General features: G+C 46.3%; 1 protein-coding gene, 1 non-coding gene and 1 pseudogene across 2 annotated transcripts; all 3 read left to right on the top strand.

Annotated features, from left to right (window-relative positions):
• The first annotated feature begins 27,461 nt into the window (after positions 1-27,461).
• Positions 27,462-60,939, top strand: gpr157 (G protein-coupled receptor 157). Its single transcript, XM_070861040.1, has 4 exons — positions 27,462-28,026; positions 33,423-33,636; positions 53,100-53,294; positions 58,409-60,939. The coding sequence occupies exons 1-4, from the start codon at positions 27,650-27,652 to the stop codon at positions 58,616-58,618; spliced, it is 996 nt and encodes a 331-aa protein (XP_070717141.1). The 5' UTR covers positions 27,462-27,649; the 3' UTR covers positions 58,619-60,939.
• LOC139229555 (5S ribosomal RNA) lies at positions 44,032-44,150 on the top strand (annotated as a pseudogene).
• Positions 44,152-44,224, top strand: trnak-uuu (transfer RNA lysine (anticodon UUU)). Its single transcript has one exon. It is a non-coding gene; the product is annotated as a tRNA-Lys (tRNA).
• Positions 60,940-72,089: the final 11,150 nt, after the last annotated feature.

The following is a 72,089-nucleotide window of genomic DNA, read 5'->3' as shown; positions in this document are numbered from 1 at the left end:
ACCGAAGGGAGACATTTCTTTCTGTGATAATGGACTATTCACTGACCCAGGATGGAAAATTATCAAATGATACATCAAAGGGGGGATTGCATCATTGAATGTCACGGGTAGGACCTTTGTATTATAAAAGGAGTGTGTTTAGGGACAAACTTTCGCAACTTGCAATGTAACTTGCAATGTGAGTGACCGCTGGGAGTAGAGTTTGAAGGTAAAGAGAGTTGCTGTTCGAAGTTAAAGGGGACAGTGCAGTGATGTTTGTTATCGTAGTATAATAAACAGTTAAAAGAATACCGAGTTGTGAGCTCTGACCATTTTTATCCCACATGGGTGGATTCTGGAATTAGAGGAAAGAGATAGGCGCGTGTTCACCTTCCTGCATCGCCACTTATCAGCCAAATCCTGAATGTCGACCAGGTCTTGCTGCATGCGGGCACAGACTGCTTCACTTTCTGAGGGGCTGCGAATAGAACTGAACACTGTGCAGTCGTCAGTGAACATCCTCACTTCTATTGTCTTTTCAACCCCAAGGCTGGGTTTCAGTCCAACTCAGACAGCTGGGATGAAAGTCTCCCAGGAGCCGATTTTCAGCAAGGCCCCCACCCCCCAAAGTGCCGCCAATGGCCGCCGAGGTACCGAATGGTACTTTGGGTGGGATATTCAGGAAGAAGATTCCTCGAAGATCGGCGGGCGGCAAATGGACGACGTACGCCGCCAATCTGGGCGACAGCGGGCGGGAGGTCACATTCTCGGCGGCAGAGGCGCTTGTCGCCCAAGTGCCGCCGAGGATGGAGTCGGGCCCACGGAGGGTCGAAGACCTGAAAATAAAAATCACAAATATAAAATACAAAAACTATCGGAAGACCTCCAGGGGACACCGTGCGGGTAAGTGGGTGTTGAAATTTTTTTTTAAATGGTCACTTACCTTTTTTTCAGGCTCGTCAGATTTACCGTCGGGGACAGACCAGCCTCCAGCCAGCGGTCTGCCCCCGTTCTGCTGCTGACTCCCGCCCGCAGGAATCTGGGAGCTCGGCGGGCGGGAGCTCATTTGCGCCACTCGGCCATCCGCTGACATCAGCGGGCGGTTCCCGGTGGCTCTCCCCTCCCTCCCGCTCCTGGCCACCCCGAAAGTGGCACTGGGCGGGTCTGCAGGAGGAATGTCGGCGGGAGTGGGCGGCAGTGGGCTGCTGGAAATCGGCCCCCTAATCTCTGCTGCTTACAAGAGTTCATGTCCATATGAAATGAGTTCGCATTCGCCCTGTGCCTACTGAGCGCAGACCCATTGCAGAAAGTGCCTTTCATTTGCCATTAAATTTGTAATTTCACTCAGAACGATCACAAGGATGGTTCGTTTGAGAAATAAAACAAATTAAAATAGTGCATTAGAGGATGCTCTTCAGAGGCTGGAATGAAAGCATGGTTTTGAGCAGAGTAGGTTAGAGTTCATCCTTGCACTTTCCAGCATTGCCTTCCCTCCCGCAGAGAACAGTAACACGGCAGCAAATGCAGAAGACAGTTCTCAGTGAGAACGTCAGAATGAAAAAAGAGCTTTAGATTTAAAGGACTGATTTCAATATGATTCGCCAGTAAAGTGGTTCCTGTGATATCAGTGGGGCAGGGGTTGGGGAAGGGGAAGTCAGCTGTGGAGGGGTCAAGTAATAATGTTCTTACTTACAGGTCCCTTGTGTCAGACCCAAATGTGGGAGTGGGCAAGATGGAAAGTAAAGATCGACTCCAAATTGTTATTTGTCAAGACAGTCTTCATATTTCAGCAATTAACATGAATTCAAACCAGCTTTTAAAGGGAATAATTCTGCCTAATCGAATTATTACTTTCAAAACCTGGTTTGAATTAATGTAATAGCTGAAATGTGAAGACTGTATTTTGACAAATCATGATTTAGGTTACTTGTTGAAAGTATGACCTTTGTGGATCGGGCTGTATTTCTCATATGTCAGCCGTGGCACTCTCTCTCGCCTCTGAATTAGAAGGTTGTGGGTTCAGGTTCCACTCCAGAGACTTGAGCACAAATATCGAAGCTGATGCTCCAGTGCAGTGCTGAGGGAGCGCTGCACCGTCGAAGGTGCTGTCTTTCGGATGAGACGTTAAACCGAGGCCCTGTCTGCCCTCTCAGATGGATGTAAAAGATCCCATGGCACCATTTTGAAGAAGAGCAGGGGTGTCCTGGGCCAATATTTATCCCTCAAGCAACATAACGAAAACATATTATCCGGTCATTATCACATTGCTGTTTGTGGGAGCTTGCTGTGCGCAAATTGCCTGCCGCGTTTCCCACATTACAACAGTGACTACACTCCAAAAGTACTTCATTGGCTGTAAAGCGCTTTGAGGTCGTGAAAGGCGCTATATAAATGCAAGTCTTTCTTCCATATACCTGTATCAGATCAATACATAACAGTGTGCATTTGCAAACCGTTGTGTAAACAGGTTTGTCCCATGAATGAATGGCTAAAGTATATCTGCAGATGATTTTTACATTTTTAATGAAATGAAGATTTTTTTTAAAGTACTGATACTGCAAACTACTCAAATCACCATGAAGTGTAGTCAGTTTCACTGGATGCTGAAGTTCTCTGAAGTCATTTATTAGCAACAAATGAATCAGTTTGTCAATGCCATGTCCGTGGAATTATGATTTATAACTTTAATAAAACAGTCGCTCAATCAAAGTTCCAATTTATTCCAAACAAGGAAGTGCAGCATTTAAGCCGAAAGCAATCAGTCCTGCTGGAACACTTGCAACTCCCCCTGAGAAGTTTCTCCGTACGTGGGAAGCTGAAGTCAGCTCCATGAATCAGTGATTCCTTGCAGCATCTGACTGTTTCAGAACCGAAACCTTGACAACCTCCAGAGACACGCGTTGAAGTTTCTGCTGTGCGTCTCAGTCCTAACAGACCATCTCAACTTTCAGAAGGGACACCAAACTTTTCCTCGCTCGAGCACCCACTGACTTTCGATAAATCTTTGGAATGATTAATGTTGAAAAGTGGATTTGACAGCAAGTACGGCAACTTCGCATGCTGGTGCTTGGCCTACTAACACGTGATTGTGTCATTTTAAAAGTTTGCCAGAAGATGCTGACTCTTCAATCCACCATTCTAGATGTATGTCTTTCCTTCGACGACTGTCTGCCCCACCTGTGACAGGGGCTGTGGTTCTCGTATTGGACTGTTCAGCCACCTAAGGACTCATGTTTAGAGTGGAAGCAAGTCTTCCTCGATTCCGAGGGACTGCCTATGATGATGCTGATGATATATTGCAAAATATTATCTGTGCTGTACGGTATTTCTCTAATAGCATGGTATCCGTGAGCCTTATCATTGTAAATAAATCTAAGTAGTAGTTCTAGCCTGTATGAAATGGGTCCAACGTTTAGTATTTTCTGCCTTCTGGATTGAGCGGAGACATAGGACTGGAACCTCCACTTTTTTTGCCTGCTTAACGCCCACTTAACGCCCATTTTACCGCTGAAATGACGTATAACGCCCATATATCGCCCAGTTTGGCGCAAAATGGAAACTGACGGGGATTTTTAGGAAACGTATCGCCGAGCGTTACTTTCCCCATGTGCTTAACGCCGGGAAAAAATATTACCGCCCGCTCACTATTTTTGTTGTGAAGAGTATATTTACCGAAACTAGCGGCCATGAGATCGCCCAGCGTCACTTTCACCACCTCGCAGACATATCGCTCGCCCAAAAAAAGCGCCCAGAAATAGTGGAACTAACCGGAACTAATCACAGCGTTATGGTCGCCATGTTCCAGATCACAAGTCGCATCTTTTAAAAGGCTGCTGTGCTTCAACCTCGGCGGAGTTTGGATATACTCTGCAGGTCGTTGGAGTTGATGTGAACATCTCTAAAAACAGCTTGACCATACTGTGACCGATTGGAATTGAATAGGTGTCTTCGTCGGGACATTCCTTGTTTATGACCAATCAGTGGAAAACAGAGAGCTACTGCAATGGGCCCTGTCCTTTCTCACCCTCTCTTGGTGACCAATTACATGCAGCAGACTCGAGATCGACAAAGGAACGCCCCATTGCATTATGTGCCCAATGTAAGACGTGACAGACAGATGAGGAGGAGCAGACGTTACACCCCCCACAAGTATGAGGAGAAGCAGTCTTACCTCAACTTGCCCGACACCACCTGCCTTCAGAGACTGCGCTTCCACAAAGGGGTTATAATTGAGATATGCCAGCCGATAAGGGCAGATCTGCAGCCTGCCAGCACCATCAATACTGCACTGTTTGTCGAGGTCAAAGTCACCGCGGCACTGTCGTTCTATGCCTTGGGTTCTTTTCAGGCCACAGCTGGAGACATTTGCGGACTTTCTCAGCATGCCACACATCACTGCATTAGACAGGTCACTGAAACCCTATAAGCACGCAGGAGGGACTTGATCAGCTTCCCTATGACCAGGGAGGCACAGAGTGAGAGGGCTCTAGGATTCTCCAGAATTGCAAACTTCCCCTAGGTGCAGGGAGCAATAGACTGTACGCACCTTTTCAGGGTGCAGAGGTTTTCACTCCCTGAATGTCCAACTGGTTGTCGACCACCAGCAAATTATACTGGCAGTGAATGCTCAATTTCCGGACAGCATCCATGATGCTCACATCCTGCGTGAGAGCACTGTATCTGACTTGTATAACAATCAGCTACAAGGTCATTGCTGGATCCTTGGTGACAAAGGATATGGCCTCACCACCTGGCTGATGACCCCACTGCGTGACACCCACACCAAAGCCGAGAGGCGATACAATGAGAGCCACAGAGCCACTCGCAATATCGTGGAGAAAACCATTGGAGTGCTGAATCTGCGCTTTAGATGCCTGGACCACTCAGGAGGCAAGCTCCAATACCACCCTGAGCAGGTAGCTCAATTCATGGTGGTGTGCTCCATGCTGCACAACTTGGCGATCAGGAGGGGACAAGAATTACCTGATGAGTCTGATAGTCCACCTCACCAGAGAGAGGAAGAGGAGGACGAGGAGGCGGACGCTGACATCGCCCCAGACAATCAGGCTGACACTGAAGCCATGCTCCCACCCCCCTGTAGACTGCATGAAAGGGCCCATGGTGGCATGATAGCTGCAAGAGCCTTACGTCAGGAGCTCATCAATGATCGCTTTGCCTGAAAGAACGTTAGTGTTATTTACAAGGCTGACACACTGGTGGGCATCACCTTGGTGAGAGTTAAAGTTTAAGTTGATTGAAGTTAAATGTGATTATACCCTTTGATGTTAAGGAATCACCAACGTGTAACGGTGCAGCTATCTGAGCCAATGCTCTACAAGGTTTTGTTAAATAAAAAACATTTAAACCGAACATTAGTCTGAAATCATCAGTATTCCTGTACAAACCAAGCCTTCACCCCCGCCCCCCACTTCTCCTCCCCTCCTGACTCCAAGCCACCTGGCCGAGGAGCTCCTCAGGCGATGCTTCATTGGGGGCGGTGGGGGGGGGGGTGTGGCGGGGGGTGACGGCCTAAATGCTGCTTGGACGGATACAGTAGAAGATGGTCCCGATGTTGCTGCTGACTCTCGTGTGGTTGGCAATGGGGGTGCAGCACCTTGGGGTGCAGTGTTGCGCTCTGGGACCACTGGGAGCCCTCGGCCACCAGTGTTCCTGGTTACCAGCTCCAGGGCCTCCTCCATCCCTTCCATGTTATATCTTATTTGTTTGACAAAAACTCGGTGCCAGCTATGTTCTTGGTGCTTAGTAGGCTTTTTGCTGCTGGTGAATCTCCCTCGTGCCTCCCACAACAGCCAGACAAGCACACACCACACCCACACACGCTTTCAGTGCCTCTGAGCTCCCTCTCTCTCTGTCTCTTCTTCTGCGCATGCCATGATGACCCATGACCTCCTGAATTACGGGAATTGAGCGTTGCCATGCCGTTGCTAAGGATGGCGACACTCTACGGCAGGGAATTTAAAAAATTTAACGCTACCGCCCATTTCATATCGCTCGCGGTAACGCCCATTTTCAAAAATGGAGACTAGGTGCTTTGAGAATGGGCGAGAAGCCGGTGATCTGAAAACCGTTTTTTATCACCCATGCCGGAAATAACGTCCATTTTTGGGCGATAAGCACAAAAGTGGAGGTTCTTCTTCTTGCCTATGGTCGTAGCAAAGCAAATCAAACGTCAGTACCCAAGTTGGATATCTGGGCCAAAGCTTCCGGTGTAACAGCGTGGATATCTTGTAGGCTGCCTGCAAATTCCCTCTGAGGGCAGTGCTCGATGATGTGCTCCAGGGTCTTCTCGGGGGCAATTAGGGATGGGCAATAAATACTGGCCTTGCCGGCGATGTCCTCATCCCATGAATAAAAAAAAACATTGAAAGAGAAACAGAGCATTTTGAATGGCCTGGTTTGGCGCAAATGGGTCACAAAGAGCATTAACACCGACAATGCAGCCATGTTATAAAGGGCCTGCCGCCGGATAGAATCATAGTTTGGAGATTTACAGCACGGAAGGAGGCCATTCGGCACATCGTGTCTGTGCCGGCCAAAAAAGCTATCCAGCCGAATCCCACTTTCCAGCTCTTGGTCCGTAACCCTGTGGGTTACGGCACTTCAAGTGCACATCCAAGTACTTTCTAAATGTGATGAGGGTTTCTGCCTCTACCACCCTTTCAGGCACTGAGTTCCAGACCCCCACCACCCTCTGGATGGAAAAAAGTTTCTCCTGAACTCCCCTCTAAACCTTCCAGCAATTACTTTAAATCTATGCCCCCTCGTTATTGACCCCTCTGCTAAGGGAAATAGGTCCTTCCTATCCACTCTATACAGGCCCCTCATAATTTTACACATCTTAATTAGGTCTCCCCTCAGCCTCCTCTGTTCTAAAGCAAACAAGCCCAGCCTATCCAATCTTTCCTCATAGCTAAAATTCTCCAGTCCAGGCAACATCCTCGTAAATCTCCTCTGTACCCGCTCTAGTGCAATCACATCTTTCCTGTAATGCGGTGACCAGAATTGCACGCAGTACTCCAGCTGTGGCCTAACTAGTGTTTTACAGTTCGAGCATAACCTCCCAGCTCTTATGGCAAAAGCGCTTACCTTTTAATCTGGAAATCATAGCCCTGAGACGTAAGTAGGAATCTGATTGCTATTTTAGGTGGGAGCTCATCAAAGCCTGCACAAAGCAGGATTCGAACAGTTCCATGGGCGATGGGAGACACAAGGGCCCAGCAAAGCTAGGTCCTGAATTCAATTACAGCTCATCTGAGGATTTTTTTCTTATTTCCAATTATAAGAGTTACAGATACAAAGGTATTCGGCAAATACTACACGGCACAATTATTATCTTACAATACACACTTCTAATATGGTAGCTTAAAGTGTCAGCTGTTGATTATTTGGGATTGCAGGAGTGTACCTGCGGAGCCCATAAAAATGATCTGGCCCACTGCCACTCCGGGACCCCCCCACCCTCCACGATCGTGACTCTCCCCACCCCCACCCCCAGCCCCCTCCAACAATGAGTCTTAGCTTCCTGGCAGGAGCTTCATACCGTTTTCGTGTGCTGAATCTGGCAAGCTGTGTTGGGAGGAATGTTTGGCCATCTACATCATCATCATTGGCAGTCCCTCGGAATCGAGGAAGACTTGCTTCCACTCTAAAAATGAGTTCTTAGGTGACTGAACAGTCCAATACGGGAATTGCAGTCTCTGTCACAGGTGGAGCAGACAGTTGTTGAAGGAAAGGGTGGGTGGGACTGGTTTGCCGAATGCTCCTTCCGCTGCCTGCGCTTGTTTCCTGCATGCTCTCAGCGACAAGACTCGAGGTGCTCAGCGCCCTCCCGGATGCTCTTCCTCCACTTAGGGCGGTCTTTGGCCAGGGCCTCCCAGGTGTTAGTGGGGATGTTGCACTTTATCAGGGAGGCTTTGAGGGTGTCCTTGAAACGTTTCCGCTGCCCACCTGGGGCTCATTTGCCGTGTAGGAGTTCCGAGTAGAGCGCTTGCTTTGGGAGTCTTGTATCAGACATGCGGACAATGTTGCCCGCCCAACGGAGCTGGTCGAGTGTGGTCAGTGTTTCAATGCTGTTTGGCGGTCTACAGCTGACCTGGCGAATACCAGAATGGGTTTTGACCAGCCCAGTCCTCCAATCAGCTGCCCAAAAGTCGAAATCCACCCCGCTGTGTTTAAAAAGTGAAAACCAGAAAAGGACATATATATTCTGGATTTTAGAAAAAGGAGCTCACTTTTGATTTTTGTTCTAAAATGGTGCTATGGCCTTCAGATTAATTATGCTGTAAATCAGCAGAATTCTTGGAGTGACATTGAATTTTACAGCACAGAAAAAGGCCATTCTGCAAACTGGGTCTGTGCCAGTGTCAGTGCCTCCTCTTACCATACTTCATCTCACTAAATCAGCATATCCTTCTCTTCCTTATTTCCTCAATAGCATGATACCATATCAGGTATTAGTGACTTTTCATGATAAGCTCCAGAACAAACATACTGATTAAAGGGCTCGATCGGAAACTATTGTCCCAAAAGCAACATTGAAAATTCAGACAGGACAATACTAAACTCATCTGCCCGTGTCCTAACTCGCACCAAGACCCGCTCACCCATCACTCCTGTGCTCGCTGACCTACATTGGCTTCCGGTTAAGCAACGCCTCGATTTCAAAATTCTCATCCTTGTTTTCAAAACCCTCCACGGCCTCGCCCCCTCCCTATCTCTGTAATCTCCTCCAGCCCCACAACTCCCTACGAGATGTCTGCGCTCCTCTAATTCTGCAATCTTGATTATAATCGCTCAACCATTGGTGGCCGTGTGGAACTCCCTGCCTAAACCACTCCGCCTCTCTACCTCTCTTTCCTCCTTCAAGACGCTCCTTAAAACCGACCTCTTTGACCAAGCTTTCAGTCACCTGCCCTAATTTCGACTTATGTGGCTCGGTGTCAAATTCTTTATTTCATAATGTTCCTATGAAGCATCTTGGGACATTTCACTTAATTAAAGGCACTATATAATTACAAATTGCTATTGTTGTAAATTTAGCGAATGGGAACACTTTTCAAACTCACTCTGTACAATTGTAATTTCACTTTGTTATTCTTTTTCTCTTTCCCACGGCAACTGGTAATTATTCCGCCATTCACATCCTATCTAGACTCATCTTTTGTTTCCTCACTTGTGCCATTACCATCTCAATTTGGCCCATTATCCCTTTTGTCTCTCAAATCTCTCCTGCCTTCCACCCTATCACAGACCTTCCCTTTTGTTCTTTCCTCCCTACTTCAGTGCCCCTGCACTTCCTTAAGAACCTGTTGCATTTCGAACTTTCGTCAGTTCTGACGGAGGGTCATCGACCCAAATCGTTATCCCTGTTTCTCGCTCCACAGATGCTGCCTGACCCGCTAAGATTTCCAGCATTTCCTGTTTTTATTTCAGATTCCAGCATCCGCAGTATTTTGCTTTTGTAATTTCTCTCTTCTCCTCTTAGAAATGTCCCCTTTTAAAGGGTTTCCACCAGCCAGAGATAGAGAGAGAGAAGGGGGACATTACAAAACATACTGACCTCCCCGACCCTTTCAGATCCTGCCTCTTCTACCTGTACTACATGGAACCTGTTTTCAGAACCTTTACATAAGAACATAAGAATTAGGAGTAGACCATTCAGCCCCTTGAGCCTGCTCCATGGGACCATGGCTGACCTTCTACCTCAGCTCCACTTTCCTGCACTATCCCCATATTCCTTGATTCCCTTAATATTCAAAAATCTATCGATCTCTCTCTTGAATATACTCAAAGACTGAGCCTCTGCAGCCCTCTGGGTAGAGCATTCCAAATATTCACCACCCTCTGAGTGAAGACTCCTAAATGGCCGACCCCTTATCCTGAGACTGTGACCCCTGGTTCTAGACTCCCCAGCCCGGGGAAACATCCTCCCTGCATCTACCCTGTCAAGCCCCTTAAGAATTTTATATGTTTCAATGAGATCACCTCTCATTCTTCTAAACTCTAGAGAATATGAGCCCAATCTATTCAATCGCTCCTTATACGACAGCTCCTCTACCCAACGTTACAAACCCTGAGGAAATGAAAGATATTTGTATAATTTTAAATATAGAGCAGGCATAGGCTTTTAATGAGCAACGGTAACAAGTTGAAAATGAATACCCCGCTCCAGTCAGTTGCTGAGATTCCAGGATTTTTAAAAAATATAGTGATGTTGAATATTAGCCAGTTTTGCCTGAAAATAATACAATATTGGCCGCATATCCATACAGTCTTCAGTCAATGTTGACTTAACATTATATGCACAAGGGCTGATTCATAGAAAACAATGAGTAATAAGAAGTAAGTTGCATTCGGATGATGTAATGTGAGACATTTCTTTATACATTAATAATGACAAATCATGGGGTTTTATAGATGAAGCCATTTCACGGGCAAAGATTAGCATCGGGTTATTTGAATGACATGTGTGGATTGTATTAGGATTTCATTTGAAATAGCTCTTTAAAACAAATTAACGTAATGACCTTACCATTTCTTCCAATTTGTTTTTGTGTCCTCTATTCTCCCCTTTCTTTTTCTGAAGACACAATAACAACAACAACTTGTATTTATATAGCACCTTTTTCACAGTGAAACATCCCAAGGTGCTTCACAGGAGCACATAAGATAAAACAATTTGACACCGAGCCACATAAGGAGAAATTAGGGCAGGTGACCAAAAGCTCGGTCAAAGAGGTAGGTTTTAAGGAGCGTCTTGAAGGAGGAGAGAGAGGTAGAGAGGCGGAGAGGTTTAGGCAGGGAGTTCCAGAGCTTGGGGCCTTGGCAACAGAAGGCACGGCCACCGATGGTTGAGTGATTATAATCAGGACTGCTCAAGAGGACAGAATTAGAGGAGCGCAGGTCTCTCAGGGGGGTTTAGGGGGCTGGAAGAGATTACAGAGATAGAGAGGGGCGAGGCCATGGAGAGATTCGTAAACAAGGATGAGAATTTTGAAATTGAATCATGACTGGATAGAGGCAGGGGCCGCTCTCCTGGACATTCCCCCATCAATTGAATGGGCAGGCGATCCACTCCAACAGATTCCCACCCAGGCGGTGAAGATGAGAGTTCACCCCAGTAAGTCTCAGCTGTTTAAACATTTGGGCGTCACTGCCACGCTCGGTCCTGTCTTCACCCAAGGTTACCGAGAAGTGGTTCATTTTCCCCCTTTCCCGGAATTAGCTCCCAAGGGGGAGATTGAGCAGCTTGGGCGGTGGTGGGGTGGCGGGGGGGGGAAATGGAAGGGAATCCTGGCCACATTGTCTTGGAACAGTAAAGGGTTGGATCATTGTCCTTTACTGGGCTGTCATTTACTCAGCCCACCTCTTGGGAGTGGCGGGGTAGCATTGTGACCTTGGCCTTTAGAGAGGGGCCCAGATGGCCTGGTGTTTCTCCTGCTCTGTGCAGACGCTACACATCTCCACTTCTAACTGGGATATATCTGACAAGGACTGCCGTTTACCATAAATGGGGATGCACCATTTTACTTTTAGCAGTGAAACTTGCACCATCTTGCAATCTGTGGTGTCTTTCTGCTGTGAGCGCAACCAACAGTCAAGCAATTGGATCTGAAAAGAAAGAAAGACTTGCATTTACATAGCGCCTTTCATAAGAAAATAAGAACATAGGACCAGGAGTCAGCCATTTGGCCCCTCGAGGCTGCTCTGCCATTCAATAAGATCGTGGCTGATCTGATCATGGACTCAGCTCCACTTCCCTGCCCGCTCCCCATAACCCTTCACTCCCTTATCACTCAGAAATCTGTCTATCTCTGCCTTAAATATATTCAAAGAACCAGATTTATAACCCTCTGAGAGAAGAAATTCCTCCTCATCTCAGTTTTAAATGGGCGGCCCCTTATTCTGAGACTATGTCCCCCTAGTTTTAGTTTCCCCTATGAGTGGAAATATCCTCTCTGCATCCACTTTGTCGAGCCCCCTCACTGTCTTATATGTTTCAATAAGATCATCTCTCATTCTTACCGAATGTCACAAAACGCTTTACAGCCAATGAAGTACTTTTGGAGTGCAGTCACTGTTGTAATGTGGGAAACGCGGCAGCCAACTCGCGCACAGCAAGCTCCCACACACAGCAATGTGATAATTACCAGATAATCTGTTTTTGTTTGGTTGATTGAGACATAAATATTGGCCCGGGACACCAGGGATAACTCTCCTGCTCTTCTTCGAAATAGCGCTATGGGACCTTTCATGACCGCCCAAGAGAGCAGACGGGGCCTCGGTTTAACGTCTCATCTGAAAGACGGCACCTCCGACAGGGCGGCACTCCCTCAGCACAGCATTAGCGTGTCAGCCTGGATTTTTGTGCTCAAGTCTCTGGAGTGTGCTGCCCACTGAGCCACGGCCAAAGATCTGCAAAAGTAATCCTGTGAATTTCAAAGACCAAAGAATGTACAATGGAATGAAATTCATATACAGAGTACTCCAGGGACTATTATTTCTTCTGGCCCGAGAAGAAAGCAACAAGCGCTCACTTTCTGCAGACACTGGAGAATAATATTCTAACCTTGAAGTTCATTGACAATGACCCTGAAATTGCGGCCTCTCCGGGTGAGTATGATGTGCACACCGCGCCCGAGGAGGCCCCGCAAGTTCCGGGTTTAGGCGCGAGAAACGCATGCACCTGAACCCGACAGATCACGTGCCTCCCCGGGAGAAGAGTCTTCGCGGGTGGAGATTTGGGCTATTTGCCCAACTCCTGCCCAGCGAATGTCCTTCAAACCTGTACGCCTGGTAAAAGCAAGCGTAAAGCCTGCTTTTACCAGCATATGAGTTATAATAGATAGAAAAAATAAATGTTATTACTTATTTTTATATTAAAAACCCTGTCTATGAAGGTAAGTTTATTTTTAATATGATGAAAACATTTATTTTTAACTCAAAAAAATTAATTTTTCTCCAAAATGTTTAAATTAATGCAATTTCTATTCATTTAAAAAAAGTGAAGTTTATGTTTGTGTTTTATGTGATTTTAGGGTTATTCTCATTGATGGTAATGGGAACTCGGAGCAGAGGAAACGCTTCAAGGACACTCTCAAAGCCTCCTCGAAAAAGTGCAACATCCCCACCGACACCTGGGAGTCCCTGGCCCAAGTGGAGGAGAAGCATTCGGTATGGCGCTGAACACCTCGAGTCTCTTTGCCGGGAGCACACGGAGGCCAGGCGCAAACAGTGGGAGGAGCGCACGACAACCCAGGCACCCCACCCACTCATCCCTCCAACCACCGCCTGCCCCCACCTGTGACAGAGTCTGTAGGTCCCTCATCGGACGAATTTTTAGTGTGGAAGCAAGTCATCCTCGACTCCGAGGGACTGCCTAAGAAGAAGAAGATAAACTGGGCCACCTACTTGTCTCTGCACTCTGTAAACAATATGTTAACGGAGGAATCTTCAGGGTAGCTCTCTGGGCAGGCCTGTAATCCACTACCATCAATCAGAAATTCCAGCAGTTCTACACCACCCTCTACAGGTCACATTCACATTCATTCAACACCAACATTCAAAATGATTTGGGAAATCCCTCCAATAGAGAAAGACTACATTTTTTTTTGCTTAAACAGGGCTCAGAGTAGAAACATCTGTGAATCTATTGGTTCTATTCCAGATAGGCAAGGCCCCAGCCCAAAATGATCATCCCATTCACTTTCATTGACTCAGTTCTTGGAATCGTTCAAGTCATTTAATATAGAGCCTACCCATCACTAATACAGATTATCTGGTCATTACCACATTGCTGTTTGTGGGAGCTTGCTGTGCGCAAACTGGCTGCCGTGCTTTCCCTACATTACACCAGCGACTACATTTCAAAAAGTAGTTCATTGGCTGGAAAGCACTTTGGGACCTCCTGAGGTTGTGTAAGGCGCTATAGAAATGCAAGTCTTTCTTTCTTTGTTTCGTTTGGGATCTTTATTTTGATCATTCATAATGAAGAGGAAGATGCTGGTCATTGAGCCTCCTACGTTGTATCGTGACTCTAAAATACCGGAAACATTCTGCCGCAGACCCAGCTCTTTGCCAGTGCGATCCTAATTCCACTGCTCTGTGTTGTCCCTGTATTTTCACCTACTTCAAATATTGATCAACTTTTCACTTAAAAGTTGGAACTGTTGATGGAAGCGGGAAGGATTTAATAGAGGTGATTAAATACTTCCCATTGCAAAGCATTCGTGCTTCAGTAAATTTTTGCACAAAGAGATGTCGCCTAGTTGCCGTGGGGAGAATTTGGAATTGGTCACTGACCCCCAACTAGCAGCAAGAATAGTCTTTCCTTTTCACCCAATTAAAACCCTTCGCAATTAAAAAAAATCTCTATTCAATCCGCTCTTAGCCTTTCCTTTCCCATCAACTGTCCCATGATCTCAAGTCTCTCCTCACAACTATTATATGGCCCCGATTTTAACTCCAGGGGGATTTCCCCGCTCAGGCCTGAGTTAAAATGACAGTCGGGTCTCAATCAATGTTCCCTTTAAGCGGCGGCACGGCATTCTGGAGGTCCCGCACAGCCGGTTCACCGGCTTTTAAACGGAAAAACCGCACATGCACGGAATTTTGAATGGACCGTGCGGCCTAAAAGAAGATTAGAGGGAACATTGGTGTCGACTGTCCTCATTGCCCGCTCAGCAGACCAGGTTAAAATTGCAGATGTTGCGATCATGGCGGCTTTCAGACAGGTAAGAGCCCAGGGCCATTTTAACTGCCCACCCGCCAGGTTTCTGCTGAGCAAGTCAGGTTAAAATCACTCCCAGTTTCCCATCTGTGGCATCATCCTGCGGGAGGCAGCACTGCTGCCCTCTATGGCTAAAGCCTTGTGCCTTAACAACCCGATCACTAAACTGGTCCACCCTAGACCAAATGCGTTTCCCACCATCATCATCATCATAGGCGGTCCCTCGAAGTGAGGATGACTTGCTTCCATGCTAAAAAGGGATGAGCTCACAGGTGTTTCAATGAAGGACCGATATTCCAGGTCCTGAACGACATCGTGAAGGGTGGAAGATGCCTGTGCGTGGATTGTTTTAACGTGTGGTAGCCATTGCACACCAGCCGCCACACGGGCTTGACAGAGCGAGGTCTTGGTCCAGTGGCAGGGATTATCCAAGTCGACTGGAGACCAGCTCTGCTGCACGGGCCTAGTGCGCACACACATCGCAGTGTGGGCTGGTCCGTGCTGCCCCTGGGCCCCTGGCCTCTTCTGGCCCAGAACTCGCGGCTCTCCTGGGCCCCGGCCACTTCCCTCTACAAACTCTCGCCGCTCCTTTGCCCCTCCTGCTGTGCCGGCCCGCATTGCAATCAGCGACCTGGCTTCGCAGCCGTTGCCCTCCTGCAGCAGCACGCACTGCTCCCTGCAGTGGTATACCGCCGCACGCTGCTCCCGCCAATGGCCCCGGCCTGCTGATGGTCTTGCAGGCCGGGACCGTGCCAATTTCCGGGCCGGGCCACCGCACGCTGCTCCCTTCAGTCCCCATTACAACAGTGACTACACTTCAAATAGTACTTCATTGGCTGTAAAGCGCTTTGAGACATCCGGTGGTCGAGAAAGACGCTATATAAATGCAAGTCTTTCTTTTCTTTCTTTATAGTGGTGGGGAACACTCTCTTAATAATGTTTGGTGTTTGGTGTTACATTGATGTAGCATATTGAGCAGCAACATGTCGACCCACGCAGGGTTAGGAATAAACTTCGCTGCACGGAACAAATACACCAATTTGCTATGCATTCTTGCTCCACCTGACCCATATCATCATCATAGGCAGCCCTTCGAAATCGAGGAAGACTTGCTTCCACTCCAAAAGTGAGTTCTCAGGTGACCTGAACAGTCCAATACGGGAATTACAGTCTCTGTCACAAGTGGGACAGACAGTGGTTGAAGGAAAGGGTGGGTGGGTGGGACTGGTTTGCCACACGCTCCTTCCGCTGCCTGCGCTTGTTTTCTGCATGCTCTCGGCAACAAGACTCGAGGTGCTCAACGCCCTCCCGGATGCTCTTCCTCCACTTAGGGCGATCCTTGGCCAGGGACTCCCAGTGTCGGTGGGGATGTTGCATTTCATGAAGGAGGCTTTGAGGGTGTCCTTGAAACGTTTCCTCTGCCCACCTGGGGCTCGCTTGCTGGGTAGGAGTTCCGAGATTTTGAAACTTACCTGGGCCTCTCCTGGCCAGTCTGCTCCACCCGCCCTGTTGCTGCTGCTGGTCTCCAGACAGCGCGGGGGCGCCACTGGGTGGGCTGTAAAATTAGGTCGCCATGGCAATGACATAATCGGGCTGCAAATTTTCAATATTAATTACGCTCCGCCTGCTTTTAGCGGGAGTCTCGTCTTCGATCTGATTCGCCACTATAAGTATTATGGCAGCTGGGAATGGGGTGGCTTAGAGATGGGATCTCGATTTGGGAGATTTTAACCCCTCACCCGACACTTTGCTTCCCATCGGGGGTGGGGATGGGGTGGGGGGCGATTAAAATCGAGGCCATGGTAGCCAATAGGCTTGTAATTTCCTGCAAATCCTGCCAATCCGCTGGGAGGACAGACGCACCAACGTCAGTGTTCTCGATCAGGCCAACATCCCCAGCATTGAAGCACTGACCACACTCGATCAGCTCCGTTGGGCGGGCCACACTGTCCGCATGCCTGACACAAGATTCCCAAAGCAAGCGCTCTACTCGGAACTCCTACACGGCAAGCGAGCCCCAGGTGGGCAGAGGGCACCCTCAAAGTCTCGTTGATAAAGTGCAACATCCCCACCGACACCTGGGAGTCCCTGGCCAAAGACCGCCCAAAGTGGAGGAAGAGCATCCGGGAGGGCGCTGAGCACCTCGAGTCTCGTCTCCGAGAGAATGCAGAAAACAAGCGCAGGCAGCGGGAGGAGCGTGCGGCAAACCCAGACTCCCCACCCACCCTTTCCTTCAACCGCTGTCTGTCCCACCTGTGACAGAGACTGTTATTCCCATATTGGACTGTTCAGTCACCTGAGAACTCACTTTTAGAGTGGAAGCAAGTCTTCCTCGATTTCGAAGGACTGCCTGTGATGACGATGATGAAACTGCAGTCAGCGGCGAAGCAAAGGCATTCACTACCGAAGTAAACTTCCCAAAAAGTTCTCGCAATCTCTGCAGCGAGAAAGTTTGCCTTTTTCGACGTTCCATTGAGATCGGTGCCATGTCGTGGGAATTCCCCAGCACGAGCTGCTGTGCAGTCAACAAGCTGGCCAAGCAGCCAATCAGAATTCTCACAGGCAGGGAAGCAGGAATTGAGAAGCTGCCTTTTTTTGCTGTATTTTAAAAAGAGAGCAAAACAAAGATTGGGGCTCCACACGGGGAGATGGTAAACCGAAAAACAATTTTGTTTTTAAGTTTCTCAAAAATTGTAATTCTCATTATAATGGAGAAATTTGACACTCCACAAAATTAAAATGAGTTTTTCAGGGCCATTACGTTTGTTTAGCAGTCAATACGTTGTTAAAATCCCAGTTACACCTAATCCAAAAGGGTCTAATATTTCATCATAGGCAATCCCTTGAACAAGGATGACTTGCTTCCACGAGTTCACAGGTATTTCGATGAAGGACCCGATGTTGTAGTCCTGAACTCCAATTGAGGGGGTGGAAGATGCCTGTGCGTGGATTTTTTTAGTGTGTGGTGACCGTTGCACACCAGCCACCACACGGGGCTTGACAGAGCTAGGTCTTGGTCCAGTGGCAAGGGTTAACCAAGACGACTGGAGACCAGCTCTGCTGCACGGACCTAGCGCACACACATCTCGCAGTGTGGGCTGGCCCGTGCTGCCCCTGGGCCCTCGCCTCTTGTGGGCTCCGAACCCTCATCTGTCGCACCTCCGCCACAAACACTTGCTGCTCCTCCGCTCTACCTTCCAACTCCTCTGTACCTGGGCACTGCCGATGTTTCTGCCCACGCTCCAAAACGGCCACCAGGGTTTTGATGACGTCACCCCAGTCGCCCATCTCAAAATCCTTGGAGCAGCTCGCGCTGGAGGTTGAAGTGGTACGCCGCTCTAGCTTTTTTATAACCCGACCTGCGGAGCTGTTCTCTCGCAGGTTGAGGGGGCCACAATGTCAGCTTCTAACATTTAATGGGGTGCTGAACAGTGTTATTACTGGGGAAGAGCTCAAGTTTTTGTCAGTTTCACTGATTTCCCTGATTACAGTGATTGCCAGCTATGGGGGGGCTGGCGAGGGGAAAGGGGTCACCACGCAGCCAGTGTTGGAGCAGTGATTGACTGACCGCAACTTCAGGATTTCCGCGTTAGGATGCGTGTACGCTACTTCCTGAATTTGTGGTCAGTTTCAAAGGAGTAACAGCAACAAGCGCTGTTTGTCCGCCGTTATTACCCACTGCAAATTCCAGGCCAATAAAATTGCAAGGACAGGGCACAAAGCAGAAGAATTACACTGAACGACTCGAGAAATGCGGATTGCAATGAAAGAGAGCTAATTAGAGTCCAAATAATCACCCGGTGGAACAAAGGTCTGATCCATCAGCTGACTCCACTGAAGAAACAACCCGCATTGACGTGGCAACGTTCACCGGCTCAGGACGTCCCAAAGCCCTTTACAGCTGATGAAGTACTTTTGAAGTGTAGTTATTGTTGTTTCGTGGGCAACCTCATTTATAACCTATGGCATCAGCTGTGGCTCAGTTGGTAGTACTCTTGCCTGAGTCAGAAGGTTGTGGATTCAAGTCCCACTCCAGAGACTTGAGCACAAAAATCTAGGCTGACACTCCAATGCAGTGCTGAGGGAGTGCTGCACTGTCGGAGGTGCCGTCTTTCAGATGAGACGTTAAACCGAGGCCCCGTTTGCTCTCTCAATTGGACGTAAAAGACTCCATGGCACTATTTCGCAGAAGAGCAGGGGAGTTATCCCCGGTGTCCTGGGAAAAATATTTATCCCTCAATCAACAAAACAAAAAAGCATATTATCTGGTTAGTATCACATTGCTGTTTGTGGGAGCTTGCTGTGCGCAAAATGGCTGCCATGTTTCCTACATCACAACAGTGACTACACTCCAAAAGATACCTAATTGGCTGTAAAGTGCTTTGGGATGTCCGGTGGTCATGAAAGGCACTATATAAATGCAAGTCTTTCTTTCTTTTAAGCCGCTGTGGACCATCCAGTGGTCGTGAAATGCGCTATATAAATGCAAGTCTTTCTTTCTATCATTATTATATGTTGGATATGTATTACAGTAATGAATTCCTTTAAAGCAGAGCTTTCCAACCACTGCCCGACAACCACTTATAGCCTTGTGACCCTAGTAATCTGGCCCTCAAACCTCAGGCAATGCAGTCCTATTTGCACTTAGATTTCTTATTTGCTCATTTGCCCTGTTTGAACTTTGTAGGCTGAGAGGGCAAAGGACTATATTTGGCACTGTTGTCTCATTGGTACCAATCCTAAATCAGAACACCAAGGTCTGTAATCAGCAATTTAAGATTTATGGATTACACAGTATAAGACATACGACACAGAAACAGGCCATTCGGCCCAACCAGTCCATGCCGGCGTTTATGCTCCACTCGAGCCTCCTCACGTCTTTCCTCATCTAAATCCATCAGTATAACCCTCTATTCCCTTCTCCCTCATATGCTTGTCCAGCCTCCCCTTAAACGCATCACTACTATTCGCCTCAACCACTTCCTGTGGTAGTGAGTTCCACATTCTCATCACTCTCTGGGTAAAGACGTTTCTTCTGAATTCCCTATTTAATTACTTGGTGACTATCTTATATCGATGGCCTCTAGTTATGCTCTTCCCCACAAGTGCAAACACTCTCTCTGTATCCACTCTATCAAAACCTTTCATCATTTTAAAGACCTCTATTAGGTCACCCCTCAGCCTTCCCTTTTCAAGAGAAAAGAGACGCAGCCTGTTCATCCTTTCCTGATATGTATACCCTCGCATTTCTGGTATCATCCTTGTAAATCTTCTCTGCACCCTCTCCAGTGCCTCCATATCCTTTTTATAATATAGCGACCAGAACTGTACGCAGTACTCCAAGTGTGGTCTAAACAAGGTTCGATACAGGTTTAGCATAACTTCACCAATTTTGCAATTCTATCCCTCTAGAAATAAACCCGAGTGCTTGGTTTGCTTTTTTTAATATGGAAATGAATGGGATCATGGATTTAAACTTTATGTGTAGCTCCAATGTGCACAGTGTGGGGCAAAAGAAAACTAAAGAATAGACACCCTTGTTTTAAGGCATGTTAAATATTCATGGTCCACAATTAGTTGCAATTTCAAAAACTCAAAGCATTCTTCTCTGATGCAGTTTTATCATACAGTCCTTCAGTTTATCTGAATTGCAACTTCAGTTAAATAAAATGTTGTTGTTCTTACGTTTGAACAGATAATTTATCAACATCTTTGGCCTTGAAAGAAAGATTTGCATTTATATAGCGCCTTTCATTACCACAGGATGTCTCAAAGCGCTTTACAGCCAATGAAGTACTTTTGAAGCATAGTCACTTTTGTAATGTAGGGGCAAGCCCTCGTGATCTGGAATGAAAAGGAACCAAGCAAAAGCAACCTGGTAGAGCTGAGGAGGGTGTGGAGGTGGAAGATGTGTTTGGGGAGCAGATATCAGAGTCAGGCAGCAGGAGGCAACCTCTGAAAGTGAGGTGCTATCCACAGGGCCAACACTGCTAATAGGGACATGTATGTGAGTAATGTCTCATTGCCTCCCCACCACTTACTTGACGGAGAGCATAGGTTCAGCCACATGTGTAGAGATGTAAGCACATTGCAAAGTATCTCGCAATATTTGGGAATGCCACACACTGACATCCTCTGAGTGATATGATGCCCACACGAGTCATTCTCCTCGCGTCTTCTTCCTTGCCACTTCCGAATGTTGCCATACAGACATCCATAGAGTTAGCTGAAGGCCATTGTGGGGGGAATTATCATTGCAACATCCAATGGCAGTGCCACTGCCCATATGCCACTTACAGAAGATGATCCATTGCAGGACGCTCGCCACTGAGGCTCCCATCCAGAGTTCCTCTTGTATAAGAGGGCCTTTTGTTTATAATGCACAACATTATAAACAAAATCAAATTCAAACAGCACATTCTTCCAGCAGATTTACAATGGAGAATTTGCACTGGCTCCTGGTCTACTGGACCAAGCTCTGGGTGTTCCCCAGTTCCTGCTCTGACAGGGACCGAGCACATCGACCTGATGCATATGAGTATCGTCAGTGACATGCCGGTTAGAATGCTGCACTCTCCCTGGATAGGAACAAATGTAGTTTTAGGGAAGACACAGTGTTACCTTTTTAGAAACCTTTGTACCCTGGATCAGTGTTGTCCAATGGCTTCACCACTACGCACATGTAGTGAATTGGGAATCCAGGTGTGGAAAATTGGGAATCCAGGTGTGGAAAGTTGGAAATTCAAGTGTGGAAAATGGGAAGCCAGATGTGGAAAGTTGGGAATTCAAATGTGAAAAATTGGGAATCCAGGTGTGGAAAGTTGGGAATTCAAATGTGGAAAATTGGGAATCCAGGTGTGGAAAGTATATCCTATAGCATGTAATCCTATGCAATAGGTGGGAACCTCACTTACTACATTCCCAAAAGTGTTTACATTTGCCCTGATAGCTAAATAGTTTGATAGGATGATATAGATAAGGAGCAGCAACACTTTCTTTAACTAACTTTAGCTACTGGCTCTATCCTGTCACTACATAGGGTCTTTGAAAAGCAGCAAAATAGCACAGAACCTTGCTTTAGGCTCTAACAGTCAAACACGTTTATTGAGCAGTATCAGAACAGGCAGATAATGAACAGATATCAGTCTGATAGATATCAGACTCTATCAGGTTTGCAATCCCTAAACAAAATTATATATTTTATAATCTATTTCTGGTGATTCAAAATCGCTTAGACTGCCTATTTCCACCTCCGTAACATCGCCCCTGCATCAGCTCACCTGCTACTGAAACCCTCATCCATGCCTTTGTTACCTCTATCTTGACTACTCCAATGCACTGCTGGCCAGCCTCCCATGTTTTACCCTCCGTAAACTTGAGGTCATCCGAAACTCTGCTGCCCATGTCCTAACTCGCACCAAGTCCCGTTCACCCATCTCCCCTGTGCCCACTGATCGACATTGGTTCCCAGTCCGGCAATGCCTTAATTTCAAAATTCTCATCCTTGTTTTCTCACCCTTCCATGATCTCGCCGCTCCCTATCTCTGTAATCACCTCCAGCTCCACAACCCCCTGAGATATCTGCGCTCCCCTAATTCTGGCCTCTTGAACATCCCTGATTTTAATCACTCCACCACTAGTGGTCGTGCCATCAGATGCATTGGCCCTAAGCTCTGGAACTCCCTTCCTAAATCTCTCTACCTCTCTTTCCTCCTTTAAGACACTCCTTAAAACCTTCCTCTTTGACCAAACTTTTGGTCATCTGCCCTAATATCTCATGTGGTTCGGTGTCAAATGTTGTTTGATAATGCTCCTGTGAAGCGCCTTGGAATGATTTACTACTTTAAAGGCGCTATATAAATGCAAGTTGTTTTTGTGGTTAAAAAAAAATTAATTATCTGGTAATTAGAATTAAATAACAAGTTCAATAACATAAGAAAGTAGGAAATTAGCACTAAAAAACAGAATGATCAGATAATTAGAATTGAGCAACTTTAGAATTAAAAGGAGTAGACTGTATCATTAACTTTTATATGGGTAGTAATTCTTTTTATGCCCTTATAAACTGCGGGAGTTAACGCGTTGAAAATTATAGACAGGATCACTCCAAAATTTGATGAAACCCGTTTGCCTCCTGTAACAAATGCCTCCGATCAACTCTGCAAGATTTTGAAAGAAGCAAGCTTACAGAAACATTAATTGGGCTAGCCAGACTGTAGCCTAGCTATACAAAATAATTTAACAATCTGGCAATAGTATATATGCATACCGCAAGGGACTACATTGTATTTATTGTGTTTCAATTCTGTGACTTGACATCTCCCTCACACAAACTGTTTGGCAACAATGGATAAGTTTGCAACAATGTATGGATCTATGCTGGGACATGATTTTTGTGAGGTCAGCTCCTTTTTAACTCCTTGTGTACTGTGACTGAATTGAAGGAGCCAATTATCAGGTCATTTGTTATGTATAACCATGCAAGTTCTGTATGATGATTATTTTGTTATAATTACTTCTTCATTAAGGAGGGAGAAGTGTAATATACTGCTCCACCTAATAGACTACTACTCCACCTAGTGGACTACTGTGGTAATGCAGCCTTGCTGTTTACAATAATAAAAGAAATGGAGCCATCTTGTAATCTGAGTGTGTTGCAGTGTTGTAGAGAATATATCACTGCTTATGAAATATCCAGCTTTATTTCACCAGTTACCTGATGGTTCATTCTAGTGACTAGCTGTACAGAACAGGCAGCTGCAGTACAAAGGGACCTGGGGGTACTTGTGCATGAAACACAAAAGGATAGTATGCAGGTACAGCAAGTGATCAGGAAGGCCAATGGAATTGTGGCCTTTATTGCAAAGGGGATGGAGTATAAAAGCAGGGAAGCCTTGCTACAGCTATACAGGGTAGTGAGGCCACACCTGGAATACTGCGTGCAGTTTTGGTTTCCATATTTACGAAAGGATAAACTTGCTTTGGAGACAGTTCAGAGAAGGTTCACTAGGTTGATTCCGGAGATGAGGAGGTTGACTTATGAGGAAAGGTTGCGTAGGTTGGGCCTCTACTCATTGGAATTCAGAAGAATGAGAGGTGATCTAATCGAAACGTATAAGATTATGAGGGGGCCTGACAAGGTGGATGCAGAGAGGATATTTCCACTGATGGGGGAGACTAGAACTAGAGGGCATGATCTTAGAATAAGGGGCCGCCCATTTAAAACTGAGATGAGGAGAAATTTCTTCTCTCAGAGGGTTGTAAATCTATGGAATTCACTGCCTCAGAGAGCTGTGGAAGCTGGGACATTGAATAAATTTAAGACAGAAATAGACAGTTTCTTAAACGATAAGGGGATAAGGGGTTATGGGGAGCAGGCAGGGAAGTGGAGCTGAGTCCATGATCAGATCAGCCATGATCTTATTGAATGGCGGAGCAGGCTCGAGGGGCCGTATGGCTGACTTCTGCTCCTAATTCTTATGTTCTTATGTTATGTTCTTAGGTGCCAGGTTCAATCTCTGCTTCCTTCTGTGTTCGTCGACCTCAGCCATCATGGAACCACTACATTCAGCCTCATTCTTCGCCGGGTTAGGGATGGGGAGATAACAGCCAGCATTCCTGTTCTTGATTGTGAGAAAGTGCAGGTTTTTTTTATTCGTTCCTGAGATGTGGGCGTCGCTGACAAGGTCGGCATTTATTGCCCATCCCTAATTGCCCTCGAGAAGGTAGTGGTGAGCCGCCTTCTTGAACCGCTGCAGTCCGTGTGGTGAAGGTGCTCCCACAGTGCTGTTAGGGAGGGAGTTCCAAGATTTTGACCCAGCGACGATTTCAGAGGGCAGTTAAGAGTCAACCACATTGCTGTGGGTTTGAAGTCACATATCGGCCAGACCGGGTAAGGATGGCAGATTTCCTTCCATAAAGGACATTCGTGAACCAGATTCAAGAAACCTTGAATCTGTGACTGAGGGTGATTCAGTACCTTGAGGAGATGCAGGGAAGGAGGATTGGGAGAAAGATAAGATTTCTGTAGCTGTTCAAACCATTTGGGGCTTTAAAAAGTGCATTATCCGAACATTTTTCTAACGGTGAACCAAAGAGTGTTCGAGGTGTGGGGTGATTCCAAGCAGGGAGAACTACTTGCTGAAGGGTTTTATACTGTTTGTCGCTATGTATCTCTTTCGATTTTCATTCCCTTTTCTCAATTGTGCTTTTCCTAAATTATTATCTCTTCCTTTCCCCCCTGAAATCTCCCAACACCATTTTCCTCGCTCAGGCAAGAATACAGACCTACTTCCAGACTGCTGCCAACAATTCTCTTGAGGTAGCCACAAACCATACGAGAGAGTGGTCTTAGGCGACTCTCCCTCTCATTTACTCCCCTCCTCTGTGAAGTAGATCCTGATACACGGCAACAATCAGAAGATACGATGAGAGAGGAATGGTTGAGCCACACGATGTTCTCCTTGGAGCAGAGAAGGCCAAGAGGAGATTCGATAGAGGTGTTTAAAATGACAAAGGTAAATAAGGTTTCCAGTGGCTGAAGAACTGATAACGAGAGGACACAGATTTACGGTGATTGGCAAAAGAACCAGAGGTGGCATGAAGGAAAACTTCTTTACGCAACAAATGGTTAGGATTTGGAACGCACTGCCTGATGGTTGGTGGATAAGGATTCAATAGTAGCCTTCAAAAGGTAAGTGGATAAATACTTGCAAGAGAAAATATTGCAGGATTACGGGGAAAGAGTGGGGGAGCGGGGCTGACTGGATTGCTTTTTGAAAGAGCCGACGCAGATTCGATGGGCCGAATGGTCTCCCTCTGTGCTGCAATATTCTATGATTGTTTGTCACTCCATTCCATATTGATGCCTCCTTGTCCCACTCTCTTGCTCTCTTGAAAATTTTTGTAAGCCTGATAAACTTTTCTTCACACTCATTTCCTCCTTTCATTTTAATTTTGTTCTTACTAGGGTACAACTTACCCTTTATTTTAAATGAAAAATAACCCCTTCCATTTGATTTGGCTGAGAATATCTTGCAATTTGGTGACCTCATCTGAAAAATACTAAAGTTTAACCTTGATGCAGGCATGACAGCCCCCCCTCCCCCTTGCAAAATACAAGGAGCCATTGAATAAATTAAATTCTGGTGCATTACATGGAATTCCAGGAATTTTAATCAGTGTTTTGGAGATCACATTCTGCAATTCTGTTCATTTTTCCTTCACAGCTGAGAATCAGTGGTGACATTGAACATAACTGACTCCCACAATGGGTACTTGATTCTATTCAAGGGCACTGATTACCCCTTTTCTTTTCTCCTTGCCCCACAAGAGAATTGTAACCCCACATGTTCATGATCAGGGAGGGTAGTCTTAATATTCTCTCGATAACATGCAGTAGTTTTTCTGCGATTTGCTTTATTTCACTCTGACTCCTCAAAGTGAGCCACACAGACTTTGACTGAAGCCCGCAAAAGCTGGGCAATTCAGAGTTTCTCTTTTGTTTAAGTTTGACGGTATGTCTGAGTTATTATATTAGTTACGCTGCATCACGGGGTGGGGGTGGGCACTTGTATGTTTGTTTCTGTTTCTTTGGGCAACCTTCCTCCCTGATTGATCAACTAAAAAGGCAAAAAGCTGGGCAGGAGCTGGCGAAAAATATAGATTCTTGTGCACAATTGTGGAGACAGTTCAGGGAGGAACGGGACACTTTTGTTGTATTTTGTTTGATGACCTACATTGGCTCCCGGTTGAGCTGTGCCTCGCTTTAAAAATTCTTATCCATGACCTCGCCGCTCCCTATCTCTGTAATCTCCTCCAGCCCCACAACCCTCCGGGATGTCTGCGCTCATCTAATTCTGGCCTCTTGCATATCCCCGGTTCCCACTCGCACCAAGTCCCGCTCGCCCATCACCCCGTGCTCGCTGACTTACATTGGCTCCCGGTTAAGCAACACCTTGATTTCAAAATTCTCTTCCTTGTTTATAAATCTCTCCATGGCCTCGCCCCTCCCTATCTCTGTAATCTCCTCCCCCCCCCCACCCACCCCCGATATGTCTGCGCTCCTCTAATTCTGCCCTCTTGACCATCCCTGATTATAATCGCTCAACCATTGGTGGCCGTGCTTTCAGGCTGCCAAGGCCCCGAGCTCTGGAACTCCCTGCCGAAACCTCTCCGCCTCGACCTCTCTCTCCTCCTTTAAGACTCTCCTGAAAACCTACCTCTTTGACGCAGCTTTTGGTCACCTGTCCTAATTTCTCCTTATGTAGCTCAGTGTCAAGTTTTGTTTTGCGCCACACCTATGAAGCGCCTTTGGGGCATTTCACTAATTTAAAGGCGCTATATAAATGCAAGTTGTTGTTGACGCTGGGGCCAACCAGTGTCTCCCTGTTTAGTTTATTTAGAAAAAGGCTGCACCCCGGCGGGAAGCAATGAAAATAAACTGGAGAACTGCAGCTGGGGTGGATTTTAAATAGGATGGACTGAAGCAGACACGGTCCCTTTAAGCGAGGGACTGACTGTTGTGTGGGGGTGGAGGCATTTGACTGTGTGTGTTTGCTTGGCTGGAGAAGCGGGAGCAGGATTCCCAAATGATCGCGTTGCTCTCACATGATGTTTACTGAGCTGGAGGTGGGCAGGGGGCAGGCGAGAGGAACAGCTTGTTGCAGTTGCAAGGGGGAAACGCGACACATTGAGAGAGGTTGGGAAGGGGAGGGAGTGGGGGAACTTTTCAGCAATCACAGCCACGTGAGCAGAAGCAGCAAAGGCTGGGCTTTAAACCAGCTGATGTCGAACTTGCTGTGACTCTCATGGGTGTATCCGTTTCGGAAAGAATGCCCTAGGCAAAACTTTATTTTTTATATTGTTTTGCAAAAAGTGCAATTTGGGAAGGAGGGTCGCAGAAGCTGCAGTTTTGCAAACATGCCGAATGTGACCCAGACCGAAGTTTACACCTACGAGAAAATTATCATTTTCATCTCCTGCTGCTTGTCGCTGCTGGGCTCGGCGCTGATCATTGGGACCCACTTCTGGTGGCCGGACCTGAGGAGCAAAGCCCGGCAGCTGCTGGTCTATCTCTCGCTCGCCGACCTGCTCTCGGCTCTCTCCTACTCCTACGGGGTCCTGCGGGATTTCCGGAGCTCCTCCTGGGACTGCGTGCTGCAAGGGGCCGTCTCCACCTTCGCCAACACCAGCTCCTTCTTCTGGACCGTGGCGATCGCCGTCTACCTCTACCTGCTCATCGTCAGGTCGGACCAGGGTCTGGCCGATGGGTTGGTGGTCTGGTTCCACGCCGTCAGGTGAGGCTCTCTCCTCGGGTGGCTCTCCTGCTTCTTGGCAATGCATTTACAAAACAAAAAAAACCCATGTTGTGCCTGTTTAGAAATGAGTTTCTTTCTTTCTCTCCGACTTGATGCAAGTTGAAACCGGTGTAAAGATTAGAGTCTCTCAGCTCCGAGTTATACTGCACTCTGTGAGGGGAGTCTCCCGGCCCAGAGTTATACTGCACTGTGTGAGAGGGGGAGTCTCCAGGCCCAGAGTTATACTGCACTCTGAGTATGTAACTATCCAAGCTCAGAGTTATACTGCACTCTGTTTAGATTCATAGAATGGTTACAACATAGAAAGAGGCCATTCGGCCCGTCGAGCCCATGCCGTCTCTCTGCAAGACCACTTCAGTGAGTCCCGCTCCCCTGCTCTTTCCCCATAGCCCTGCAATGTTTTTTCCTTCAGGTACTTATCCAATTCCCTTTTGAAAGCCGTGATTGAGTCTGCCTTCACCCACCCTTTCAGGCAGCGCATTCCAGATCCTAACCACTCGCATAAACACAAGTTTTTCCTCATGTCGCCTTTGGTTCTTTTGCCAATCACTGTAAATCTGTGTCCCCTGCCAATAGGAACAGTTTCTCTCTGGACCCCCTCATTATTTTGAACACCTCGATCAAATCTCCTCTCAACCTTCCCTGGTCTAAGGAGAACATCCCCAGCTTTTCTAATCTAGCCACAAACCTGAAGTCCCTCATCCCTGGAATCATTCTCGTAAATCTTTTCTGCACCCTCTCTAAGGCCTTCACATCCTTCCTATAATGCAGTGCCCAGAATTGGACACAATACTCCAGTTGGGGCTGAACCAGTGTTTTATAAAGGTTCATCATAACTTCCTTGCTTTTGTACTCTATGCCTCTATTTATGAAGCCCAGGATCCTGTAAGCTTTTATTAACCGCTTTCTCAACCTGCCCTGCCACCTTCGATGATTTGTGCACATATATCCCCAGGTCCCTCTATTACTGCAACCCCTTTAGGATTTTACCCCTTTCTGTGGTAAATTTCATCTGCCATGTGTCCGCCCATTTCAGCAGCCTGTCTCTATCCTCTTGAAGTCTATCACTATCCTCCTCACTGTTCACTGTACTTCCAAGTTTTGTGTCATCTGCAAATTTTGAAATTGTGCCCTGTACACCCAAGTCCACGTCATTAATATATATCAAGAAAAGCAGTGATCCTAGTACTGACCCCTGGGGAACACCACTGTATACCTTCCTCCAGTCTGAGGAGGGAGGTTACTTTATTAATGAAGGGGCAATGCATTAATGTGGATTTGCAAAATGTAGTTAACTCCAGAGTTAGTGGTGGTGGTCTGCAATGTTTGGTGCTGCACCAAAGGAGATCCCAGTTTGGATCTCGGCTTTGTAGCTCATCTCTGCTGAGTTGGAGGAGCTGCAGTTCGTTTCACTCATCCCTGACCGAGAGAAAGAGACAAAGACCAAGGGCTCCTCTTCCCCACTGCTGTCCAATAAAGCAGGTACCTGCAAAACATGGGCATTGGACGAGGGCTGGGTTGGGCTCCGCCGTGATGCCTTCCATGGTTGAATAGACAGTGGTATCTGTCGTCTTGTTTCACCTGTTGAGAATGGCTACTTTGGCCAGGGACTTGGGACCGCAGCCACAGCAGGAGAAGAATTGGCGTAAGAAATAAAACCTTTTTTTTTAGACTAAAAGAAGTTGCAATTAATTTGAATCTCTACAGATGACAACGTTCTTTGGAAGAAGCAGTAGAAAGCTGTCTGGTGCATTTTTGATTTAAAAAAAAAAAAAAAAAATGTGCATTTTGAAACAGAGGTTCACTTCCCACAAGCTTTTATTCCCTGAAAGTGGCAGTTCATGCTGGGGTACAGTTTCTAGTGCCAGTCGCCTTCTGGGTTTTTTTTTGTTCTAGCACCCAGTGCATCTATGGCACCAATTCTTTCATTGGCCTCCTTCCCTCAGCCCCTCTGTCCTTTGCCTTACCTGTCCTCAGAAAACCTCTGTGGAGGAATCTGAAAAATTGTGGGGGGGTGAGGGAGGGGTGCTCTGTGCCCTGCTGCAGATCCCTCCAGAGTGCATCTTTCGGTCTCGATGTTCCAAGTCATTGCTTCCAGTTTTAACCACATTGGTCTGCCCCTTTAAGCTGCTGCAGCCATTTAAACACTGCAGCAATGTTGTATTTCCTGCAACGTCCCTGCCTGACCCCCTCCCCCCAACCAACCAAGGAAAGTTCTAACATACATCAGAATTAGGAGACTGCCATCCAGCCCCTCGAGCCTGATCCACCATTCAATAAGATCGCGGCTGATCTACTTCAAATCCACTTTCCCACCCGATCCCCATATGCCTTGATTTCCCAGAGAGTCCAAAGTTTCTTTCTATCTCAGGCCTGAATATATTCAACAACACAACATCCACAACCCTTTGGGACGGATAATTCCAAAGACACACAACTGAGTGAAGAAATTCTTCCTCATCTCAGTCTTGGACAACCCCTTATCCTGAAACTGTTTCCACCTTAATTCTAGACTCTCCAGCCAGGGGGAAACAACCTCTCAGCATCTGCCCTATCAATCTCCCTCAGAATCTTGTATGTTTCAATGAGATCGCCTCTCAAAGAGCAGAATAGTGCAGGATGTCCACCCGGAACATGATGATCGGCTTTACCCTGGAGAATTTTCAAATTTCGGAGCAGGATCATGTCAGAAGGCGCAATTTCCACCGCTGCTGCACCTCCAGCAGAAACCCCTCCGCCATGGAAAATCTAGCTCTAAGTGCCAAAGAGTAGGAGAGATATCATAGCCGTACCTGATCCAGACCCGTCCTCTCCCCGCGTCCACACGCTGCCCTGCTCAAACAGAGGACCCTGGATGGTGAAGGGCAACAGCGAATTACTTTGCCACCTGCTTGCAGCCTGGGATGCTGTGGCCATTTGCAGTGCTGTCAAGTCTGCTCACTCCGAGCAGACCAGTGATTGATTCCAGAGACTCCAGCACAAAAATCTAGGCTGACTCCCCAGTGCAGTACTGAGGGAGCGCTGCACTGCCAGAGGTGTCGTCTTTCAGATCAGATGTTAAACCGAGGCCCCGTCTGCTCTCTCTCAGGTGGACGTAACAGATCTATTTCGAAAAGGAGCAGGGGCATTCTCAGTATCCTGGCAATCGTTTATCTCCTCCAACTCTTACAGCAGATGATCTGGTCATTTACTTCATTGCTGTTTGTGGGAACTTGCTGTGTGCAGATTGGCTGCCATGTTTCCTACATTACAACAGTGACTACACTTCAAAAAGTACTTCATTGGCTGTAAAGTGCTTTGGGATCTCATGAAAGGTGCTCTATAAATGCAAGTTTCTCCCTTTCCTGGGCTGTGACTCTGCCGCATGGCACAGTGTAATTATGTAATTACCCACTAAGCCACAACTTCCTCATTTTCAATTTCTGCTGATGTGAAAGTTTTAGTTTGTGGAAACTTATTGAATTAATGTCGTATGCTGCCAAGTTAATACTTGTTTGCTGTGCGAACCGTGATCTCTCCTCAGTCACAGGCATCACCAACTCGAGACGGACCGCATCTCTCATTTTGAGACCTCAAAGTACAGTTTGTATGTGACCCCACCAATCATTTTAAGCTCTTCGACATTTAAGTACAGTCCAAGCAAATAAGCTCTGATGTATGTTGACTCCAAGTGCACTTACCTCTCTCCATGATGCAAAGAGTGCTGTGATGCACAGTTGGTGTTAAACCTCACAGAGAGGGAGTCATTCTCAAGCAATACAAGTGAACTATGGCAGCAGTGAAACCCCATACTCTCTGGGCATTCTGTTCAGTTTGATGATTGAAAAGAAATAGACCTATGTGCATTTATACAGCGCTTTTCACAACCTCCGGACGTCCCAAAGCGTTTCACAGCCAATGAAGTACTTTTGAAGTGTAGTTACAGTTGTAATGTCGGAAACGCAGCAGCCAATTTGTGCACAGCAAGCTCCCACAGAGAGCAATGAAAAGGTCGTCTGTTGTCGGTATTGGGTGAGAGATAAATATTGGCCAGGAAACTGAAAGAACTCCTGCTGTTCTACAAATAGTGCTGTGAGATCTTTAGCGTTCACTTGCAAAGGCAGATGGCTTGATTTAATGTCTCAACCGAAAGATGGCGCCTCCCAGCACTCGCTCACTGCTGCTCAGAAACACCAACCTAGCACATGTGCTCCAGTCTCTGGAGTAGGGCTTGAACCCACTGAGGGTGAGCCAAGACAGCCACCTCAAAGCCACCTACCACCTGTAAGTATAGGGGGCATTTTAAAGGTGTGTTTACAAACCATCTTTAGTATCACAGTGAAGCGGTTTGCAATGCTAAAGTAGGTATATCAACGTGGAATAATCTGACTGCTTCAGATTATTCCTTGGAACTTGAAAATAAAGTCTCCAGCAACCTTGGTTCAAACCTTAACTGCTCAGCCCTTATTGTGGTATGAATGTGGTAGCCTGACTCCATAGCAACTTTCCTTCCGTGTTATTGCCCCCTAATATTGCCACTATTTTGAGAGAAGTGACTTTAAACATTTACTTCAGAAGTTAACCCCACCTAAACCCTGCCTACCCTTCTCCGCCTCTCTACATAAACACACTGTGTCATGTTGCACTGAGTCTCACAGCCTAGGAAAAAGAGAAACTTGCATTTATATAGCACCTCCCAAAGCGCTTTACAGCCAATGGAGTGCTTTTTGAAGTGCAGTCGCTGTTGTGATGTAGGCAATGCGGCAGCTAATTGCGCACAGCAAGCTCCCACAATCGGCTCCTTAAAACCTATCTCTTTGACCAAGCTTTTGGTCATCTGCCCTAACTTCTCATGTGGCTCGGTGTCACATTTTTTTCTTTTTATAATATTCCTGTGAAGTGCCTTGGGACGGTTTACTACATTAAAGGCGCTATATAAATACAAGTTGTTGTCGCCACCTTCAAGCATTCTACCAAACCTAGATTTGCTCAGTGGTGGAGCGCTGTGGTCCTGTGTGACAAATAGTGGGCACACCCTTGCCACCTGAGTCAGCGCAGATCAAAGCCTTTAAATGAATACTTCCTGAAGAAACTGTACTATCTCCGCCTTAAATATATTCAATCACCCTGGGGTAGAGAATTCCAAAAATTCACGACCCTCCTGAGAGAAGAAATTCCTCCTCACCGTTTTAAATGGGCGGCCCCTAGTTCTAGACTCCCCCATGAGGGGAAACATCCTCTCTGCATCTATCCTGCTGAGCCCCCTCAGAAGCTTGCACGTTTCAATAAGAGCACCTCTCATTCTTCTAAATTCCAATAATCAGTTGAAGTAAAGGTTGCCCATGCTGTACGTTCTAACATTACTGATAGGCGTCAATATCTTTTGTGTTTTACAGTTGGTTTGTGCCTCTCGTGATCACTGTGGCCGCAGTTAGTCTGCAGAAAATAGGCTACGATGCGTCTGATGTGTCAGTGGGCTGGTGCTGGGTCAGCATCGAGGCAGAAGATCATGTCTTGTGGATGTTGCTAACTGGCAAAATCTGGGAATTCATCGCTTACATCACCCTACCAATTCTCTACATCCTCATTAAGAAACACATTCACAGAGCGGTAAGACGGAACATTGTGTGATGTCGTTGTGCTCTGATAAAGGCTGGTCTGACCTTTTTAAAAGTCCGGGTTCCTAAAGACTGTGTAAATTTAAGACAGAGATAGACAGTTTCTTAACCGATAATGGATTAGGGGGTTATGGGGCAGAGAAGTGGACCTGAATCCATGATCGGATCAGCCATAATCGTATTAAATGGCGGAGCAGGCTCGAGGGGTCGTATGGCCTACTCATGTTCTTAATTTCTCTCTCTCCCCTTTTTTTTGGGGGAAAAAAAAAGCAATTGACTAGACCCCTCTGGCCTGTACCCCAATCCTTGCTGCATCCATCTAGCTCATTAATGGGCAATTATATGGGCTGGAGGGCCGCTTACCCAGAATGCACACCAAACCTTGTTATGAACGCCCACCGCTTTGGGGCCCAGAATCACGGAACGGGCCAGGGGGAATCGCTTTTGTGAATTATTAATTTGATTGCAGTATTACTATGGGTTTTCCTTGGCTGCGTTTCGTGTCTGTCTCTGACCCGTGTGAAGTGAAAGTGGATAGACCAATGTGTGGCTCGAGCTCTGGCTCGCGTTCTATTTCTGTCCCGTCCAGCGGGCGGATCGAAGGACTTGGCGGGCCGGATATGGCCCGCGGCCCCCATTTTGCCCACTGCTGTAGCTGATGGCTCTTGTGCCATCTGCTGGTAAATGCCTTAGTGTGAGGGTGGGGTGGGGATAGATGGGGGGAGCGGTTGGCGGGGGCACCGTGAAGCCGAGCTGGATTACCACTTGCTTAAAACCGACCACTCAAGATGAAAAATGTCATCAGCTGCTCCACAAGCGGCAGATGATGTGTGTCTCATATGGTGAACTGACGCTTTGATTTATACCTCGGTCAATATTTCAGCACTTCTCCTCCTCTGGGCTCTCATCTTGCCAGTGGGCAAGCATCACGCGATAATAATTGAGGAATATTTTTTGCTTGAGTTGCCATCTGGCAATGTTTTCATTTTCCCCAATTAGGCTTTTTGTACGATTTGAAGTAGCCAGGACCCAGATTTGAGAGGAAACTTCTTGAATTCAGAACTCTCTCTCTCTCTCTTAGGCAGTCACCCGGAGTCGAGGATGACTTGCTCCCACACTAATGGCTGATGAGACCAATGCGGGATCTTACAGTCTCTGTCACAGGCGGTTGGAGGGACGGGTGGGTGGGGTTCTTGGGTTGTCGTACGCTCCTTCCGCTGTTTGTGCTTGGCTTCCGCGTGCTCCCAATGAAAGAGACTCATAAGTGTTCGGCGCCTTCTCGGGTGCTTCTCCTCCACTTTGAGTGGTCTTGGGATTCCCAAGAGTTGGTGGGGATGTTACATTTTTTCAAGGAGGCTTTGAGGGTGTCCTTCAAGCGTTTTTTCTGCCCTCCTGGGGCTCGCCTGCCATTACGTAGCTTGGAGTAGAGCGCTTATTTCTGGAGTCTAGTATCGGGCATGCGGACAATGTGGCCCGGCCATCGGAGCTGATCGAGCGTGGTCAAGCCTCGATGCTGGGGATATTGGCCTGAGCGAGCACGCTGATGTTGATGCGCCTATTCTGCCAATTAATTTGCAGGATTTTGCGGAGGCAGCGTTGGTGGTACTTTTCCAGCGCGTTGAGGTGCCTGCTGTACATAGTCCATGTCTCTAAGCCATACAGGAGGGCGGGTATCACCACTGCTCTGTAGACCACGAGCTTGGTGCCGGGTTTGAGATCCTGGTCTTCAAACACTCTATTCCTCAGGCGGCCAAAGGCTGCAATGGCACACTGAAGAGCTGCTCTGTACATGACCCTTGGGCCAAACAAACGTGCATTAATGTGTTGGGGCAGAGTGTGTGCACCACACCACAAATTGGAAGCAAAGGTGTTGGTGGTTAGTGTTCGCCGTGCTACAGTCTCAGCTATATACTCCGCTGGCTAGCACCAGCATTTTATCAAGCTGCAGTTGATTTCCCAAATATGAAAGCTTAATGACTGCTTTGAATGTCTGTAGTTACAGATCTAAAGAATAAGAGGTACAATTTTAAGATAATTGGCAAAAAGAACCAGAGGTGATGTGAGAATTATTTTTAACGCAGTGAGTTATAATCCAGAATGCACTCTGAGATGTCTGCGCTCCTCAAATTCTGCCCTTTTGGGCATACATGATTGTAACTGCTCAACCATCATTAGCCGTGCCTTCAGCTGCTGAGGCCCCAAGCTCTGGAACTCCCTCCCTAAACCTCTCCTCCTCTCTACCTCTCTTTCCTCCTTCAAAACGCTCCTTAAAACCTACCTCTTTGACCAAGCTTTTGGTCATCTGACATAATTTCTCCTTGTGTGGCTCGGTGTCAAATTTATTTGTTTTGTCTTAAAACACTCCTGTGAATTTTCTCATCTCCGTTTTAAATGGGCGGCCCCTAATTCTAAGATTATGCCCCCTAGTTCTAATCACCATCAGTGGAAACATCCTCTCTGCATCCACCTTGTCAAGCCCCCTCATAATCTTATACGTTTTGATAAGATCACCTCTCATTCTTTTGAATTCCAATGAGTAGAGGCCCAACCTACTCAACCCCCTCGTCTCCGGAATCAACCTAGTGAACCTTCTCTGAAGTGCCTCCAAAACAAGTATATCCTTTCGTAAATATGGAAACCAAAACTGCACGCAGTATTCCAGGTGTGATCTCACCAGTACCCTGTATAACTGTAGCAAGACTTCCCTGCTTTTATACTCCATCCCCTTTGCAATAAAGGCCAAGATTCCATTGGCCTTCCTGATCACTTGCTGTACCTACATACTATTCTTTTGTGTTTCATGCACAAGTGCCCCCAGGTCCTGTTGAACTGCAGCACTTTGCAATTTGTCTTCATTTAAATAATAACTTGCTCTTTGATTTTTTTTCTGCCAAAGTGCATAACCTCATATTTTCCAACATTATACTCCATCAGCCAGATTTTTGCCCACTTACTTAGCCTGTCTGTTCTTTTGCAGGTTTTTTGTGTCCACCTCACATATTGGTTTTCCTCCCATGTTGCTTTTCCTCCCATCTTTGTAGTGTCAGCAAACTTGGCTACGTTACACTCGGTCCCTTCATCCAAGTCGTTAGTATAGATTGTAAATAGTTGGGGTCCCAGCACTGATCCCTGTGGCACCCACTAGTTACTGATTGCCAAGCCAAGAATAAACCATTTATCCCGACTCTCTGTTTTCTGTTCGTCAGCCAATAATTGGAGGTATTCGAGCATTGTAGATTGACTTGGTACTTTCCCTGTGGCAGGCTCAACGTGAAGCCTGCAGAATCACTACACAGCCAACCAGTGCATGAGAGAAGGCTGTGCTGTCACTTGCCGTCTTATCTGTGTAGGTTTGCAGTCGACCTCCAAGCTGTGACCGTGCAGGATATTGAGAAAAGTCATTTATGCTCTGACGATTGTAGGTTTGGACTGAATGAAATAAAAATTGAGGTTTTGATTTTGGATTTGAGTAATCGGGATCTTCTGTGAGTATTGGGAGGTCTGGAGGATCCAAATTTTTGTAATATTGTGATTATGTCTACACAGATAAGTACTTTGTGTAGAACCTGAATATGGTGTATGAAATGATACAATGAACTCCGTTCTATGAGCCAGCGACCAGTAGTAACCTCGTCAGTCTTTGATGGCTTCCAGAAGTGAAGATACAAAGGTGAAGTTCAGGTTATATACTGGGCCCCAGCACCAGTGTACCTATGACACTAGGACCTCTGATGGTAGTGCCCCCTGGTGGCGGGCAGACCTTGTGTACATGCATTACACTGAAGACAGAAACAGGGCTGTAAATATACCAAACATTTATGAACTGACTAACTTGACTAAGGCTACATCACTTCACAAAGATAAGTACAGTTGACGGAAGCCATGCAGAAAGAACTTGCATTTATATAGTGCCTTTCACAACCTTGGGCTGTCCCAAAGCATTTCACAGCCAATGAATTATTTTAAAAGTGTAGTCACTTGAGATATGGCAGACCGGAGTAGTACCTCAGGCCTGCTCTGCCATTCAGTTCGATCGTGACTACTCTGTACCTCAACTCCATTTTCCCACCTTTGCTCCATATCCCTTGATTCCCTTACCTAACAAAAATCCAACTGTCTGAGTTTTGAAAGCTCCAATTGCCCTCTGGGGGCAAGAGTTCCAAATTTCTACTAACTTTTTGTGTGGAGAAAGTGCTTTCTGATTTTTCTCCTTAATGGCCTAGCTCTAAATTTAAGATGATGTCCCTTTGTTCTTGATTTCCTGCACTTGAGGAAAGAGTTTCTCTGTATCTACCCTATCGAGTCCTTTTAACATTTTAAACATCGAGATCACATGGCTCCGGTTGGGGTGGAGTGTCGAATGTTTCGCTATAAGGGATGTTGCAGTTGTGTGGGGTGGACTGGTTGGGCTGGGTGCTCTTTACCTTTCCTTCATTGTTTATAGGTTTATATGTAACCTTCAGGGCTGCTGACCGAGGGCCGTGCGGCTCTTTGTCGACCGGAGCGGACACAATGGGCCGAAATGGCCTCCTTCTGCGCTGTAAATTTCTATGTTTATCTGATCATAGAAGCATAGAAAATAGGTGCAGGAATAGGCCATTCGGCCCTTCGAGCCTGCACCACCATTCAATATGATGATGGCTGATCATGCAACTTCAGTACCCCATTCCTGGTTTCTCTCCATACCCCTTGATCCCTTCAGCCACATCTAACTCCCTTTTGAACATATCTAACGAACTGGCCTCAACAATTTTCTGTGGTAGAGAATTCCACAGGTTCACAATTCTGAGTGAAGAAGTTTCCCCTCATCTCGGTCCTAAATGGCTTACCCTTTTATCCTTAGACTGTGACCCCTGGTTCTAGATTTCCCCAACATCAGGAACATTCTTCCTGCATCTAACCCTGTCCAATCCCGTCAGAATTTTATATGTTTCTGAGAGATCCCCTCTCATTCTTCTAAATTCCAGTGAATATAAGCCAAGTCGATCTGGTCTTTCTTCATATGTCAGTCCTGCCATCCCGGGAATCAGTCTGGTGAACCTTCGCTGCACTCCCTCAATTGCAAGAATATCCTTCCTCAGATTAGGAGACCAAAACATTCAAGGTGTGGCCTCACCAAGGCCCTGTACAACTGGAGCAAGACCTCCCTGCTCCTATACTCAAATCCCCTCACTGTGAAGGCCAGCATGCCATTTGCTTTCTTTACTGCCTGCTGTACCTGCATGCCTACTTTCAATGACTGATGTATCATGACACCCAGGTCTCATTGCACCTCCCTTTTACTAATCTGTCACCATTGAGATAATCTGCCTTCCTGTTTTTGCCACCAAAGTAGATAACCTCACACTTATCCACATTATACTGCATCTGCCATGCATTTTCCCATTCATCCCTCAAGCCCCTGTACTGCAGGGAATACAAACCAAGTTGTGTTCATAATTAAACCATCTAGCCTATCCTAGAAACCCACTGCAACCCCTCCTGCCCTCCCAGTTTGTGTCTGACTCCCTCTTGAATGACTCGAGATTTTTCCTCCAGCACTATGCCTCGAACACTTAGTTTAACTGAGCCGATTACTTTATGCAGTAATTGCTACCACTTTTGAACCAATCAAACACTGAATGCTGACTCAATTGAAGTAATCAAAAAAGAAACCTTGATGAGTGATTTGGAAAAATGTTTTCCCCCCCCTCATTATAGCCATGGTATCCATTATTTACAGAGAATGAAATACGGCTCATCGGACTGAAGTAAAACTTGTCGGCCCAACTGCAGGGGAATGCTCCCTTAAACAGATCTGTCCATAATGTTACTTTAATTCTGCTAATTGAGTTGTGGCACAAATATATTTGTGCCCCTTTTAACTGCCAATTATTTGCAATCTATCTTAATCCTTAAGGTTCAGACAGAATTAGACAAATTCCAGTTTAGATTTTCTTTCTTTTTTAAATGAATGATTTTGACTAAAGCAAAGCAGATATAAAACTTATTTAGTTTACCCAGATTAAGTTAATTATAATCTTTTTTTTTTGTTGAAAAGATTGCCGCGACTTCATACTTCTAATCTTTGTCTTGTGCTTGATGAACAGTACCATGCTTGTGTTCAAAGCCCGAGCCAGTTGAGGAGGGCGGGGGCTGGAGGAGGGAGAGAGAAAGAGAGGAGATGCATGTCACATGCCAGTAGGACTGTCTGTAAATAGACTTGGTGTAGTATGAGTGAATCAAGCCCATTATCCAAGGCAGTGTTTGTGTTCCCCCCCCCACCCCCGTTAGACCAGTAGATGGGATTGGTACAGTGGCTTTGTGACCGAGACCATCATTTGCTCTTTCCTTGCTTGCCTGCTGTTTAGAACCAATAGGAAGGGGAGTTGGCCATTGAGCCCCTCGAGCCTGTTCCACCATTCAATGAGATCATGGCTGATCTGCGAGCAAACTCCATCTGCCTGCCTTTGCCCCATATCCCTTAATACCTTTGGTTAACAAAAGTCTATTAATCTCCGATTTTAAAATGAACATTTGACCTACCATCAATTGCTGTTTGCGGAAGAGAGTTCCAAACTTCTGCTACCCTTTGTGTGTAGAAGTGTTTTCTAATTTCACTCCTGAAATGCTTAGACGGTGCCCCCGAGTCCTAGAATCCCCAATCAGCGAAAAAAGTTTCTCTATACACCCTATCTGTCCCCCTTGATATCTTGAAAACTTTGATCAAATCACTCCTCAAACGTCTAAATTCCAATAACTCGTCTTCTCATCATATTCCTGATGTTTCTTTATAGTAGTGGTTGCTTGTGCTCTTAAACATACTCCAAATAGTTCAAAGGTGGAAGCAGTGATAGTCTGAGTGGGATTCCACTGATAGGGGAGATTAGAACCTAGGGGACATAATCTTAGAATCAGGGGCCGCCCATTTAAAAGTGAGATGAGGAGGAATTTCTTCTCTGAGGGTTGTAAATCTGTGGAATTTGCTGCCTACGATAGCTGGGACATTGATTTAAATTTAAGACAGAATTAGACAGTTTCTTAAACGATAAGGGGTTATGGGGAGCGGGCGGGGAAGTGGAGCTGAGTCCATGACCGGATCAGCCATGATTGTATTAAATGGCGGAGCAGGCTCGAGTAGCCGTATGGCCTACTCCTGCTCCTATTATGTTTTTTTTCCCTCCCACACCCCTGAGAGATGAAGCAGAACGTGGGCAACAGGGAGTGCCTGCTTGCATGAGAAGACATGTTTGTCCTCGTTCCGCAAGTACAGCAATATTCCCAGTAGGGCTTTATTTTCACACTAACCAAGAATATTGAAGGCATTTTCCGTTCTGCGACGGGTTTCACCGCGCACCATCTGTGACTGTGCAGGTGCGTGACCTGTTCCTTGGCCTGCTTCAAAACCAGCCATTGGAAGAAATGCAAGAACAGCCAGGCAATGTCTCTCCCTCTCTACCCACCCTGCTCCACCTAAAGAAAGACACATTTATACAGCGCTTTTCGTGAGCACCGTACATCTCAAAATACTTTACTTTTGGAGTGTAGTAACACTGTTGTAATGTAGGAAATGCGGCAGCCAATTTGCGCACAGCAAGCTCCCACAAACGGCAATGTGATAATGACCAGGTAATCTGGGTATTTTTTTGGTATGTTGATTGAGGGATAAATATTGGCCAGGACACCAGGGATAACTCCCCTCTGCTCTTCTTCGAAATAGTGCCACAGAATCTTTTACATCCGCCAGAGAGGGCAGACGGGGCCTCGGTTTAACGCCTCATCCGAAACATAGAAAGTTACAGCGCAGAAGGAGCCATTTCAGCCCATCGTGTCTGCGCCGGCCGACAGAGCCACACGGCCCTTGATCAGCAACCCTAAAGGTTACTTCCCTGTCTACAACCCCGTCATCAGTCTTGTTGCAAAATGTTGAAGGAACCAATTTGCATGACAGAAAACTATTCTTTTCATTGTGTAACAGCTGTGACGCTGTGTTTTCCAGTCGAGCCCATGAATTCTCACCTATTCTGATGCAGTGCCAAAGCGTTCTAATTCACTGTAATTATCATGCAAAATCTTCTTCACTTCCTCCTCCTGAGAATAAAAGAATAATTGCATATAATTAAGATAACTACTCTCAGAAATAAGATGAGGCAACACCTAGAAAATAATTGTTTTTGCAGCTGATGGATGACTCCTCATATCAAAAAGGGTGGCTGCAATAATTTGCCGGAGGCCCCAGTCGAGGTGCATGTACATGGGTGGCGGGAATGGTCTTAGGCTGGGTGAGGCTTGCCACACGATCCTCAAACAATGGGTCTCTTGGCCGGGTGGGGGTGGGGGTGGGGGGGGGGGGAAACATGTCAGCACTTTTGACAGTGCAGCACTCCCTCAGCACTGCACTGCAGCGTCCGCCTAGGTTTATGTGCTCAACTCCCTGGCGTGGGACTTGAACCTCCAACCATCTGACTCGGAAGCAAGAGTGCTGCCCACTGAGCCACAGCGGACATTAAAGAAAGACTAACATTTATATAGCGCCTTTGGCAACATCAGGACACCCCAGGGCTAGTGAAGTACTGTATTAATACAATTGTACTAAAATAATAAAATGCTAAGTTGTTTCAGTTCAGTACCTCTTATGCCATTTTATTGGGTACACCAGCCCTAGCCTTTTGTGACGTGTGAGCTTGGCAGTTTACTTGAACACACGCACACTTAGCCAAACAAATTGTGGCCTTAAATTTTATAGAGCTAGTTTTAACTATCTGGTTGGGTGTTGGGAGGTTTTGTGTGGAGAGGAATGCATTTCCCGAGGCGGTGGGGGTGGCAGAAGGAGAATGTTTGAACCAGGAATATTCAGGAGAGGGGCAGAGGGGAGGACGTTGCTCGCCTTGGAACAAGTATTCCTCCCTTCTTTCCTGAAGGTGGTGACTTGCACTGGGGTAGTGTTTCTTCATAGCTGGCCACCCTCCAGTACTACGCCCAAGTAACCATTCCCACAAAGTGTGTCGGACAGGCACTTGAGGATGAGGAAGTTGCAGGTTTATGGACAAAAAGTGGGGACGTGGAACTAAGCACGACTACTCGTTGGGACCGGAATTCCGGGTCTCGGACAGACCCGTTAGTGTCCGTTTGCGGCGGCCATGCGTCAGAATCCCGTGGCCGCCGCTTAGTTGCCAACTGGCCGACCCGACCCAAATTCAGTTCGGTGATTTTTTTTGGCCTGGACCCGATGCTGATGACCGCCGCAAGCGCATCACCAGAACGCGCACCACCGCTCTCCCTCACCTGAAAAATGCACCGACCGCAACTCGGGTCAAAAATCGATGCCGCACGGTGCCCCCGACAGCTTTTTTCCATCGGTGCACCTTATCCGGAGTGAGTGCGGTGTGGCAGTGCAGCAGCTCTTCGTGGGGAGGGTCCACTGCCGCGGCCACCATGTATTTATTTTTGCCGGGTGACTTCCCGATCGGCTGGCAAGATGGTGCCCGTGGGTTCTGCCGGGCTGCCAACGGACAGCCTGGCACCCCGCTCTTAGGTGGCCTGACCGAAACCCTCCCTGGTGGGCCAGTGGCCGAAGATTTTAAATGGCTGATTGATTGTCTCCTCTTTAACGGAGTGGAGAGAGCGTGGTGACGCACAAGCGCTGTGACGTCTCCACCGCTGAGTGACTGCGGCGGAGTCTCGGTCCCTCAGCCTGCCTTCCTGTCGATCTCCCGCCCCCACGATGACCATCTTCCATTGGGATTTTAAAAAAATGTCAAAGTCCTGAAAATCAATCATCCGGCTGCATCATGGATCCCTGCGGTAAAAGCAGCTTAAAAACTCATGGATGCGCCAGCTTTCTTGCGCAAATGAATTTCGGCTCCTTTGTGTCTACGCCAAGCCCTGGCCAATATTTATCCCTCAATCAACATAAAAAACAGATAATCTGGGTCATTATCACATTGCTGTTTGTGGGAGCTTGCTGTGCGCAAATTGGCTGCCACATTTCCGACATTGCAACAGTGACTACATTCCAAAAGTCTTTAATTAGCTGTAAAATGCTTTGACACGTCCGGTGGTCATGAACGGCGCGATATAAATGCAAGTCTGTCTTTTTTTCCAAAGAGCCAGCACAGATACGAAGAGCCGAATGGCCTCCTGTGCTGCAACGTTCTCTGATTCTGTGTACACCTCGGCAGTATGTGTTGTTGGGGTATTCAACCGTGGAGTGTAGCACAACTGAGGCTAATCCTTGTGTCCACTCGTGCACATATATTAGGTAATCAGTGGATGGTAATTGAGTACAGGAACCCTAATACTTCTGGGAAAAGGCTTTGATTCCAGTAGGCCTCGTGGCGCAATGGTAGCGTGTCTGACTCCAGATCAGAAGGTTGCCTGTTCAAATCAAGTCGGGGTAACTGTTCTTGCCTACGGCCACACTAGTCTGAAAACGCCCGATCTCGTCTGATCTCGGAATCTAAGCAGAGTCAGGCCTGGTTAGTACTTGGATGGGAGACTGCCTGGGAATACCAGGTGCAGTAGGAGAGCCTGGATAGCTCAGTTGGTAGAGCATCAGACTTTTAATCTGAGGGTCCAGGGTTCAAGTCCCTGTTCGGGCTTTCTGTTGAAAGCATGACTTTTACGAACCTGGTATTGCAGTACTTCCAGGAACGGTGCAGTGGCTCTAGGCCTTTTGGCTAAGAGCATTGGCGCAGAGTGATCCTTGGCGTGTGCAAGGTGACCTCTGGCGTTTGTGATTTGACAAAGAATTGGAACGATTGGCTACGAATTTAAAAAAAAAAAAGGCTTTGATTCCAGACTATTAAAGCCTCAAAACTGCTATTACGTAGTTTAAAACATTTTTTTTTTCTTTTGTTCCTCATTCTTAAATAATTAACAAGTCATGAAACTACTGCTGAAGTTGCCTTCTGATAATGTGTTTATGTATGGGGCAAGTTGTGTCTGGCTGAGCTTGATGGTGGCTTCTTGTGTAAGTGCATAGTTTGGTCGAATTGGAATCCAAGATATGCAACCAGAAATTCAAGAGGTATTTTTACTCTGTGTTCATAGTTATTTCCTAGCTGATGGGCAGGATAAATATAGAGCATGTGTTGAACATTTTATGAGAATATTGAAGCTGATTACAAAGTTGTTCCACTTGGTTTTACTGTTGACCAATTTAATCTGTGTTCTTTCCCATTGGTTGGTTATGACCTGCTCAGGACATGTGGCTCATTGGGCAGCACCCTCGCCTCCAAGTCAGAAGGTTGTGGGTTCAAGTCCCACTCCAGAGACTTGAGCACAAAAGTCTCGGCTGACTCTCCAGTGCAGTGCTGAGGGAGCGCTGCACATGTCGGAGGTGCCGTCTTTCGGATGAGAAGTTAAACCGAGGCCCCGTCTGCGCTCTCAGGTGGATGTAAAACATCCCATGGCACTATTTCGAAGAAGAGCCGGGGAGTTATCCCCGGTGTCCTGGGGCCAATATTTATCCCTCAATCAACATCACCAAAACAGATTATCTGGTCATTCTCTCATTGCTGTTTGTGAGAGCTTGCTGTGTGTAAATTGGCTGCCGCGTTTCCCACATTACAACAGTGACTGTATTTCAAAAGTACTTCATTGGCTGTAAAGCGCTTTGCGATGTCCGGTGTTTGAGAAAGGCGCTATAGAAATGCAAGTCTGTCTTTAGCTGAAAGGATGAATGTGTAACTATGACAACCCGGGGCCTCTGATCTTCTGTCCCCATCTCTCTTTTTTAGCCAATTGAAAGTTATAAACAGGAACTGAACTGAACCGGTCCAAGACTCTGCTCTTGTGGGATTTAAAACTTTGGCAGTCAGGGATTCAAGTCCACAGCAGCCTAAAAGCATGGCTACCACAAGCCTAACTTCCTTCCATCTGCTTGATCCGCCCTTTTCACTGCTAACTTTATTTCTGGGGGACGGGGAGGGATCTGTTGATACTTTGGCTCCTCTCTATCTTTATCGAAAACAAACAAAACTTGAAATAAAATAAGAATGCAGGATGCTTAAAGGAAAATTTATCTTGCCCAGTCCCCTCCTGAGAATGCAGGAAGCAGCTGGATTTGCATTGCAATCGATTGGACACTAAGGGAATCGAGGAATATGGGGATTAGGTGGGAAAGTGGCATTGATATCGATGATCAGCCATGATTTTGTTGAATGGCAGAGCCGGCTCGAGGGGTCGTATGGCCTACTCCTGCTCCTAATACTTGGGTTCGTTTCCCACATTACAACAGTGACTCCCCTCCAAAAGTACTTCATTGGTTGTAAAGCGCTTTGAGACCGTCCAGTGGTCGTGAAAGGCGCAATAGAATCCAAGTCTGTCTGTCTTCTGGTCATATTCTCTGGACACCATGAATCACAGATGTCCAGGCTTTTGTTGACCACATGGGTTTCTGACCATGGAGGGCCTGGGATGGGGGCTGATGTTACAAGCTTGCAATTGTTGCACATGACCAATTGCTGCACTGCCGTTGTTTTTCTTTCTGCTCCTGTCCATTGCAATTAATAGGCGGAAAATCGGGGGAGGGGGGTGTGGGGGGGGCGCAGGGGTAATTTCCCAATAAGCACAGTCGCCGAGACTATCACCGGAATCGCAACTTTAGGTAATCGGCCCCTTAAGTTTTAATCTGTGTTGATCCGAATGTATCTTAAGTTGCTGATTGCCAACCAGAGAATTAGCAATCAGTAACTAGTGGGGTGCTGCAGGGATCAGTGCTGGTACCCCAACTATTTACTATCTATATTAACGACTTGCAAGAAGGGACCGAGTGTAACGTGTAATGTGTAACGTAGCCAAGTTTGCTGACGATACAAAGATAGGAGCAAAAGCAATGTGTGAGGAGGACACACAAAAATTTGCAAAATGACATAGACAGGCTAAGTGAGTGGGCAAACATTTGGTAGATGGGAGTATAATGTTGGAAAGTTTGACAGAAAAAAATCAAAGAGCAAGATATGATTTTAAATGGAGAAGGATTGCAAAGTGCCGCAGTACAGCAGGAGCTGGGGGTACTTGTGCATGAAACACAAAAGGATAGAATGCAGGTACAGCAAGTGATCAGGAAGGCCAATGGTATCTTGGCCTTTATTGCAAAGGGGATGGAGTATAAAAGCAGGGAAGTCTTACTACAGTTATACAGGGTATTGGTGAGGCTACACCTGGAATATTGTGCGCAGTTTAGGCTTCCATATTTACGAAAGGATATACTTGCTTTGGAGGCAGTTCAGAGAAGGTTCACTAGGTTGATTCCAGGGATGAGGGGGTTGACTTATGAGGAAAAGTTTAGTAGGTTGGGCCCCTACTCATTGGAATTCAGAAGAATGAGTGGTGATCTTATCGAAACGTATAAGATTGAGGGGGCTTAACAAGGTGGATGCAGAGAGGATGTTTCCACTGATGGGGGAGACTAGAACTAGAGGGCATGGTCTTAGAATAAGGGGCCGCCCATTTAAAACAGAGATGAGGAGAAATTTCTTCTCTGGGTTGGAAATCTGTGGAATTCGCTGCCTCAGAGAGAGCTGTGGAAGCTGGGACATTGAATAAATTTAAGACAGAAATAGACAGTTTCTTAAACGATAAGGGGATAAGGAGTTAAGGGGAGCGGGCGGGGAAGTGGAGCTGATCAGATCAGCCATGATTTTATTGAATGGCGGAGCAGGCTCGAGGGCCTACTCCTGTTCCTATTTCTTATGTTCTTAACAGATCTTGGTGCTTTGGTTAAGGGTGTATCTAAAAGAAAAAAGAAAGACTTGCATTTATATAGCACCTTTCACGACCACGGGATGTCTCAAAGCGCTTACAGCCAGTGAAGTACTTTTTGGAGTATAGGCACTGTTATAATGTGGGAAAATAGAATCATAGAATAGTACAGCACAGAAGGAGGCCATTTGGCCCATCGAGTCTGTGCCAGCTTTCAACGAGCAATCCAGTTATAAGAACATAAGAAATAGGAGCAGGAGTAGGCCATCTTCATGACTGATCTTCGACCTCAACTCAACTTTCCTGCACTATCCCCATATCCCTTGATTCCCTTAATAATAGTCCCACTCCCCCGCTCATTTCCCCAAATCCCTGTAATTTTTTCTCCCTTTCGAGTATTTATCCAACTCCCTTTCGCAGGCTACTATTGAATTTGAGGCAACAGCACTTTCTAAACCTCCCAGGCCCACTGAACTCAAGTGGGAACATATCCGCAAATAAGGAAAAACTGAGATGAGAAGAAATTTCTTCTCTCGGAGGGTTGTAAATCTCTGAAATTCTCTGTCCCAGAGAGCTGTGGAGGCTGGGTCATTGAATATATTTAAGGCGAAGATGGACAGAATTTTGAGCGATTAGGGAATAAACGGTTATGAGGAGCGGGCAGTGAATTGGAGCCGAGTCCATGATCAGATCAGCCGTGATCTTATTGAATGGCAGAGCAGGCTCGAGGGGCCAAATGGCCGACTCCTGCTCCTATTTCTTATGTTCTTATGTTCTAAGGAATATCAGCTTAAACGGGGGCCGAGTTGCCTGCTTCGAAGTCTGGATCACTAGGACCCGGGGCCACGTGACCGGAGAGACACAGGTAATGTTCAGCTGGCCCTTGGGTAATGGCTTTCTCCATCCTGCTGGTGAAATCGTTCCGCAGCATGGCCAGGGATGTACGTCTCTGCAGCAGCTTGGAGAACCTGGGAATTACAAGCATGGACATTGGGAATCTTGCCCGAGTTCCGTCTAATCGGCTGGTAATTCAACGATCCCAGGCTGGACTGGAGCTGGTCAAGTCCTCTTCCTGCGGGAAAAGTGGGACTGTGAAGGTACCTCAGCTATTTGTAGCAACGTGTTCCAGTTTATTTCCCTTGTGTCTTTGGTTTTTTTTTCTCTCTTCCCCCTCCCACAAGTGGCACTAAATGTACATCATTCCTTTTACCACTCACTCCACACTTTTGGGTTGAGACCTTGCTGGATATTAATGCATTTGTGTTGGAGACACGTGCTGGCTATTTTAACACAAAATATTAATAAGCTTAAAATAAACTTGTTTGCACTTCCTGTTAAAAGTAACACAAAAGGTATTTCATGTGAAGGTGCTCAAAGGATTGTCCTCTTAGGAGAGATTGAGTAGACCAGGCCTAGAACAAAAGCAAAATTGCACTTTAACAGTCTTCTGGATTCCACATCAAATTGAACAATTTCAGACCTTAACCTCTGTCCATATTTTGCTCTGATGTATGTTTTCTCTCTGTTTCCCATGGCAGCTGGTAATTATCCTGCCATTCACACCTTATCTAAACTCATCTTTTTCTGCCATTACCATCTCAAGTCAGCTGATCACCCCCTTTGTCTCTCTCATCTCTCCTGTCTTCCACCCTATCACAGACCTTCCCTTTTGTTCTTTGCTCCCCTCCCCCTTTCAGTGCTTCTTTTAGATTCTGTTCTTTCGAACATTTGCCAGTTCTGATAAAGGGTCATTTGGCCCGAAACATTAACTCTGTTTCTCACCACAGATGCTGCCTGACCCGCTGAGTTTTCCAGCATTTTCTGTTTTTATATACAGGTTCGACCTCCAAAATCCGGACACGGGGCCAGTCCGTGGTGGGGTCGTCCAGAAACCGGAAAATGTTCCGATATCCGGACTCCTCCCACCTCGGCAAACCGACTTCGCCCGCCCGACCTCACCCCAGCCACCATCCCTCCCCTTTACCTCGGCTGCCTGACCCCACCGACCTCGGGCCAGACAAGGAACTCCTTCACAGCGGCGGGGGTCCCGCCCGATCGGGTCTTTAGTGGCGGTGGGGCCCCGCCCGAACAACTCCACGACAGAGAGGCCCCACCCGGGGACCCGAACAGCTCATCGATGAGCACCTCCCCTCTCCCCCGCCGCCCCCCCCCCCCCCTTTCTGACATTCCAAACTCCGAAAATACCCGACCCTGGGCTCGGGTGTTTCCGGATTCGTGACGTCAAGAAAGACGTTCCAAAATCCGGCAAATACAAAATCCGTAATGGCCTTGGTCCCGAGGTTTCCGGATTCGGGACGCTGCACCTGTACTCTACTTTCTCGAGTTCACTCCCCATAACGGTGCCCTAAAACCAGCCCGTTCTGCCTCCCTCCCCTCCAGCATCCGGCCATATGCAGTGACGGACATAACAGGGAGTCTCTCGTGCATGTCCTTGTATCGCACATTGTCTGGGGAATGAAGGCAGACTGCAAGAAAGCACAGTGCCTGTTTTCTCAGCCAAGAGTACAGCCGCGATCATGACTCAGCAGTTTTGCTCTACTTTGGATGTTAATTTAATTATATAGAGAAATGGGATTACCAAACATTAGTCTCGGAGAAGGACTCCAGTGACAGGAACTGTAAAAGCCTCGCCCTCAAGGTTTATATAGTCATAAGAACCCCGAGTGCTGGAAATACGCAGCAAGTTTGTAAAAAATATCTCCTTTCATTTTTCTGGTGTAAACCCTTTTAACAGTTCTGACCGAGGGAACTGGATTTTCAATCGCGATAGAAATGGTGTGAAATGGGAGGTGGTGAGGCCTCACCCTGACCCGGATTTCTCTCTCCCTGCCCCCACCAGGACTGCCATGGTACAGTTTTGGTCTCCTTACCGAAGGAAGGATATACGCCATTGAGGGAGTGCAATGAAAGTTCACCAGACTGATTCCTGGATGGTGGGATTGTCCTAATGAGGAGAGATTGAGCAGACTAGGCCTATATTCTCTAGAGTTTAGAAGAATGAGTGGTGATCTCATTGAAACATGCACAATTATTACAGGGCTTGACAGGGTAGATTCAGGGAGGATGTTTCCTCTGGCTGGAGAGTCTAGAACCAGGGGTCACAGTCTCAGAATAAGGGGTCGGCCATTTAGGACTGAGATGAGAAGAAACTTCTTCACTCAGAGGGTGGTGAATCTTTGGAATTCTCTACCCCAGAGGGCTGTGGAGGCTCAGTCTTTGAGTATATTCAAGACAGAAATCGATAGATTCTTGAATATTAAGGGAATCAAGGGATATGGGGATAGAGCAGGGAAGTGGAGTTGAGGTAGAAGATCAGCCATGATCTCATTGAATGGCGGAGCAGGCTCGAGGGGCTGAATGGCCTACTCCTGCTCCTGTTTCTTATGTTCTTATGCTGCTAATATCCCACCGCAGGATATTGGCTCCATGTGGTTTTAGTGATTGATTTTTTTTTTGCAAAGTAACTGGTTCATAGCCTGGCATACTGAGTTTTGCAATGTTAGACAGTAACATATTGATACGGAAATTGGGTTTTAATTTAATTGTAGATTATGACAGGTTATTTGAGAGAGGCAGTTCTTGTTTAATGAAGAATAAAATGTAAGCTATTTGCTGTCTGCCTGTTAAGCAGTAGGAACAACAGGCGATTTATACAATCGTAAAATCTTGCAGCGCAGATGGAGGCCACTCAGTCTCCATTATGCCTGTGCCGGCTCTTTGAAGGAGCAATTAAATTAGTCCCACTCTCCTGCACGTACCCCATAGCCCTGCAAGTTACTTAATCCTGATATAAGAAGTATCGATTAACATAGATGTTATTAGCTGCAATAAAACAACTTTTTGATTCTGATCCAGTTAACCATTGGCCCTGAAATTCCGGCCTCCCCGGGTCCGTACAGATTGTGTACAGACCCGGGAAGGCATCGCAAAAGTCGGTTTTCAGTGCACAATGCACATGCGCTGAAAACCAGCTTTTCCAATCTGTCAAGCTGGAACGAGGACATTTGCAAGGGCAAGATTGCTGTATTTACCCATATCTTGCCCAGAAAATGTCCTCAAAACTCTTGCGCCTAGCAGGCCGCATAGCGTACTTTTACAGGCGTAAGAGTTTTAAAATACACAAATATTATAAAATAAAATTTTAAAAATACATTTTATTGTTAAAAACCCTCCCCACTATGGTAAGTTTATTTTAAACCATAATGAAATAAACTTTTTTTTAAATTGGGAAAATATATATTTTTAATAATACATAACTAACTTTAATTTAAATTAATAAAAATATGTCGTGTATTTTTTATTAGAGTTTTGGGTGTTTGGCGGAGCGGGGTGCTTTCTCATTCATTATAATGGGAAGTCCAACTTACGGAGTTCCCACTATTATGAATGAGAAAATACTTTACCTTGATTGGCTGCCCAGAGCCATGTGACTGCAGTTCCAGCGCTGTGCATGTCCGAATGTGCACATGCTGCGATGCGCAGTCAGTGGTGGCCTCAGGACTGGGAACTCGCGTGAGCACAGCAGCTTCAGGTAAGTGCGCATCTTTTGTCACATTTTTACCTGATCGCAGTCAACCGGGATTTCCAGGCCAATATGTTTTGAATTAATTGCAATGTAAATCAGTTTAAAACTAGTTTTAAGATGGTTATCTGTGCACCCCCACTTGGAATGTCCCCTGACCTGTTTAACTACTTGTATGTTTGGGCATAATCAGCAGGGATATCAATGACTACTCCTGATTTTGTGTATTTTTGTTTAACAGGGGTTAAAAGATGGACAAATCATGTGATTACCCTCATTGTACAGTTTGCAAGCATCCTGCAAGCCTAATTTTTTTATTTATCCCTAATTGCCCCTTGAGAAGGTGGTGGTGAGCCATCGCCTTGAACCGCTGCAGTCCATGTGGTGAAGGTACTCCCACAGTGTTGATTTTGCAGCGGTTTTGTACAACTGAGTGTCTCGCTGGGCCATTTCAGAGGGCAGTTAAGAGTCAACCACATTGCTGTGGGTCTGGAGGCACATATAGGCCAGACCGGCTAAAGGTGGCAGATTTCCTTCCCTGAAGGACATCCATGAACCAGATGGGTTTTTACAACAACCGCTACTGATACTAGCTTTTTAGTTCCAAATTTTTTTTAATTAACTGAATTTAAATTCCCCAGCTGCCATGGTGGGATTTTAACGCGCGTCTCCAGGCCTCTGGATTACTAGTCCAGTAGCATACCCACTATCGAATCAAAGAAGTTTACAGCATGGGAGGAGACCATTTTAGCCCATCGTGACCATGCCAGCCAACAAGAGGCTATCCAGCCGAATCCCACTTTCCAGCTCTCGGTCCGTAGCCCTGTAGGTTACGGCACTTCAAGTGCATATCCAAGTACTTTTTAAATGTGGTAAGGGTTTCAGCCTCTACCACCCTTTCAGGCAGTGAGTTCCAGACCCCCACCACCCTCTAGGTGAAGAAATTTCCTCTCAAATCCCCTCTAAACCTTTTACCAATGACTTCAAATTAATGCTATCATACACCGATTTGAAGGCGACTTTGCTGAAATGTAGCCCTCGTCCATCTTGCAGAAGATCAAGGCATTGATGAGAAGAATCTCTTTTGTTCAGGGAGTGGGTATTAAGGCGTTCCCACTGTTCTAGAATCTGTAGACAGAAGTTCAAGGAAGGCAATGCAACAGTGCCTGCTGTAAGAGTGCATTGATCTTCAGAGAAACTTAACGTACTTTTCTTTTCTTGCCCAGCATGAAGCATTATCGGAGTATCGCCCTATCCTCGCCAGCAGTTCCAGGCACCACACCAGGTCTTCGATTGCAGATCGCAAGCTGACCATTATACCCATCATATTCATCTTCCTTCGAATCTGGAGCACTGTGAGGTTCATTCTGACCCTCTGCAATTCGCCTGCTGTGCAAAATGGAATTCTCGTTGTACTACATGTAAGTAGTGATCCGCACATGGTTGCTCTGATGTAGCAATTCGTAATTATGGCTGGGTATCACTTTGACGACCTGCTCTGATTCAGAAGGTCGTCTGCTCAAGCTCCATGCCCAGACTTGAGCATATTCAATGTGTAAACAGATGGGTAAATTACTTAGAAAAGAAAGACTTGCATTTATATAGTGCCTTTCACAACCACTGGAGGTCCCAAAGTGCCTTACAGCCAATGAAGTACTTTTTGAGGTGTAGTTGCTGCTGTAATGTAGGAAATATAATGAGTAAATTTAAAAACAACTTGTATTTATATAGCGTATTTATATAGCGCCTTTAACGTAGTGAAACGTCCCAAAGCAATTCACAGGAATATTATGACACAAAATTTGACACCAAGGCGCATCAAGAGAAATTAGGGCAGTAGAAGTAGGTTTTAAGGAGTGTCTTAAGAGGAGAATAGAGAGATAGAGAGGTTTAGGCAGGATGTTCCAGAGCTTAGGACCGAGGCAGCTGAAGACATGGCCACCAATGGTTTATTAACTTAAACGGTAGGAATGTTACAACTGGCCAAGGTACTTCTTGGACTGGGGGAGGGGGGAAATAAGAACAGAAGAAATAGGAGCAGGAGTCGGCCATTCGGCCCCTCGAGCCTGCTCCGCCATTCAATACGATCATGGCTGATCTGATCCTGGCCTCAACTCCACTTCCCTGCCCGCTCCCCATAACTCTTGACTCCCTTATCATTCAAAAATCTGTCTATCTCCACTTTAAATATATTCAATGATCCATCTTCCACAGCTTCCTGGGGTGGAGAATTCCAAAGATTTATGACCCTCCTGAGAGAAGAAATTCCTCCTAATTTCGGTCTTAAATGAGCCTGATTTTCTCCTCCTAATCGTCGAGCAGTGACTCCTAATAGAAAGTATGTGTGGATATTGGGTGAGCATCATGCCTAGTTGTGATAGGTTCCCCGCCCCTGCTCCATCCTCCCACTTCAAACACCTGCATGTTGTCAACTAACCTGCGGTTTACACTGTGCGGACTCGTACTTGAGGCATGGACACTTCGAAGAGGTACTGGGGAGCAGTCACTCTCCCTGGAATCCCATCCCAGAAACAGTCCGCAACTTTTGGAGAGGAGCAAGGTTTTTTTCTCCCTCCATTTAAAACCTGTGCTGGGAACTTTTAAAAATAAGAAATATTAGCAAGAGTAGGCCATATGGTCCTTCGAGTTTGCTCCGCCATTCAGTAAGATCACAGCTGATCTGATCTTCTACCTCAACTCCACTTTCCCACTTGATCCCCATATCCCTAGATTCACTTAATATCCAAAAATCTATTGATCTCTGACTTGAATATACTCAATGACTGAGCCTCCACAGCACTATGGGGTAGAGAATTACAAAGATTCACCACCCTCTGAGTGAAGAAATTTCTCCTTACCTCAGGCTAAATGGCCTGAGATTATGTCCCCTGGTTCTAGACTCTCTGGCTAGGGAAACAATCTCTTTGCATCTACCCCCAATCTTGTGTTTCAATGAGATCACCTCTGATTCTTCGAAGCATCAGAGAGTATAGGCCCGTGAACCAAAAAGCCTTGGCACAGGGTCAATAGACAGACCTGATTCTGTGGGAGAAGGAGCTTTTAATGGAATGGCCAGATTAACAGAGAAGTCATTGTCGGCCAGTGTCGACTGCCTGTGGTTGGTCTCTTGATTGTGAGTGAGTCGCATGCTATTCATATGATGCACTTTTGGCTATAAGGAGAAATCATTTTTTTCCTTTTTTTAGATAAGTTTGTGGGAATGAATCCCATGACATTACCCACAGAGTCAGGATATGCTGTTTTACCAAAGTGAGATTGAGGGAAGTGTAACTCCTTGTAGCACAGGCAGGAGTTTGTTACAGATTTGAACAATGTTTGGTGAAACATCAGCGTGTATGGGGGTTTATAAATATATATTTCTTTTGCTGGAGACTGCAAGTGAAAGCTTGTTGTAAATTACTGTCAAAACTTTTGAGTATTGCTTGACTTCCATTTCTGATCACTGGTTAGCACCTTGTGGACTACAGTTCCCTGGGGCCAGATAGTCTGCATCCCAGGGTACTTGAGGAAGTGGCCCTAGAAATAGTGGATGCATTGTGATCATTTTCCAACAGTCTATTGACTCTGGATCAGTTCCTATGGACTGGAGGGTAGCTAATGTAACACCACTTTTTAAAAAAGGAGGGAGAGAGAAAACGGGTAATTATAGCCTGACATCAGTAGTGGGGAAAATATTGGAATCAATCATTAAGGATGAAATAGCAGCGCATTTGGAAAGCAGCGAAAGGATCGGACCAAGTCAGCATGGATTTATGAAAAGGAAATCATGCTTGATGAATCTACTGGAATTTTTTGAGAATGTAACCAGCAGAGTGGACAAGGGAGAACCAGTGGATGTGGTGTATTTGGACTTTCAAAAGGCTTTTGACAAGGTCCCGCACAAGAGATTGGTGTGCAAAATCAAAGCGCATGGTATTGGGGTAATGTACTGACGTGGATAGAAAACTGGTTGGCAGACAGGAAGCAGAGAGTCGTGATAAATGGGTCCTTTTCAGAATGGCAGGCAGTGACCAGTGGAGTGCCGCAGGGCTCAGTGCTGGGACCCCAGCTCTTTACAATATACATTAACGATTTAGATGAAGGAATTGAGTATAATATATCCAAATTTACGGATGACACTAAACTGGGTGAGCTGTGAGGAGGAAGCTAAGAGGCTGCAGGGTGACTTGGACAGATTAGGTGAGTGGGCAAATGCATGGCAGATGCAGTATAATGTAGATAAATGTGAGGTTATCCATTTTGGGGGCAAAATCACAAAGGCAGAATATTATCTGAATGGTGGCAGATTAGGAAAAGGGGAGGTGCAACGAGACCGGGGTGTCATGGTACATCAGTCATTGAAAGTTGGCATGCAGGTAGAGTAGGTGTTAAAGAAGGCAAACGGTATGTTGGCCTTCATAGCTGGGGGATTTAAGTATAGGAGCAGGGCGGACTTACTGCAGTTGTACAGGGCCTAAGTGAGGCCTCACCTGGAATATTGTGTTCAGTTTTGGTCTCCTAATCTGAGGAAGGACGTTCTTGCTATTGAGGGAGTGCAGCGAAGGTTCACCAGACTGATTCCAGGGATGGCTGGACTGTCATATGAGAAGAGACTGGATCAACTGGGCCTTTATTCACTGGAGTTTAGAAGGATGAGAGGGGATCTCATAGAAACGTATAAGATTCTGACGGGACTGGACAGGTTAGATGCGGGAACAATGTTCCCGATGTTGGGGAAGTCCAGAACCAGGGGACATAGTCTTAGGATAAGGGGTCGTCCATTTAGGACTGAGATGAGGAGAAATTTCTTCACTGAGAGTTGTTAACCTGTGGAATTCCCTGCCACAGAGAGTTGATGCCAGTTCATTGGATATGTTTAAGAGGGAATTAGATATGGCCCTTATGGCTAAATGGGATCAAGGGGTATGGAGGAAAAGCAGAAAAGGGGTACTGAAGGAATGATCAGCCATAATCTTATTGAATGGCGGTGCAGGCTCAAATGGCCTACTCCTGCACCTATTTTCTATGTTTCTATGTACCTTTACCTAATAATTCAAAGCTTATTTAAGAGGATAGCTGGGTCAAAACGTATGGGTTGATGAGCAGCAGGATCTGGAGCTGCTATCCGGCTGTCCATAAAAACATAAGAAATAGGAGCAGGAGTTGGCCATTTCGTCCCTCGAGCCTGCTCTGCCATTCAATAAGATCATGGCTGATCTGATCATGGCCTCAATTCCACTTACCCGCCCGCTCCCCAAAACTCCCTTTTTATTCAAAAATCTGTGTATCTCCACCCAGCCTCCACAGCTCTCTGAGGTAGAGAATTCCACAGATTCATGACCTACTGAGAAGAAATTCCTCCTCATTTCCGTTTTAAATGGGCGACCCCTTATTCTGAAACTATGCCCCCTAGTTCAAGATTCCTCCACGAGCAGAAATATCCTCTCTGCATCCCCCTCAGAATCTTATACGTTTCAATAAGATCACCTCTGATTCTTCTAAACACCAATGAGTATAGGCCCAACCTGCTCAACCTTTCTTCATAAGACAATCCCTTCATCTCAGGATTCAACCCAGCGAACCTTCTCTGAACTGCCTCCAATGCAAGCATATCCCTCCTTAAATACGGAGACCAAAACTGTGCGCAGTAGTCCAGGTGTGGCCTCACCAATAGCCTGTACAGAAGACTTCCCTGCTTTTATACTCTATCTTCCTTGCACTAAAGACCAACATTCCATTTGCCTTCCTGATTACTTGCTGTACGTGCTGCTGCTGTCCAGTACTTGGTAGAGATCACTATACACGCTGCTGTGATTTTTTAGCTTTGGGGTTTGGACAGTTGGGGGAGGGGGGCGGGGGTTAGGGGTTCGGGCAGGTGTCTGGTAATTTCTACGTCATGGCTGCTGCCAGGGGTGAATTAACCAGCCCCAGGCCCACCATAGAACGTGGGCCCACCAAATACATATAGGAAAAATTATATAAGGCCTCCCAAAAAGGATGAATAGAATAGACAATGAGAGGAAAAACAAGACCGAGGAAAATAGATTCACGTGTTTATACCTATATACAGAAGTACCTGTATATACTAATGTACCTATATACAGAACAGAATATGTACTAGCCTGTTTTATTTCGCATGTTATTGAGAGAAATTTGCATATATGTATAGGAATCTAGTATTGCAATGTTACCAGAATATATATCTACTTGATACAGAATATATGCTTCCATTGTTGAATATACTGGCCTATGTTTCCATACTCAGAATCAGAATCCTGTAGTCGCTGACTCTCTCTCTCTCTCTCTCTCTCTCTCTCTCTCTCTCTCTCTCTCTCCCCTTGTAAAGGCTGGCATCCCTTCAATAGGAGGTACCATCCTATCGGGAATGACGAAAAAGGCTTAATTGTATGGAATCAGCTGTCTCCAAGAAGTTGGGATCTTTTGCAGCTTTTTTTTGTTTCTGTCCAACGTGCTAATTGTTTCTCTTTCTCTCTTTTCCCCCCCCCCCCCCCCCCCCCCCCCAAATGTCCTGCAGGGAACGGGAAACACCTTTCAAGGAGCAGCTAATTGCATTATATTCGTCCTTTGCACACAAGTTGTTCGGACTCGACTGGTTTCCTGCCTGTGCAGCTGCTGTAGCTATGACACTGAGCCAGTGCCCCGCAAGGCCACGGTGAACAATTACCAGGAAGCGGAGCCTCGGCGGGATACAGCGATGATTCCCCCGTATGTAACTGAAGAGTAAGCGGATTTTTTTTTTCCCCATAAGAGACAGGGGCGTACCTAAACTGGCTTCCACCAGTTTTGAGCAGTGTGACGACACTGGGCCACGTGCCCCTGCCGCACTTGGTGTTGTCTGTAAACGTCTGTTCACTCGTGTGGCGCTGACGGTGAAGACCTTTGGCGGAGTCGCTTGATCGAGTGTTTGGTACAGAACGCAATGGCCTTGCCGGATTAGAGGAGCTGAGGCAAGCAATTTGCTCACAACCACTGCACAACCAAAGATGGGCAGACTTCTGAATTGCCTGCTTGTTTTCAAAACCACAGTGCCTGTTACTCTTTTTATTTAAAAAAATCAATTGTGTTGAGTTTAACAGCAACTATTAAATTCTGAAAGGAAATCTTTGCTGCAATACTTGAATGTTGTTATAGATACCAGAAAGTGAATTTAGAAATGCTGCTTCTGACTTCTTGCAACAATTTCTATCTCAGCCATCCTGACTGACATTTAAAATGATGTTTGAGGTACAGATCCTGTTGGTACATTGATGTGTTGGTTATTTTAGTGAAGGAGCTGGGAATGGAAAGGGGGTGTGGCTTGTGTCGTTTGACTGTAATCCCCAGATCAACGCAAGCTATTTGGAAGACACGAGGTTGCATTTGTATTCCTGAAGATTTATTTGCAGTCTTTCCATCTCCTTAAAGGCTTTGACTAAAATGTTGGACCTTTTACGAGTAATCGTTGATGAGGTAGTCTGCTCTCTCTTCCTCCACAGCAATATCCTCACCTGAAGCCAGACTTGACTCTGATTCGGCACCCACATGCTCAGTGACTATACCTATTGCAAAAGGCTGCTACAGATTGTAAGATCCCAGGGCTGAAATTCTCCTGTCCATGATATCGCCAAAGTTAACATAGCTACAAGATGTTTTGTCCTTGTGCACAGACCTTAATCACCAAAAATAATTTCGCTGTCTCTAGATTTGATTTGATTTGATTTTTTTTTTAAAGCTAGTTTCTCATTCTCCTTATTTTGATCTTGAGCTCCAAGCAGACGGTGAACTTTGAACTGGCCTCAGGTTTGCTTGTTTCTGCGTGGAGCCATGCACAAACTATCGTGTACTCTTTGGCCGATGAGGGATCTTCATGTGTCCAACAAGATCTTCATGGAAACCAATGAACTGTTACGTTTTTTCCCATTACCAATCTATTCACCTTGCCCGTACCCAATCCAGTACCCCAGTTTGACCAGTGGCTGGGAACAGCATTTGATCCCCATCTGTTGTTCATAGCCGTGTCTCCGTTATGACTGAAACAAAATGTAAGGGCTGTGGTGGGGTGAGGAAAGAGTTGAAAGAGGGAGAGAAGTTAATTTTAAAAACTACTTTTAATAGTAGAACAAGAGAGCACTGAAGGACTCTTTCACCTGATTTAGTCGTTTGATGTCCACTCGCAGGTGATGGGATATTCAATGCCCGGCACCCAATTTGCTTTGAAATGTTCAGGGAGCACTCACTGTGCCCATCTTTTCCACTTTAACTCTCTTTTGTTTTTTAAAAAAAAAAAATCCAATATTGGGCCCTAAAAGAAAAGCATTGAAACTCGAAACAAAATCTTGGACCTGACGATTGCTAGGAATATGGAACTCTCTCCACTTGCTTCTCATTCTCTATGGAAAAAAAATACACATTTTCACACTTTTCAGAGAACAAAATTGAACAGTGGCCTTCTCTGACTTTGAATAAGTAACAGCATCTGTGTCTTGATAGTGTAAAGGTGGTGAGCATCCTTTTGGTAGCTGCAGTCTGGTTTGCCTACACTTCCACAGTAACGCACTGGGCGGGAAGCAGTCAGGACATCCTGAGGTGCACAAAAGACACTTTTTATATGCAAATTCATTCTCCACAACAGTAAAGGACGTGGGTTTTCTACCCCCCCCCCCCACCCCCCCCCGCCCACCACACCCAACCGATCATGTTCAAAGGCATCTTTCAGTGAGAAAATCCAAGTCATTTACACCTGCTTGCGTCAAGTGCCATTTATTTGTCAAAAGAAGCATTGCATGTAAAGGCTTCAGAACCCGTTGTTACACCCCCGCGTTGCAATTCTGTTACATATTTTTAAAATTAAAGTTTTGTAAAAGAATTTTCTAAATGTCCCAACCTTTTCCCTCTTCCTGGGTGTTCACTATGTCAATGGTCAAATTAGAATATGTAAATATAGTCCTATCGTTTCCTCAATATGTTCGAACATAGACTTTTGCATCATTGTTTGTGTTTAGAATACAGAAATGAGAAAAATATATTGTGGTATTCTCCAACTGTAATAAAAGTATTTTTGCTAAACGGGAACCTCTCTCAAAATGTTCTGTCTTAATTTCCTGGGTCAATAATACTTCACTGCATATGTAAAAGTAGCCTCTTTTAATGTGCATTTTTTCACTCCCTGCTTTACATGGATTGATACTCCTATATTTTTCAACAACCCTAAGGTTATCCTGAGTCTCCATGTCGTAAAGTGCTCGATTCTTGCCCAGAAGAGTAGTACAGGTACAACGTCTGAAATCCAGCAATCTCGGGACCGAGACCCTGCCGGTTTTTGGATTTTTCCGGATTTCAGACTTCGCTGTTGGCACTCTTCGACGCCTGCAAATTCACGCCGCCCGTGGCTCCCCCCCCCCCCCCCCGGCGCTGCCCTTTTTACCGGTTTACTCGTCCCTCGCCGCCTGATGTCGCCATCTTGGCCGCCTCAAAAATGTCCGGTTTTCAGACAATTCCAATTTTCGGATAGCTGGATTTGAGATGTTGTATCTGTAGTTAAATTACAGCCATTTCTTTCAGACCCTGGTCTTGTTGGGCAATTTTGTTCCAGTTGAGCGCCTGTGGAGTGGTTCTATCCCATGAAGGAGCACAGCTCCTGCATTCCTGGAGAGCTAGGTCTACTGTGGTTCCGAACGCTCAAAAAAAAATGTACTGGCTCAAGAATGAGAAGTTATGAAGAAAGGTGTGGAAAAGTGAACTTCTTTGATCGGCACTGAGGCTATTTAAGATGGGATCTAAGAGGTTTCCAAATTTATGAAAAGTTCTGAGCGGCTAAATAGTGAGAGGTTATTTCCACGTGTCTGTGAGCTGGTAGTTGGGGAGTATAGACTCTGGTCTATCACCAGAAAATGAAAGAGGAAGTTAGAGATTAATTCACCCAGTGGGTTATTAAAACTTGGAATCCTTCACAGCAAATATTTTTTTTTATTCGTTCCTGGGTTGTGGGCGTCGCTGGCAAGGTCGGCATTTATTGCCCATCCCTAATTGCCTTCGAAGGTGGTGGTGAGCTGCCGTCTTGAACCGCTGCAGTCTGTGTGGTGAAGGTGCTCTCACAGTGCTGTTAGGAAGTTCCAGGGTTTTGACTCCGTGACGATGAAGGAATGAGTGCCTGATTTATATTTCCAAGTCAGAATGGTGTGTGAATTTGAGGGGAATGTGGAGGTGGTGGTGCTCCCTTGCGCCTGCTGCCCTTGTCCTTCTAGGTGGTAGAGGTCGGGGGTTTGGGAGGTGTTGCCGAAGGAGGCTTGGCAAGTTGCTGCAGTGCATCTTGTACACGGTGCACACTGCAGCCAGTTATTGAGACAGACTAGAATATCATTTAAATTTTGGTCAGGATGTCAGCAAAGAAAATGAGCTTTGCTCTCCCAGCAAAAGCTATCGCTCGCATTTTAAGTACAGTACTCCCTCCTGCACCATCATCATAGGTAGTCCCTTGAAATTGAGGAAGACTTGCTTCCACCCTGAAAATGAGTTTTTAGGCGACTGAACAGTCCAATACGAGAACCACAGACTCTGTCACAGGTGGGACAGATAGTCGTTGAAGGAAAGGGTGGGTGGGGAGTCTGATTTGCCGCATGCTCATTCGCTGCCTGCGCTTGTTTTCTGCATGCTCTTGGTGACGAGACTCGAGGTGCTCAGCACCCTCCCGGATGCTCTTACTCTAAGGGTTGTCTTGGGCCAGGGACTCCGGTGGGGATGTTGCATTTTATCAAGGATCCTTGGAGGGTGTCCTTGAAACGTTCCCTCTGCCCACCTGGGGCTCATTTGCCTTATAGGAGTTCCGAATTGAGCGCTTGCTTTGGGAGTCTTGTGTCAGGCATGCGAACAATGTGGCCTGCCCAGCGGAGCTGGTCGAGTGTGATCAGTGCTTCGATGCTGGGCTGATCAAGAACACTAATGTGATAGTTGCTGCTTCCCATACCCGCACCTCTAACATTGGAGGTCAAGAAAGTAGCTAGTGCCAATTTGTGGCATTTTCCTGTTGCAAATCCACATACCCAAGGGTGTTGAGGGTGAGACGCCCTAAACTCATTTTATACAGGACATCCATCTAGTGGAGTAAACCGTTTAATTGCACCAGTATTCAAACCCATGCCTCCAAAGGTTAAAGGACAAGTGTGAAAGTTCACTGCATCACTTCTTTCTTTTCCTGTCGCCTAACCCGCACTTTTTTTTTTAAAAAGAGCTGAAGGAACTCCATAGTTTTATTCCTTTTCACAATCCTATAGCACCAACCACTGCATTCTCCATCACCAGCTCTTTTTAAAAAAAAAATCTTGACTTGAAAAGCCTTGCCTTTATATAGCATCTTTTCACGGCCACCGGACGTCTCAAAGCGCTTTACAGCCAATGTTGTACTTTTGCAGTTTAGTCACTGTTGTAATGTAGGAAACGCGGCAGCAAATTTGCGCACAGCAGGCTCCCACAAACATGTGAGAAAGGTCAGATAATCTGTTATGTTGATTGAGGGATAAATATTGGCCCCAGGACACCGGGGATAACTGGGTAATTTATATACTGTGAAATACTTTGCCGTGCACAGACAGATGTTGTACAGGGGCAACAGCACAAATCAGGCTCTGTTGTATGGAGGCACCATGAATGAGCTGGAACAAAACATCCGAGTCGGTTGCAAGAGGCTGCACTGCCTTCTTTCACCAAAGCAAATCTGTGCAACTTTTCATCATGGATATTCAGCTAAAATAGGAAAGGAATTCAAATTTAAGAATTTGCAGGGGCCTAAAATACCTTTTTTAGCAACAAGCCAAAGGCTGATTTTAATCTATAATGAATTATCTGCTAATGATATAAGGATTCTCTACTGGGATACCCAGCTGTAACTTCCACAATTAAAGGCACGGCCCGAAGCACAAGTTTGAAAATTAAATTTCCTAACCAACCTCCAGATTCCACCGGCCCGCCCACCCACCCAGTACCCCAACCCAATCATCTAGTACCTGAGCCCACCCACCTACTAACATCTGCCCAGTACCTCAGCGTACCCTGCCTCATCTATCAGCCCAGCCCAGCCCACCCGTTCAGTACCTCGGCCAAACCTTGTGCCTAATTCTGAGTCGAAAGGACCTTTCCCCGTTAGCTCTCCCTTTCTCCCACCCCTGCCTTCATGAAAACGGTCACTCACGGTTAAGTGCAAATCCACAATGGACCAGCGACCAGCAGTGACTTAAACCAAGGTTTCAAGCTTCAGGAACCTGCAAAGATTATGAACGACTGGTGCCAAGTTATTTGATCAAGAAAAGTGGATGAGTCAAACCTGCTAATAATATTCAGACACATGCATTTTCCATTTTTTCCAGGATAGTAACATCAACAACAACTTGTATTTATATAGCACCTTTAACATAGTAAAACGTTCCAAGCTGCTTCACACGAGTGTAATAAAACAGAATTTGACACTGAGCCACATAAGGAGAAATTGGGGCATAAAAATGGTAGGTTCCAAGGAGTGTCTTAAAGAAGGAAATGCCAGAACTTGGGGCTGAGGCACCAATGGTTGAGCAAGAACTCAGTCAGTCCTTAATCATCAAAGGCCATTGTTATGTATTATCACATGTATGAGCATGCACAGTTCGCTCTGGCCTAATAAAGCAAGCCCATGTGTTGTGTCTTTGTTTCATTCTTGGGATGTGGGCATCACTGGCAAGTCCACCATTTATTGCCCATCCCTAATTGCCCTTGAGAAGGTGGTGGTGAGCCGTTGCCTTGAACCATAGAGTGGCAGTTAAGAGTGAACCACATTGCAGTATGTCTGGAGTCACATATAGGCCAGACCAGACCAGGTAAGGGCAGCAGATGGATTTTTACAACAATCTGCTAGTTTCATGGTCACCATTACTGATTCTTTCATTACCAGATTTATTTAATGAACTGAATTGAAATTCCACAGCTGCCATGGTGGGATTTGAACTCACGTCTCTGGATTACTAGTCCAGTAACATTACCACTGTGCTACCGTACCCCATATTCTACCCCCCTATATTACAGACATCAAAGCCAATTTAATGGCTTCACTGCTGCACAGGCTGAAATCAGCTGATTCATATCAGGCAGAGGAAAACGGAAGGGACCTCATCGCCCAACTTGATTGCGGTGCACTGCCATTGCACCCACTCACTGTGAAATCCAAAACCCATGCTGCTTGGAACAATGCCCCAGTGCAAGCTTGGAAAATTCCAGTCATCTTCTAGAATTGGTTCAATGGGTGGCCATTGCTGAGATGCGTCAGAATAAAGAATAGACAATAAATGCAAAAAGTCATCATCATAGGCCGTGTCTCAAAACGAGGATGACTTGCACCCACATCAAAAAGTTCACAGGTGTTTCAATGATGCACTTAAAATTCCAGGTCCGAACTAAATCTTGGAAGGGTGGAAGATGCTTGTGCTTGGATTTTTGCACACCAGCCACCACACGGGCTTGACAGAGCTAGGTCTTGGTCCAGTAGCAAGGATTAACCAAGATGATTGGAGACCTGCTCTGCTGCACGGACCTAGTGAGCACACATATCGCAGTGTGGGCTGGCCCGTGCTGCCCCTGGGCCCTCACCTCTTCTGGGCCCCGAACTTGCCCCTCTACAATCTCTTGCCGCTCCTTCGCCCCGACCTCGCCGCTCGTGCAGTACCTGCCCATGCTCCAATCAGCGACCTGGACCTTGATGACGCCACTCTTCAGTGCCATTGCTCTCCTGCTCCAGCCACCTGCTGCTCCCTGGAGTGGTGTGCTGCCACATTGCTCCTTTCACTCCCCGGCCTGCTTCCATGGTGCTCGCAGGCCGGGGCTGCGTAGACTGCTGGGCTAGGCTGCCACGCTGCTCCTTCCACTCGCCGGCCTGTAAGGAGAGGCAAAGACAGATTCTACAACTCATGAATGTTGCACTAAAATCATTACAAAATCTTTTTGGTGTAGTTTTAAAGATTAATTACAAAAAAGGTATAGGGAGCCTGAACAATAAATCGAACTTATCAAAACTTGGGGGGAGGGGAAGGATCCTTTTTACAGTCGGATACGCCTCCTGGTTTATAAAGCTTTAAATATTCAGCACAATTCAATTGCTGAGGATTAACTGACTTACTCTCCAGCATTCATGTCGAACCAAAATTGGTGGCCGACTGAGGACTTAAATTATGGCTGGACTGCTGAGAACATCTCCCACCCTCTCTATTCCAGGTATCAGAAGGAGGCCATTCGGCCCTTTGGGCTTGTGCCAGTGCTAGCTCTTCAACTGCAGTAATCTACTTTGATCCAATCTCCCTCCCCTTTCTCTGTATCCTTTCATAGTTTTTTTTTCCTTTTAAGAACATAAGAAATAGGAGCAGGAGTAGGCAATAAGGCCCCTCAAGCCTGCTCCGTCATTCAATAAGATCATGGCTGATCTGATCATGGACTCAGCTCCACTTCTCCGCCCACTTCCCATAACCCCTTATCCCCTTATCGTTTAAGAAACTGTCTATTTCTGTCTTAGAATTATTTAATGTCCCAGCTTCTACAGCTCCCTGAGGCAGCGAATTCCACAGATTCACAACCCTCAGAGAAGAAATTTCTCTTCATCTCAGTTTGAAATGGGCAGCTCCTTATTCTAAGATCATGCCCTCTAGTTCTAGTCTCCCCATCAGTGGAAACATTCTCTCTGCATCCAAGCCCTCTCATAATCTTATAACGTTTCGATAAGATCATCTCTCATTCTTCTGAATTCCAATGAGTAGCGGCCCAACCTCCTCAACCTTTCCTCATTCATCACCCCCCTCATCTCCGGAATCAACTGAGTGAACCTTCTCTGAACTGCCTCCAAAGCAAGTATATCCTTTCGTAAATATGGAAACCACAACGCTTCCCTGCAGAACGACAGACAACGGAGAGCGCTGCGAGACATTCTGCCTGGAGTGGGAGTCAGGCTGGAGGCAGCAGTGCTGTCTTCAAACAGTACTTTACAGCAGAGAAACAAACATCCAGCATCATTTTCACAGGTCAAAGCTGTGTGAAAGGTCTTCCAGTTTGTACGAGTTGTTATCTCCTTTGTATGGCATCTTCTTTTCTTGGCAAATAAAATGGCATCGTGTTCCTTTTGATACTTGTGTTGCACTTGTCTTCATTTGCATGCTGAGGATATTGCTGCATCTTATGTACAGACCACAATTTTTGGAATACTCAATTATCTGCCATTTTCCATTATCTACCAATGGGATTCCCACCAGCATATAACTATCACCTCTTAAAGGTGGAGCTAATTGCAACTGTTAAAGGAGGAATTCCAACGCACTCCTGGCTGGCCTGCCACTTTCTACTCCACATAAATTTGAGGTCATCCAAAACTCGGCTGCCCATGTCCTAACTCGCACCAAGTCCCGCTCACCCATCACCCCCCTGTGCTCGCTGACCCCATGCCCTAACTCGCACCAAGTCCCGCTCACCCATCACCCCTGGGCTCGCTGACCTACATTGGCTCCAGGTTAAGCAAATCCCTCCATGGCCTCACCTCTCCCTATCTCTGTAATCCCCTTCACCCTCATAAACCCCCCCAAGATATCTGCGCTCCTCAAATTCTGCCCTCCTGAGCATCCCTGATTATAACTACTCAACCATCAGTGGCCGTGCCTTCATCTGCCTGGGCCCTAAGCTCTGGAACTTCCTCCCGAAACCTCTCCGCCTCTCTTTCCTCCTTTAAGACGCTCCTTAAAACCTACCTCTTTGACCAAGCTTTTGGTCACCTGCCCTAATTTCTCCTTATGTGGCTCGATATATTTATTTATTTTTGCCTTATAACACTCCTGTGAAGCGCCTTGGTACATTTTACAATGTTCATTCATTCATAGGCAATCCCTTGGAATCGAGGAAGACTTGCTTCCACTCTTAGAATGAGTCCTTAGGCAGCTGAACAGTCCAATACGAGAGCCACAGGTGGGACAGATAGTCATTGAGGGAAGAGGTGGGTGGAACTGGTTTGCCACACGCTCTTTCCGCTGTCTGCGCTTGGTTTCTGCATGAGACTCGAGGCACTCAGCACTCTCCCAGATGCACTTCCTCCACTTAGGGTGGTCATTGGCCAGGGGCATCGGTGGGGATGTTGCACTTTATCAGGGAGGTTTTGAGGGTGTCCTTGTAACATTTCCTCTGTCCACCTTTGGCTCATTTGCCATGAAGGAGTTCCGAATAGAGCGCTTGCTTTGGGAGTCTTGTGTCTGGCATGCGGACAATGTGGTCTGCCCAGCGGAGCTGATTAAGTGTGGTCAGTGCTTCAATGCTGGGGATGTTAGCCTGGTCAAGGACACTAATATTGGTGCATCTGTCCTCCCAGGGAATTTGTAGGATCTTGCAGAGGCATCGTTGGTGGTATTTCTCCAGTGACTTGAGGTGTCTACTGTACATGGTCTATGTCTCTGAGCGGGTATTACTACAGCACTGTAGACCATGAGCTTGGTGGTAGATTTGAGGGCATGGTCTTCGACTACTCTTTTCCTCAGGCGGCCAAAGTCTGCGCTGGCGCACTGGAGGTGGTGTTAAATCTCCTCATCAATGTCTGCTTTTGTTGATAAGAGGCTCCCGAGGTATGGGAAATGGTCCATGTTGTCCAGGGCTGCGCCGTAGATCTTGATGACTGGGGGGGCAGTGCTGTGTGGCGAGGACAGGTCGGTGGAGGACTTTTGTCTTACGGATGTTTAGCGTAAGGCCCATGCTTTCGTACACCTCAGTAATTATGTCGACTATGTCCTGGGGTTCAGCCTCTGGATGTGCGCAGACGCAGGCATTATCCGCGTAAAGTAGCTCGATGACCTAGCCTGGACTCGGTGAAGGTTGAACAGCTTCCCACTGGTTCTGCAGTTTAGTTCCACTCCAGCAGGGAGCTTGTTGACTGTGAAGTGGAGCATGGCAGCGAGGAAGATTGAGATGACACAGCCCTGTTTGACCATGGTCCGGACGTGGATTGGGTCTGTAATGGATCCGTTGGTAAGGATCACGGCCTGCATGTCGTCGTGGAGCAGGCGGAGGATGTTGACGAACTTTTGGGGGCATCCAAAACGATGGAGGATGCTCTATAGGCCCTCACAGTTGACAGTGTCCAAGGCCTTTGTAAGATCGAAGAAGGCCGTGTGTAAGGGCCGGCGCTGCTCCCTGCATTTTTCCTGCAGCTGTCGCGCTGCAAAGATCATGTCCATTATGCTCTGTAGGGGACGAAATCCACACTGTGACTCCGGGAGGAGCTCCTCGGCCACAGGGCCGAGTTGTCACGATGTTAAAGGCGCTATATAAATGCAAATTGTTGAATCATTTTGAGCCACTGGAAAGACCTAGTGCCACTGTATATTTTAATTGAGATGCCGCTGAGCTGTCAGCCGTCTGCAAGATCTTTCTTGCTGTGGGGTTTAATGTGCTGCTAGTTAGGACGGGTGTGTGTTGTCAGTCGATTGTTAAAGCAGAAGGCTTTGGGCAGGATGCTCATTAATAAACGGCAATAGATCTTAATTCTTTTCAGCCGACCCACCAGTCACCAATTTTAATTAACCTTTGAGCTGTCTGGTTTCAGACCGAAAATGGAGCTTGAGATGGTCATCCTGCATTGAAGTCTGTGAAGCAGCAGCTTTGCACGGCAGGCCAGGAGGAGACAGGGAACGTGGAATAGGCTGCTTCTGCTCTGCTGCCTGTGGTGGCTCCACTGGAGCTCCCCGCGGACGCCATTTACACTAAGCATCAAAGCTGCACTAATTGGGCGGGTTCACTCGGAGCATGGCTCGGGGGTGACATGGAATGTGCTATTGCAGACGGGCAATGGTGGCGGGGGAGGGCTTTTTTTTGTTCTGGAGTTCAAGTTTTGGTTTCCATATTTCCGAAAGGATATACTTCGCTTTGGAGGCAGTTCAGAGAAGGTTCACTAGGTTGATTCCGGAGATGAGAGGGTTGACTTATGAGGAAAGGTTGAGGAGGTTGGGCCTCTACTCATTGGAGTTCAGAAGAATGAGAGGTGATCTTATCGGAATGTATAAAATTATGAGGGGGCTTGACAAGGTGGATGCAGAGAGGATGTTTCCACTGAAAGGGGTGTCTAGAACTAGGGGGCATAATTTTAGAATAAGCGGCCGCCCATTTAAAATTGAGATGAGGAGAAATTTCTTCTCTCAGAGGGTTGTAAATCTGTGGAATTCGCTGCCTCAGAGAGCTGTGGAAGCTGGGACATTGAATAAATTTAAGACAGGAGATAGACAGTTTCTTAACCGATAAGGGATTAGGAGGTTATGGGAGCAGGCAAGGAAGTGGACCTAAGTCCATGATCGGATCGGCCATGATCATATTAAATGGCGGAGCAGGCTTGAGGGGCCGAACAGCCTACTCAGACTCCTATTTCTTATGTTATGCAAGATACAGCAGCCATGATTTTAGCTTTTTCTGTAGCTGCACCAAGTTGGCTTGGCTGGTATAAGCTGTGGCTCAGTGGGTAGCACCCTCACCTCTGAACCAGTAGGTCATGGGTTCAAGTCCCACTCCAGAGGCTTGAGCACATAAATCTAGGCTGACACTCCGCAGCTGTACTGAGGGAGCGCTGCACTGTCGGAGGCGCCGTCTTTCAGATGAGACGTTAAACCGAGGCCCCCGTCTGCCCTCTCAGGTGGTCGTAAAAGATTCCATGGCACTATTTGAAAGAAGAGCAGGGGAGTTATCCCTGATGTCCTGGCCAATATTTATCATTCAATCAACATTAAAAAAACCAGATTATCTGGTCATTATCACATTGCCGTTTGTGGGAGCTTGCTGTGCGCAAATTGACTGCCACGTTTCCCGCATTACAACAGTGAGTACATTTCAAAAGAACGTCATTGGCTGTGAAGCGCTTTGAGAGGTCCGGTTGTTGTGAAAGGCGCTATATAAATGCAAGTCTTTCTTTTTTCTTGCAAAGAGTCGACGGGTTGAATGGCCTCCTTCTATGCTGTAACCATTCTATAATTCCATGATCCTCAGAAATAACATGGATCACGTGCTCATTATCTGTTACCTTCTTTCTATATGATGCAATTGAGGTGCTGAGAACATTTTTAATTTTGAGATCTCGTTGAAGTGACTGAGCATCAGGTGAACAATAAGCTCTGTGAAACTGATAGCACTCTTTTGTCCTCATGGTCTCTAAACAGCTGCTTCAGACCTGGGAGGTCCAAGGGCGTGATAAACTGCTATATAAATATCAGTTCTTTCTTAATTCTTTCAGAGACAACACACCATTAAATGAGTCACACTCTAAACTGCATCAGCAGAAACATGAAATGAGCAGCCTCTTTGCTTCATTGAGCCAGTACGCAACCCAAAGCTATTTGTGCCAGTGTTTAAAAATAATATAATTGCATGTAAGAGCTCTAAACCGCTTTGAGCCCTGACTGTACTTGGCGTAGGAATCCTTGATGCTTACCCTGAGTTTGAAAGATGGATAATGTTCCATTTGCCAGCCCCAACAACCCTCACTTTAGTAAACGTAAAAAATGCTGGTCTTTTATTGAAGGTATTTCACTGAGCCTGTCCCAGTTTATTTAAAAGGCTAATAAGGTGCTTCGAGAATTGTAGAATCATGCAACATAGAAGGGAGGCCATTCAGCCCATCAAGTCTGTGCCGGCTCATTGAAAGAGCTGTCCCTCAGTTTCCTTCCCCCTGCTCTTTCCCAACAGCCCTGCAAACTTCTCCTTTTCACTTATCTATCCAACTACCTTTTGAAAGTTATTATTGAATTCGCTTCCACTGCCCTTTCAGGCAGTGTGTTCCAGATCATAACAACTCGCCGCGAAAAATAAATTCTCCACATCTTCCCCCTGGTTCTTTTGCCAACTTTCTTAAATATGAATCTTCTGGTTTGATCGCATGACACTCTTGAAGCCGCGTGTTGTCAGAAAATCACAACTCTTGTGTTTGAATGAAATTGACGAGCCGTTTCTGCCTGAGTAACATGATTGGCAGCAAGGTCCTCTCAGAGACTATGTACTATGGGCACTTTTACCTTCTCCTGTGCTCTAGCCGCCCGAGAGTTGGGTCTCATGCTGTTGACACCACTGGGAAATGTAAATGTATCACCTGTCCGCAATGGGACACCTTTTTTTTGCAAGCCTTGCAATTTGCTGCTGGAGCTATGACCTTCCATGTAGGCCTTTTGGGCAGGCTACACTGGTTCACTACACGAGCGTCC

This window comes from Pristiophorus japonicus, chromosome 18, assembly GCF_044704955.1.
Source record: "Pristiophorus japonicus isolate sPriJap1 chromosome 18, sPriJap1.hap1, whole genome shotgun sequence".
Classification (NCBI taxonomy): domain Eukaryota; kingdom Metazoa; phylum Chordata; class Chondrichthyes; family Pristiophoridae; genus Pristiophorus; species Pristiophorus japonicus.
The sequence above is the reverse complement of the archived record's forward strand: the minus strand, read 5'-3'. Positions and strand labels throughout refer to the sequence as shown.

Excerpts from the sequence above, each read along its gene's own strand:
- gpr157 (XM_070861040.1), top strand. The coding sequence starts at position 27,650 with ATGCCGAATGTGACCCAGACCGAAGTTTACACCTACGAGAAAATTATC. Across the intron at positions 28,027-33,422 it reads GTCTGGTTCCACGCCGTCAG|TTGGTTTGTGCCTCTCGTGA; the intron begins GTGAGGCTCTCT and ends TGTGTTTTACAG. Across the intron at positions 33,637-53,099 it reads AGAAACACATTCACAGAGCG|CATGAAGCATTATCGGAGTA; the intron begins GTAAGACGGAAC and ends TTTCTTGCCCAG.